This window comes from Apteryx rowi, unplaced genomic scaffold, assembly GCF_003343035.1.
Source record: "Apteryx rowi isolate R43461 unplaced genomic scaffold, aptRow1 scaffold_0, whole genome shotgun sequence".
NCBI lineage: Eukaryota > Metazoa > Chordata > Aves > Apterygiformes > Apterygidae > Apteryx > Apteryx rowi.
This window is the reverse complement of record NW_020447195.1, coordinates 9789264-9857922: the sequence shown is the minus strand read 5'-3', so window position 1 is coordinate 9857922 and position 68659 is coordinate 9789264. Positions and strand designations below refer to the sequence as shown.

Genomic DNA, 68659 nt, shown 5'->3' with positions numbered 1-68659 from the left:
ACAAAAAAGAAAATCCTGGTAGGACACTAATGAACTGAGTTTTGTRGCTCTTACTCAGCTTCAGAAAATATTAATTGTTCTCTTCCAGACAATATATAATTGCTCCCCACTGGCATATTCTGTTTATCTCTTTTCTTTTTTTCTTTTTCTTTTTTTAAAGAAGCCATACGTTCTGCTCATTTTAAAGCAAGGCATGTGCAAACAAGTCTCACCAAAAATACTAAATGTTTGTTGATACTGGTGGGAAGATGCTCCTGTGGTAGCAGAAATCAAAGGACTGTGGATAAGACTAAATTAGATGGGAGAAATGTTATTATAATTGTATTTACTCGAGTCTAGGACAACCTCAGACACACAAGGTTTGCTTTTGGAAAAAATATTTTTTAAATCATCCATGACAAACCACTTCCAGTTATGTCTCTCTCTCTGTGGGGTAAGAGCTTGCATAGGGGTAAGAACTTGCATATGGGTAGAACAGAGATGCTGACACGTTCGTACAGAGACGGCGTTAAGATAAAGTTTTGATTTTAAATCTGAGCAAGAAGAGAAGGTTTMTTTTTACTGCTGTGTATTTAAATAAATCCACTCATATAGCCACTGTCTGCCCAACTAAGGAGCCTGACTCATAGACGAGTAACTGGCAAAGTGCTGGTTTTCTGCCTGTGGAAGATGATTGTAAATGTTGAACCAGGAGACCTCCAGTTCAGCAGCTTGTGGCTGAAGCAGTGTGAAGGGTTCAGGTGGGCTCTGGCCTTCCTCCTCCTCCTCCTCCTCGGTGCCCCCATGCAGCTCCCCGTTGCCCAGCTCGGAGTCCTGCGGAGCGAGCAGCAACTGGGGAAAATGCCCCACGACGCCCAAGGGGAAACCTCGCACCTGGCTGTAGCGCTATGAGGGTGCTTTGGGGAGGCCAAATTACGGAGATGGTTAGAAACCTCTCTGAAACCTTCCATGCTTTTATTTCCTTGTAAATGTGTGGGCAGCGGAGGAGTCAGATGGGGGATGCTTTTGCAGCAAGGGTACCTGACTGCAGGAACTGTGGAGGAGGAAGGGAGGGATGGTGGCGGCTGATAGTGGACTTTGCCTCTTAAATACCAAAAAAACCCAAAAGAACCCTAGGAGCTTTGATAGTTAAAATATCCTAGATGTATGGGGGTTTGTTTTGTTTTGGTGCCTTTCCATTTGCATTGCTTATGTTTGCTCTCAAGCTCTGGAAAGTCTTCAGCTGATGCCCAGTCTTTTCCTCCTAGCTTAGAAAAGATGTCGGTTTCCAGATTTAATTAAAAAAAAAAAAAAGTAGGACTTGTTGGTTTATAAACATTCCCCACTAAATAGTGAAGTGCCCATGGCCTGCGGCCGGTGCAGAGTGAACAGTGCTGCTCCAGCCTGGCCTTGAGCAGTGGCTTTGATCAYGGCTTCAGGGCGAAACGTGCAGCCAGGAGTCCTATCCACAGTCCTGCTCACCTGCCTCAAGCTTCCACCTTTTGTGCTAACCGCTAATCGATCTCCTGTTTAAAGTGCCATAAGTTTGCAGGAGTGCAGACTTTTCACCCTGCCAAGGAGCGAGGGCATCTGCAGGCAGGTTCCCTGCACTTAGGATCCATCAGCCAAGAGTCGCCCGWGCATTTTCCCGCTAAACCAACACTGAAATCTGAAGTGAACTGAGAGTAGGATTTCCGAGCTGAATATCCCAGTAAAAATAGCTGCAAAGTTAAGCTAAATAATAGATGACTAATTCTAACAGAAAAATGTAGCACCGTGCCCAGAGGAGCCCTGATGATGCCATTGCGTTATCTTTCCTGCTGCTCGCCATGATGTGCCATTTCTAATAAAAGGTGAAAGACTGGTCACCTCTCTGGATCCCCATACACTGCAGATCAGATCCAGATCAAGCTGACCTTAATTTAAACACCCTTGCAGTAGGAACATCAGTGAGCTGTGGAGCTAATTAAACTTTCAGCAGTTCACCTCTGTGAGAGCTTAATTAGCTGCGATACTGCCTCCTCTATATTTATCTTGTGTGTCTTCCAGAGATGCATGTGGAAAGGAGGTTTGATTTGTAGGGTATGTAATCACAAGCGTGCATAAACTTTTCTGCTAGTATCCTTGGAAGGGCAGGTAAGGTGTGTAGGGGGTCACTGGCTATGTCTTTTTTTGCAGGGAGGGCTGAATATTCAAAGTATTTGCACAGTTTGAGATGTGAGGCCCATGATTTAAAAATCAGAGTTGCACAGCAAAATGTATCAAACGCTTTCAGCGCTGAAATCACAAGAGCAAAGCCATCGCGTGTGGCTTACTCTCATATATCAGTTTTGTTAGTACGYAGCATGAACACCAACTTTGGTGAATAGTCTTTACTTTCAAACCACATCAGCTGCATTTAAAATAAAGTACAAAAGCCACTGCAGTCCCACCCATCCCTCTGCATAGCAAATGCCCTGCAGCAACCTCTGCTCTTGCCTGGATTTCGTGATGTTAATTTTCTCCTTCCCTCCTTCCCTCTCTTCCTCACCCCAGTAGCCACTTTCTCACGCGGGGGCTGGATTTCAATGGAGGTGGGGAAAATGTGGCCTTTTTGGGGGGCAGATGTGCCCTGCCAGGGTGGCTGGGAGGGGGTGAATGCACCTTTCTCCTTCCCTGGCCTGGCCCCAGATCGGAGGCATCTGGGCGTCTTTCCCACACATGGCTCCTGCTGTTGGCTCCCACCGCAGAGGAGAAGCAACCTGTTGGTGTGACCGCCCATGCAACGCTCTTCTGCCAGGAACGCAATAGACTGGGTGTTTTGGTTTGGATATTTGATAGAAACTGTAGCTTAGTCTCTGGCCTCCCCCACATTGCTGAGCTCCAAGCTGATGTACCCAACCAAGCCACCCGAGGTGCCTTTTCCAGGGTGAGGAAGCACCATCAAAACCCACGCTTTTGGTACCAGAAACTCAGCCTTAGCATCTCTCTTCTAACAATTTCACCGCCAATGTCCCACATATACAAGCATCATTACATCYGCGGTAGTTGTGACTGTGCAATGAAATGTGATAGTCCTCCTCGCCTCRCCATGGATGTGTATCGCTGTTCTGACTCGCGTGCTCTGTCTGCATAAAATCTTCCCCTCTCCCAAAAGATTCAGATCGCTGTGGCTTCCCTAAGCCTTCACAGAAGAAACAAACCTCAGCGAAACAGCACAGCCTGGATTACGAATGGCACCTTGATTCCTCAGTGYATCTCTAAATTATTGCAGAAATAGCAGGCAAAACTCTGTCTGGTAAGGTCAGGTCATCACTCATCACCTCCTCAGGAAAGTCGGTGCCCTTTCCCATGAAATTAAAAAAAAAAGAAAAGGAAGAAAATAAGAGCATTGTATAAGTAAGTGCCACAGCATGCTGGAATTCAAGCAAAAAATGGCATGAAAATAAGTATATCACTATCTCCCTGAAAACACTACCACTCCATTTAGAGAATACCTGTGAACAGTCCCTGAATGGGCAATAAATATTCAGCAGGGCTTTGATAGATTGCTTTGGAGGATTTCTAATTACCTCTAATCAGACTTACAAAGCCTCCCTCGTGCACACTTTACTAATTCAGGCTTTCTGGTTGTCTTTTTTTTTTTTTTCCTCCCCTTAAAGCCAGCTCTCCACACTTTGCTCACGTGCAACATCCTCCGCCGGAGAACGGATTTGGAGAAGGGAGGAGGAAAATTAAATTAGGAGACTGCGGGAAAGGGCTTCTCCCTCCAGAGAGGGGGCGAGGGCCGAGCCTGCGGAAAGCAAGCCRCTTGCCGTGGATGCTGACCACGTTGGCACCACCATTAGGACCACATCGTCTGCCGCGGGTGCAGCTCTGGGCTTCAGGCACGCCGTGTGATAAAGCATTGGGGAACGGCTGTGTTTCGATTTCATCTTACTGATCTGGGGGGAGGCAGCTGCTTCTTTAGACCGTGGTTAGGGCTTGTGTGCGGCCAGCGTGCTGCCGAGGTGGGTGCAGCCTACTTGCATCCCTATTTCCCAGAGCGCTTGCTTGGATGCTTCAATTCCTGCAGAGCTTCTGAAGCTTTCAGCTGCATTTATGCTCCCTGTGCTGACAAGTGGAAATCAGAAGCCAGGGCCTTCTCCTCTCTAGCTCCTCTCCAAGGAGTCTCCATGTGTCACCGAGGCTGGTTCCTCCCCTGCTGCTCCCAGGAAACCCCTGTCCGTGCTGGAGGAGAGGATCCCCCGCGCGGCTGGCGAGCTGCCTCTTTGCTGTCGGTGCTTAGGTGAGCGCTTCCTCTCCCCGGAGCCTGCAACAGCAGGATCCCACACGCGGACRGTAYGGAGTGTTTTCCTCCCAGCTGCTGCATCTGTAATTGCTGTTAAACAGCAAACCTGGTAGAGCATCACGTGCTCACCAAACCTGGTAGAGCACCACGTGCTCACCAAACCTGGTAGAGCATCACGCGCTCACCAAACCTGGTAGAGCATCACGTGCTCACCAAACCTGGTAGAGCACCACGTGCTCACCAAACCTGGTAGAGCATCACGCGCTCACCAAACAGGGGATGGGTTTATTTCTTTTTTTTTTGTTTGTTTTCCTTCTTCTTCCTGCCTTTCTTTCCCAGCAGCCGGTTTGTTCCCTTTGCTGTAGGCAAAACTGCGGCTGCCTCCACGCCGTCCCGCGGGCCAGGGGCGCGGGGACAGAACGGGCCCCAGGGGGAGGCCAGGCTCGGTGGGGAGCAGGACAGGCAGAAGGTGACTGCAGCGATTCCTTTCTCCTGTTTCTGCAGGACTCGGCGATCTCTGCACAGGAGAGCATTCCTCTGTATCGGCAACTTGGCGTTTTCAGGTGCGAGCAGTTCCCTYGCGTGCGGGTTCTTCCTGTCAAAGCCTGTCCATAGCTTCGCTGAACCGCAGTTGGTTGAGCCCCAGCGTAAAAATGGTGTTGTTACCTCTCACTACGTGAGTGACAAACGCCTAGCTGCTTTGGGGGGGGAAAAAAAMCAAAATCAGCCCCCAAACAGTCCAATAACAGCAGTGGTCACCAGCTCGGGACCCGGTGGGGAGCACCCGCTCGCTGGAGCTCCCACCGCGGGCAGGACACATGAGGCACGGACGGGCTCGCCGCCGTCTCTGAGCCCTGACAGCCTTGCTGAGCCGGGGGTGGTTTCCACACCARCTCTTTCTGCCCAAATGTTCCTCTCCTTTACATTACTGAATTTGACTTTAAAAGCTGTTTTTAAAAGGACTCAGGCTGGGAGCCTTCAAAGGAGCTCAGGGGAGTCTGGTGGATGACACACCGGCTGTGCGGAGCCTTCCTGAGCCAGCAAACCTTTTGAAGGGGAAAGAAACCTGGGAAAGCAGCTCTGGGTGAGCATTTGTAACCCTGTCCCTGTCCCACGGTCTGTTCCCAAATCTCTGGCTGCTGCGACGGCTGCGGCTCCAGCCCTGCAGCCTTTGGAGGAAGGTCTTCAGAAGCGCGCAGCTCCCTCGCCTCGGCGAGACTCACCGCGTGACGGATTCCCCTCCCAGCTTGCCTTCGGTCAGCGCTGACCGTGCAGATGCAGATGCCCATGACCATCCTGGCAGATGCTTTCTTCTTCTGGCCYGGTGCAAAGATCTCTAAGGCCACCGTGGTGGAAGTCAGTGTCTTGCTAAGTCAGTCCAAGCTGCAGCCCAGACCTCGAGCTGAGAGGCAGCAGAGCTCAGGGCTGCCGTGAGTCCAGCCGTTCGTCCCTGCCAAGGACAGATGCCCAAAGCACAAGGTTTCTCGGGCACAGTTATGAGTGACATGAGGACCCCAGAAAAAAAAAGAATGTAGGCACAAAGAGCAGCGCTAGGAAAGGGGGGTCCAAATGGCATTGGAAGGCTTGTCCGAGTTTCTCAAGGGTGGTAAAAAGGGAGATTTTCATAGAAAATCTCATTTTCTCCAATTTATTTCTTTTGTTCCTGCCTCTGACATGCTCTCACCACACTGTGGTCTTGGCATTTATGAGCCATCGATCTTGTCCATCAAGTGGGGATCTTCACTGTGGCCAGCACTGCCACAGAGAAGGATGTTGTGGGACAGATCATACCCTCCTTTCCCCCATGAGCGACACTCCTAGCCAGCCAAGGGCCACCTCTAGCCTTGGCTGCATTAAACACCCAACAGCTCCACCAGAGATGGGATTTGAACCCAATATGATGGTAGATGGGTTTTAGGCTCTCTCACATAAAGGAACAGCACCAGTGAAACCAAGTGTCCAAACCTAATGAATAATATCAGTGTTATGTCTTTGAGGGGGTTCTCTTGTCCTGTTAAACTAGTGCAGTGTTTCCCTGAGGTCTCAGGGTAATATCCAAAGAGAGCAATGCCATCCAATGGGGAAGGAGAGCCTTATTAGAGCGGCACAACCCGATGCGCCTAAAGGAAAAGGATGTGCACGGCTCTGAGCTCCCACATCGAGAGCAACGTTGCGCACCCCCCCCTTGGATCTCGCCTAAGCAGAAATCTTTGCAGTGACCGTTTTTGCAGGCATCTGCTTTCCCAGTTAATTGATTTGCCTGGATGCCAGCTAGATAGTTTGGATAAAGACGTTTCCATCTGGGATAAACACCGAGAAGTCGAGTTGCTGATCCAGAGTGAACCATCCCCTAGAACGTTTGGGGAATTGCTCGTAAAAAGTTGTTGCTATGGCTCTGGACAGATTTTCTTGTATCCTAGCAATGATTGTCATTGACTGAAGCTTTGGTTGCTGCAGTTGGGCTCCTGATGGAAATATTCAGAGTGTCAGGCCCTCACCTGCTCTCATACTGACTGTTCCACAGAACGATCTCCTGCCCYCTTCCATAAAACTGATAGCTTGCCTCGGGCAACGTCATTCCTTGCAACCTAGCAATTTACACCTTGCTGAAATGACTGCAATATTAGAATAACATCATTTCTGCATGGGACCTGACTTGATTTTTAATAAACCCCAGGGCTGGCGTGATAGGTACTTATGAGTCACTGGTTGTAACAGAGCTGAGCAGCTCTCTGCCTTCAAAGCTAGTCTCAGTGAMCCCCCCCTCAGAAGCCGCATTGATTTTGCCTGCATAATTTATACATTTGTGTTTGCCTTCTCTGAATAAAGGGAACAAACAGTGACTTGGTCTGTTCGCAGAGACAGTCCTTTGAGGCAAATATCCCCCCAAAAAAATACTGTTTCATGAATTCCAGAGCTCTTTCTCTCAGGGAGAAGAAAAGAAAAAACTAGGCAACTCCAAAAACAAAACAAATGTGGATTTTTCAAATCTAGGAAGTTTTCCACAGTTCCAGCAAATAACACTCTCCAAACTAGAACAAGCCAGGCTGAAATGTGGTCAGTTGTTTGGCTTTCCAAGCTTGTTTCCCCCCAAAAAGGGCCAGCAGCTCATGAATAACAGACATGACCCCATAAATAACAGCRGAGAAGCATGCTGCTTTTGGAGAGTGCCTCTGTGTCTGAGCAGAGGGTTGCACGCTTGTGCTGAGTAAAGGGATGAAACCTGGGACTTCCAGCTCTCAGGATYTTATCGCTGGGCTTGCAATGTTTTATCGACAGCCTCAGCTACTGAAGTTAAATAAGTATCTGAGAACCTTGGGGCTTTTTCTAGAAAAAAGCCAGCTATAGAAAAAACTTGGTCAAAAAGTGAAGCATAYGCTCCCTGTAGGTTAGAGGCAGACAAGGAATGAAAAGAATCTCAAATATATTTTTTAATCCTATGATTTTTAAGAATATCTCCTGCTTTTTTGGAGTATGACTCATGTTTGGGAGTTCTTTTGTTTATATTTTGAGTGGTCTGGACTTTTTTCCTTGCAGAAAGCAAAGCTCAGCTCAATGATTTGAGTCTTCACTAAGAAAAAAGAAGGGCAATGCCTCCCTGGAAGAGAGGACACGCTATAGGAAACTCTTTTGCCAGAAATGTTTCAACGTGGAGAGTAGAATGGCTTTTTGCTGAAACAGGTCCTGGCAGCATGGCCTTTAGCAGATCCGTTCCCTTTAATATTGSCTGTTATAACTAATTGATTTTCACTCTGTGCTGTATAAAGCTGTCTGTTTGCTGTCAGTTCCATTTAAAAACTTTGTGTTGCTCAAGGAGTTTATGTTATATGGATGTTAATGTATCTAGGCCATAGGATCAAACTCAACTGCTCCCACTTGGGAACAGCTCTGCATCCACCAATATTTTCATCCCACAGAATCGAAACTGTCTGCTCTTTCAACATTTTCCTCTTCCAAGTGCCTGATTGTGTTCCTCTGCCAGTAACAAGACCGTGACCAAGAAGATTTGAGGTTTGCAAATTTTCTGTTGTGAGCGCTTTCCAGACAGACAGCGGGGCTAATTGACCCGTGCCTGCCTTTTCTTCCTTTGCACACACTGTGCCTCTTGCTGCAGCCCATAAATTAGCTCCTCTCTGACTGCTCTGAAATGTTTTCTTTGGGATTACAAGAGAAATAATTAAAGTTAGCATAAGCTTTGCTGCTAACAGTGGTTTTGTTTTACAGCTCGCTTATCCAYACCTACTTTTGTGAAGATAGGCTGGGGTGTCTTTTTCCCTTTCTCTCCTAGTGCAAAAGCCTACATTTGAAACAACGGATAAAGTTTTACTGATGGTCTGGATAGTCCTGGTGTCTTCAGAGGAAGTAATAGAGACATGTTATTATGCTTTTGGGGAGGGTATTTAAAAAAGAATATGCCAGTGTCCATTCCTCCAAATTTCTATTGCAAACACTATTCTATTGTCAATAGTCTGGTTTCGTTCTGTCAAGGAAGGGCCCATTTGATTTTTAATCATATGCCAGAGCTGGGAATGGATTTCTATTCCCCTAAGTTTTATTCAGAGCTAAATGTCTCATCTGAAACCCATTTCCAGTTGGAAGTATATTATAGGAGATCAAAAGAGGGATATTTTATCCCTTTAGAGAACAAACTTTTATGCATAGTGCTCAATGTAGAAAATGTCTTCTTCCTGTTGAACAGTGGAATAAAAATGACATGACTGTTTCCGTTTGCCAAAAGCGTCCTCAGCCTGAGCCAGCCCAAAGGCACAACTTGGTATTTTCAAGTGTCAGTCAAACATGCTTTCCCTTCAGCTGGTGCAGGGTCCAACAATAGGCCATATGGGACGTTAGTCAATGCCAGACGAAGAAGAATTGAATTGGGAATGAAATACATCAAAGTATCTTCAGGCTATTTCCAAGCTCTGTACTCAGCGCAATGTTGCGGGGGCTAATTGTAGTCGTTCCAGCACAGTCATCTTCATTGGCAAAATCAGAAGCGCAGGTATAAATATCCCTGCCCTGAGCATCTCTTGTGGGTGTTTAGAGTGGCAAGACAAGGCCTGAAGACAACACGATAAGATATTTTTGCAGAAAAGTGCAAAAAATAGCTGGGTTCTTAAGGAGCAAGTAGCGGCTGCTGTGGTTTACTGACCATAGTTTGAAGGGCACAGCCCAGGTCTTCAAAGATATTTACATTCGTAAAAACAAGTGCTTATGTTCCTCTACTGAGACTGAGCAGTACTTGCTCTGTAAATAACTGCTATACAGCACACACACTGTGCATGAATCTGGTCCCAGGTAAGTGCCTGAGTGGTATTAATACGCAGGACTTCTGCTCTGAAGGCAGGAAAAGAAGCTGTAATTTCAGGGGGAGATAGTATGGTTTTTGGAAATCATTGCAAGATGGGTGCCTAACTCATTTACGCTTTTGAAAAACTTCCTCCTGAATCAACAAAACCCTTGTGATCCAGAAACCTGCGGGAGGAACAGATGGCTGATGTTTCTTTTCATGTAGGCCCGTCAGCAGTAAGCATGTTTCTCAATGAACAGAAAGAAAGTTTGAGCCCAAAGGTACAGCAACGTGGGAGTTAGATGCAGACAAACACCCAGGTGCTACCTCCCTGGTTATCGATAAGCTTTCTTTTTTGCTCAAAAAGAGACATTGTGCTGGGGTCTGTGAAGAGGGAAGGATCCTTGACCCTAAGTCAGACTTTTTCCAAGAGAGTGATGAGCTCTTGGACTGCCTGCTCTCCACCTCCCTAGGGGCACATTGGAGAAATGCCATTAGAGCACCTGAATCAGGTGCCTGTATGATGAATTTGGCCCCAGCTTCTCTGGCAGCCATCAAAAGATGATGCTTTGCATCCCTCTTCTTTTTTTTTTTTTTTTTTTTTTGAGTGTAGACTCTATAGTATGTACCAAAGGTGATCTTAGATGCCTTGATATAGTGGTCTACCGGACAGGTTGGTGGCATTAATGTACCAAAACAACAAAAAGCAATAAAATAAAATAAAAAACATTCCATAGGTTTCCTGAAAACACCTTTTCTCTCTGCTTTGGACAGCAGTTTGAAAGATTCACTTCCTAAGAACGTCTATCAGCTACATATGAATGAATCCAGCCAGCAATGAATGGATTGATGGAAACAGAACTGTCACTACAAACTCCTACTGCAGACAGCTTTTGGACTGAGCTGAAGAAAGTAYATATATATATATTTTTTTAATCCCAGCCCTTCCAAACTCAACAAGGACAAAAAGGTGTTGAACTCCAGGAATTGCCAGAAATCATAATTTCAGGGCTGCTTGCAAGAGGTGAAGATGCTGCAGGAAAGCTGCCCTTGTTTCCCACATAAGCAAGGCAGGACCCCAGTGCCAAGCAGTGTGAGCCAGTTACTACTCAACTGTAATTGAGATTTAAGAGCTATCATTTCCTATTGGTTAACCAAGGAAATATTTATGGGCAAAGCTTTGTGCCAAGCACAATATTTATGTCCAAGTTTTCAGCACTGACTGCATCTTTTAATGCTGATTTTTGCAYGAAGGACACAGATCACATTCACACTGAAGTGGGCACCAGATGGAAGCCCGGAGTTTCTGAAGGAGAGTCTGGAGCAGARTCCGTTTCTGCCGAACCTTATCCTTGCCATCACAGCAGGCAAGGCAAAGGCCTTGAAGCAGAAATCACATTGGGGCACTTGAAGTAGAAATCAGGAGGCCTGGATTGCTCTGCTGTCCTCTCCACCACTGGCTAAAACACCCTTCTGCTCAGGGCACCGATGCCTGACACTGGCATGGTTTTAAATGTTGTCTATGCACTGGAATTGAAAGCTTTAAATGAGGGTTGAACCTCAGGAGCTCCACGGATTTGCCTGGGGCGGCTGGAGAAGTTCCCAGCTCCTGCACTCTGGGCCGGATGGACGGTGAGAGCACCGCTGAGCCCCTGATGGTAGATCTGAGCTGCAGTGTCGCTACAGTCCTGCCTTGCTCATAGCAGTGAGGCCCTCTGACGGGTTTGCACTGGTTGGGAAGATGTGATCTGTAGCYAGCGCTGATCATGGGGGAGAAAAGGGGAAGGATTTGTCAACCAGTCAACTCCAGATTTTTTTTAGTGAATAAATTGGGCAGCATTTGCCCTTTGGTGAAGAAGGGCAAGAGCCTAATTTAGATCTACAAAGCTAAGCAGTGAAACCAAAGCTATCCTCGGAGTGCAAACTTGTCTGGAGAGACATGCCTCTCTTCTCTAATTTAAAATCTATCTTCTTGGATCTCAAGAGAAGCTAAAACTGCCTCCTTGCTCTTTCTGTGCTCTTTACAATAATGTCTTGCATTTACAAATAAAATGTTGAGGTTCATCTGGTTTGTAACATGAAGTCTCTAATAGTTGTAAGGCTGGCTGCTGTAACGAGGCCATGACTTGCTGCTTTACTGCCCTTCCATTTTCAGTGGTCGGCTCATTTTGTTCGTTTGCTTTTAGCACAGCCAGAATCACGAATTCCCTTGTCGACTTAATAATAATGAGTCTTATTCAGATACCCCCAAGACATGTCTGACTGACTGGGTGAGGAACAAGAAATGGAGAAAAGACAGAGTAAAAGAAGTGTCTGGATCAGTGTATCTTCTTGTCACCAAGCATCACTGTCCAGAGAGAAAGGTCATCACCACATCATACAGCTGTGGAGAAGAGAGAGGTGGGAACCAGCCAGGAGATAAAGCAGTGACAAGGTGATGAGAGAATTCCCTCTGCTCTGCAACAGTAAGGCCCACCTAGAGGTAAATACTATTTGAGATTCCCCAGAGCTTTATTATGGAGCTAATCCTGCAAGGCGCTGAGCTCCCAGCTCAGTAATGCAYGAGGATTTCAAGGCAACACAATAGTTTAATGCATTAGAGCTCTTGCGCTTGGATTCAAATCCTAATCAGCTCACAGAGAGGAGGGAGAGCGATTGCATTAGCGAATGTGCCCTGCTGTGAGGCGTATGTGTTGTCCGCTCCGTGCCCCTTGGAGCGTCTCGGCRTGGCTGGAGCCGTGGGGGCCGCCATGGGCTGGGATTATGGTGCACTCAGTGCGTCCCAATGGTTATGTTCATTTAGGGTAGAGTCAAATCTCCTGGCTTGGACTTTCTCTGTATGGCTCCCGTCTCTCCACACCCACAAAGCTCTGCAGCCTTCACAGGACCTGTAGAGYGATCTTCTCCAGGACCGTGGCTGGTACTGAACACCATGAGGAAGGCTCCGCAGGCTCTGAAATCCCACACTTTTACCAACATCCCTTGTTTTTCCACAGCCTTGAGCCACCTGCCCCATGAGCTTTCTCAGCTCAGATGTGGGGTGCTTTCTCTGAACTCACTACTTTTTTTCATGGAAAAACGGAAAGTGAAAATGAGCAGTGTCCATGTGGGTCAGGGCTGTACCACGAGCTCCAGCCTGGTGCTTCAGCTTCTGCTGGAGAGAGACTTAATATCTTGTTATTAAAACACCTGGGACCACATCTACTGCTTTGGAAACAAGCATTAACTACGCCTGCTTTTTCTCCATCATTTTTACTCCCGTGCAAGTGTCTCAGCTTCTCCCCATGGCCAGAAGTCTCCTATGCAGTGARTGTGTTTGATTCAGTTCAAAGTGTCTTTCAACATATTCTGACACTTCACAGAAAATCTGAAATATATCTGAATAAATCAGTCACTCTTGGGAAGCCAGCAGTACCACGAGGATTTCCCCGGAGGCAGATCCAGCCTGGGCTTTTCAGAAACGTCCTCGCACGTCCCTCTTCTCTGCCCACTTCAATGCACAGTTCACTGGAAGGAGATCTCTCTCCCTTCCTCTTGGTTTTACTCTTGCTGCTTCTGCTCCACCTGAAATCTCTGTTGACAACGAAGCCGTCAGCAACAAGAGAGAGAAATCTGCTTTACCACCAGAACGGAGACGAGGAAAAAAATCAGATCTGTGGGGAAAACTGCTTTGAATGCAGASTATTTCCCAAACTTCCCATTAACTGGTTTTGTCTCCTGTGTGAAGCCCAAATAGATAGGAAACTATGAGGAGGCATTATTATTATTATTATTATGTCCTATTTCTGCACATCCGAACATGCAGATGACATTTTGCAAAACAAACAYGGGCCGAGGTCTTGCCCTGGAGAGCTGGCAGCGGCAACCAAGCCCATGAAGTGAGAGAGAAGGCGAATTCAAAGAAAGCATCCAGGCTCCGGGTTCCCCAGCCGTGCAGCTCACGGCCGGCACTTGTGCCTCTGCGGGTGGTGGATATTTTCCGTATTTCGATATTCCAAGAACAAGTCCGAGATTTCATTGAAAACCTTGGAGGAAACACTGCCTTTATGGTGTTTAGCTCAATCTTCAATAGCTGAGTTGTTCAGACCCAATTTTTTGAACATCTGGATTACCCATATTATCCACATCTTTTCCAAACAAAGGAAGATAATAATAATGATGAGGCTCAGAGCTGGGTGCCTGAGAATCAGACCGGAATTGCAGCTTTCTCCCACAATAAAAATTCATTAAAAGCCTTAAATTGCATCTTTTGTCCCAGTCAGGCTGAGTCCCTAGCACATGTACTGATGGAAAACATTGCCTTCCAAATACATCCAGGAGCTGATGGAAATTTTGTTATGGCCCAATGATGCAGAAAGAAACCGGCAGTGAGATTTAACAAGGTCACTTAAGGCACAGAAACCGCTGTAAAATGTGCTCGTTCCCCCACATCATATAAAAATAGGGCCGGGGAGGTGAGGCATAAACCTCTCACTTATAGGCGATGATGATTTATGATTGATTTCCAAAAGAAGGAAATCCATTTTTAATCAAAGTTATTTATAGGGTTAATCTAAAGGCAATATTTGCCAGCCAGCTTCCTTGCTCACCAGCACAGAAAACGATGCAAGGTGAAGATGGATGGAGTATGTCCATGGGATTTGAATTGCTCTGCACAGAAAGGCCTGTAGTCAAGGATACCTGTATAATTTATGGCCAAGATTTTCCAAAGGGACTAGCTGATTTTGGTTCCCTTGGGTCTGGTTGCCCAATGCGTGACCCGTGCAGAGAACCAGCCCCTGAAAAACGGCCTTTACAAATCCCATTTTACAGACACCCGGCACAAATCCCATTTTACAGATGCCCGGCGGCCTCAGTGCGGTGGCACACCACGCTATAGGCATTATAGTAACCCTATAGACTTTTATAGCRCGTCACAGGTGCTCAGATGCTGTAAGGCTGGGTGCAAATGAGAGGTGTTTAGCCTGTAATTCTTGTCACCAAAGGCAAATCGCACAGAAATTTGTACTTCCAACAGAAAAAAAGGGGGTAATGCAAAAAGGCTGACAACTGTTGAGGAAGAGATGAGACAAGACATGATGAAAAGAGTTTGGTACTATGCTGATTTTATCCGTAATCTCACTACAGACCTAATTTCTTTTGTTGCTTTAATTCTCCCCRTTTCCAGCCATCAATCTCATCTAATGGAAGATATTTGAGATTCTTTGTGAGCAGGGAAATTCTTATACATGTAATATGTAGCTAGTATTATTAGAACAGACTTTGATTAATTCTGCAGCTGGCAAAATTACCCCTCCTTGAAAATGAAATYCATTTGCTATCAATGTGGAAATAACTGTGTTAATATCAAAGCTAGTTTTAAAAAGAAATGGAGAGGGCTCTACTCCTTGTCTCCCGTGCACAGAGTCAGGGAGGTGAGATGAAGGGCTGGAGTGCTTATTCCCTTGCAACGCTTTCCTCCACAAATAGTCCTCGTGACTTCAGCAGGGTTATTTGTGATAATAGGTACATTCAAGTGAGCTCCTTCCTCACCTCCCCCCTCGATTTGCAGATTGCCTGTGAGCAGAGGCTGTGTATTTTTAGTGCATATTTGTACAGCACCAAGCACAGAGGAGCCCTGTTGTGATGGGTAAGTGCCCATAGTGAAGATATGTGCCCAGGCCAGTTGTGTCCCCTTCAGTGGGTGTGCTGACCTCCCTGTTAGCCTGCAGGACTGACATTTGAAAAGCACCTGGTCAAGATTAGCTGAGCAGCTGTGACCAACTGCAGAGCTGCTTGGGGTTCAGGTGCTATAAAGCACACAGGTGGCCCCAAATCCACCACTTCTGGCAGTCTGCTGGGTTTGGCTCTCCCCCTTATTTCTCATGCTGAAAGTTTTCCTTGCTGGCAGCCTGTTTGCTGGAGTGCACAGCCTCTCTCCTCCTCCTCCTCCTCCTAAGCAGGAGGTGGGCAGGTCTAAATACGTTAAATATACAAACATACTCCACTCGCTCCCCGCTCCTCCGAGGACCGGCGCTGGCAGCGGTGGGCCACCAGCAGCAGAGGCTGGCCGGGGGGAGGGTGCAAACGGCGGCAGCCGAGCAGCCAAGCCTCCCGGTCGGCAAGGGGAGAGGAGCGAGCAGGGCAGCCCGCGGCGGCTCTGCGTTTTGTGCCGGGCTGCAAGGGCTGGCTGCAGCCCCTGCACATCTCTTGCAAGTACTTGTGTGCGTCCGTGTCCCAGGGAAGAGCATCCTTCCAGGAGGAAGAGCCGGGAAGCAGTCGGAAGAGAAGGAGAGGGGGAGGGAATCGGCTATTTTCCCCTGCTAGAGGCAGGTGAAAGAGGGAGAAAGAGTAGTTTAGGGGTATGAAGCTGGAGGATCCGGAGACTCAGAAAGGAAAAGTTGCCCTGCCGGGAGACTCTGCGCTCTAGAGACTGAGCTCGGCTCCACCATGGGATTTCGCGTGTCTAAGGGAAACCTCCTCCTTCTCCTGTGTGCCAGCGTCTTCCCCGGTAAGTTTGAGGAGGCTGCTTTTACTCCTACTCTTCTCTTTGGCTCTTTTTCCCCCGCACCCTGCCACGGGCGTGCTAGGAAGCCCCGTCCTTTGCAGCAAGGCTTCTTCCCCACTCGCAAATCCTCCTGCCCCTCTATTGCAGGTCCCCAAAATACCAGCCTCTACCAAGCACGGCTTAGCTTTTATTTTCTGCTTATTAACTAATCTGGGGTGGAGGGGGGGAACAGTTAAAGCCGTGATGGGGAAGGGGAGGCTGCCTGCTGCCTGCTCCCTGCCTGGGTTTTTCTCCCGTTATCAAGTGCATTAAGGTGTCTCCCGGCCACAGCTCCGGCGGGAGGGAAAGCGCAGCCAGGGCTCAGCGAATGCATCCCTTCGTAGAAGCCAGGGCAGGCGAAAAGCCAGCCAGGAGCCGCACGGGGCTGGGGGAGGCCGGGCAGAGCGGAGCGGGACGCTCCGTCCGTGCGCACCGGGTGCCGGACCCGCAAGCGGCCCCGCCGGCGGCCCCGGGCGAGGCGCGGGCTGGTCGCTACCCGCCGGCGGGCAGAGCTGCCGGGCGCCCGGGCAGGGTCCGCGCCCCTCCTGGCGGCGCCCAACTTCCAGAGGCGTTACTGGGAGAAGCTGCGCTCTTGCTACCCGGTTTGTGCTCTCCCCCTCGACGGCCCTTCCTCTCCCCTCATCCACCAATGTGCGAAAAATCAACTACGAAGCTTTGTTTGCAGAGCTGAATTTTTGTATGGTTTTTTTTTTTCTAATATATTTGATCCCAGCTTTCATGTTTAAATCTGATCTGAGAACCCTGTCTCCTAACAGTTTTTGCTGGAGAAAAGCTTCTTTTTCCTTTTCGGCTTGCCCTTTCTAGCACCCCTAGCAGGTTACTTTGCTTCCCCAATTTGTGCCCGTATGCCAGCAAAGCGAGCATCCCTCTTTCCTAGCTGCAGACTTCAACGCTAGCAGCTTGCTGGAAAGTGGCCGAAAAATTGTAAATGCTTTTGGGGGGAGAATGGTCCATGTTGTGTTTTTCCAATGGTTTTAGTAATCGCCCCTCCTGCAACAGCAACGCTATAGCGCTGGGGATTAGCCACGGTGGGTGAGGGCAGTGAAGCGATGCCCGGGGCAGGGTGGAGGAGGGATGTCCCCAGGGTGGCACCGCCACGCGCCCCTCACCGCCCTCCCCACCTGCCCCCAGCCCRCGGCCACGTGGAGACCCGAGCCCACGCCGAGGAGCGGCTCCTGAAGAAGCTCTTCTCYGGCTATAACAAGTGGTCGCGCCCCGTGGCCAACATTTCGGATGTGGTCCTCGTCCGCTTCGGCTTGTCCATCGCCCAGCTCATCGACGTCGTAAGTGCAAGCCGCGAGCTCAACGGGCGGCTGGGATTGTGTGGCTCAGGGCTTTATTTATTATAGTCAAAATTTTGGACTTCTTGTCAAACCCAGGGGTACGGATCACAGCAAGACATGGGAGCAACTGGTGTAAGTGCCAGAGGACACTGGCTAAGGAAAAAAGTAGCAAATTTGGAATTTAAGCCATAATTATTAACACTGTAATTTATACAAGCTCATAGGAGCAGTAATTTACACAGCTCTGGGACAGAGCTTGCCTAAAGAGCTCTCTGCAAAGGGAGGTTTTGTTAGCCAATTTGGCAGGTGTTAGCAAGAAAAATGTTCCTGAATGCTTGCTCAAACAGAAGCTATACGTATGCAAGCTACATATGCTATGTACCAAGTGGAGTGATTTGTGCTGTGGACTGATATGCACTGAAAAGGTTTATATAAATATGAGATTTATTTCGTAATTTAAATGCATTTATTTATATTTATATAAAATTTAGGTAATAGGAGAAAGAACGCTTAGAAATAATGACTGGCCACAACTTTCGTTTTCTCTCTTGAAGAAGCTGAGATTCCTTAGCGCCAGCACCTCAAATAGCCAAAACAATAAACAGAAATCTTAAATTATCCTCAATACCTTTTTCACACATAGCATTGCAGTGATACCGCCTGCTCCCTCCAGGCCGCGGGAGCTGTTTGGCCTCTTTCTCAACGGTGGGAAATTACAGTCTTTGCTCTCAGTGAATCCCCAAATATTCAGGCCTTCAGTTTGTCATTGGGATTCACTCTGTGTGTGGAGGGAAAAGTAGAGAGGCAGGTTTTTACACGGGGAAGAACAATATTTGGGGCTGCTGCGTTGGTGTGGGAGCAGCCCAAACGTGCAGCCGTCAGAGCGACGAGTGAGCAGTGCAGCGTGCCACGCGGTCGCGCGGCGTTAGGCCTGAGACGCCAGGGGACACAGCCCGGATTAGCCAGGAGCTGGGAAATCAAATGCACGAGCGTCTCCAGAGTTGCAGCTCCTTGTGTGCAAAAGCATCAGCCTCCAGCTGTGCAGCGCAGAGACGGTTTTCCGTTCTCCTCCGCTGCCTTACGTAAGCCTGAGGGATCCAGAGCTGTTTGCTGCTGTCGAAGTTGTATGGTTTTCATTTGAATAATTGATAAGGCTCGAATGAGGCATTGGTGATTGTGGAGGCATAAGAGAGACTTTCTAATCTGCAGCTGCCGATTCGTGCAAGCGTGGGATCAATAGGCGTGTTTTGTAGTGCTCTTCCCAGAGTACTTAAGAAGAAAGAATCTTTTAAAATTATGGCAATGTTTAGAAGTGCAACTAGCAGGTGCTTCTGTGGAGGGGCTGATGGATACGTCAGGGGAATAGCTGGAGGAAAGGTCTTCTTCCCTCCCATCCYGCGCTGCTGTCGGATAACCCAGTCCCTGATGCATCCTCCTGCCCATCACAGTGGCCTTTGGACTGTCTGTCCCCTCCCGACAGCGACACCCTTTCGGTGTGAGCCCCGATGTTCTGCTCCCAACGGCAGACAGTCTGAAAGAGAAATCAGAGCCGTACTCAAATCCCAGCTTCTGCTGACAAAAGCTGGGGGGAGAAAAAATCAATGTGAAACCTGACATCCCTCTGTATCCTCAGATCACCCCAGTGCACTGAGGTTATTTTGAGATCAGAGCAGAGTAGTAGGGGATCAAAGCATGAGTCTGGGAGCAGCCACTGAGAAACACATCTGGACTCCTAAGCCCCCATCTCTGCAGGCCTTTGCGTGGTGCCCTCACCTTGAGAAGTGAGGCCGTGCAGTCCAGCATCACCATCGGCTGGGAAACCACCCGCTGTCCTCCAGGCCACCTCTGTGCAGAAGAAGGGAACCATGCTGGGTGAGGTTTAGGCAGTCATTAGCACATTGCAGATCCTCCTGCAAGAGAAACCCATGGGACCAGCCTCATCCTCCACCCAGGCCAGGTGGATGGCAGAGCCCTTGGGGTGTAGTGTGGAGGTGTAAAACGGGCAGGAATTTCCACCAAGACCTGCATCCAGCTAGGAAGGAAAATGCCACGGAAAGGAGAGCACCTGTGACTTTGGGATCCCCGGTCCAGGAACTGCGGTGGAGATTCTCAGATATTTGCCTTACAGATAAGGGGTGTGGGTGCCCAAGGAGTGGTGCAGTCCTGGGCACAGCAGCTTCCTCTGGTGCCATTCTGGGATCTCCCACCTGAACCCAAAGAAGTAGCTGGATTTTTCCTTTCTCTGTTGTTCATTTGAATAACTATGTATTTTCTAATTGCCTGATTGGTTTGATACACTGTGACAAAAATTAAGCATTGAAGATGGTTTTTCAAGTGATTTCCTTCTTTGTGCCCTCCCTCATTCTCAGAAAAAGGAAGATGAGAAATAGAGCAAGGGGGGGGGGGGAAACCAACTTCTTTTGATACTTTATTGAAAACCTAAAAAGGTTTCCGTGGGAGATTGGTTGGGGGGGGGGGAATGACATTTTTCCACCATTTCTAGTGGAAAGAGCATTTTCCTCTGCCTGTCCCCATGGTCCCAGGCTGAATCCATTGACACTGAGGCAAATCCCAATAAATCCGAGTTATTCTGCTCGCAAGATTGCTTAGGTGCAGGGTCAGCTGTTCAGTAGTGTCAGACAGCTGTGCCCTCTCCCATGCTAAATGGCAGAAACACCTGCTTTTTATTTCCATGATGGAACTTGCATTTATTGCTGAGGTGGTTTATGATTACAGAAATGAATTACAATTAATAAAAGTTCCATGAGTTCCCTGGACCACTTCATCTGCTCCTGTAACATACATCTGATCTTGCATTTTAGGATGAGAAGAATCAAATGATGACCACAAATGTGTGGGTGAAGCAGGTGGGTGCACCAAAATATGTGCTTTTCCCTGTTCCTTTTCAGTTTTGCAATCCAAACTCGCCCAGCTTTGCAACCGCCTTGTTTTTGGCAGGAGTGGCATGACTACAAGCTGCGCTGGGACCCCCAGGAATACGAAAACGTCACATCCATCCGAATCCCCTCGGAGCTCATCTGGAGGCCRGATATTGTTCTCTACAACAAGTGAGTGTGAGCATGGTAACTGGAAGGCAAACCTCGTCCTTGCAAGTTTGCTCAGTGTATGGCATCAAGGATATAGTTGCAATTGTCTCTTATTTTGTTACCTTTGGTTGAAGTCTAGATAGGTTCTCATAATACCTGTCCCAGATGTGCCTTAAATGACACGACTATGTTGTTCACTAGGGTCTGGTTTTCCTGCTGATCCTTTCTCTGGACAGCAAATTATGTGGGTGATGTCAGGCATTGTTCTGTTTTCACGTGTCGGAGACATAACTAAGTTGGATTTGAGCTTTCAGCCCTCTTCAGTTTCCTTTTACCATGGAGCTCTCCCCTAAGTCTTCACCATCAGTTGGAAAAGCTGATTTCTAAGGATGGGCTTCAATAAGAAAAATACGCTGAGAAATGTCAGACTTGCCATGTCTCCAAATACAGACTGAAGCAAACTCTGATTTTTTGGTCTTCACTCATACCAAGCTGTGAGCTATGTTTTGCTCGGCCTCTCATCCCTGGTCGGTAGCATTTCCTTAAGGCAGAGCATTTCAGCGCAGTGTGCGTTAGCAGCAGCAAGGGAAGGCTCCTGATACTGATATTATAAACTCTCTGCATCTGTAGGTTAGTTTTCAGGTCAGCGCAACGCAATTCTAGGATTATTTCCAAATAGATATTTGTACCTGAATCCCAAATGCTTGAAATCTGTCTCCCCCSATGGACACTTCAGGGGGAGAAGGTGGTTGTTTTCTTTCTTTCCTCTGGAGCCTGTATTCTTGGAAAGGGTGTCTGCACCCCAAGACTTCCCCCCCCCCCAACTTTGCTTATTGCACCAAGAGCTCTCCAGTCTCCTCGGATACCCCAGCACCCTCCCTCTCTTCCTCCCCGGCACTGGCTCCAGAGAAAACACTTGCTGCAAGCATCAAACAAAAACGTCTTTGTATGCGGCTGGCACTCAAAGAAAACACAACAGAGGGCAGACCCATTTTTAATGAACAGTTGCCTGGTTCTAGTTTGATATGATTTCGCTTTTGTTTTTTTGAAAAATGGCTAAGGGAGAAATCTGTCCAGGGGATTGGGAGCTTTGGAGACTATTGAAATTGTTATCTTTTCCAATAGCTTGTCTCTGATCCTCAGTGGTAGGGAGAGATTGCAAACCTCTTGGAAATCACTGGGCCCTCACATAGCACCTCTGAGAGATTAGGCCAGTGGAAATGGTTAATTCATAGGCACTTGAGCCTTCCTACCCTACAGGGACACACTCTGAGCAGMATATTATATGACAAGTGCCTCACATTGCAGCCAAGAAAGGTCCTCACAGCTTCCACAGGAGAAACTGAATGTGTCTGTCTGTCTTATGCATGGAGAAATCATTGCTTAATTAATGACACTGAAAAAGATTATCATTTTAGGAGCTTCTGGAGGCTGCTGGGGTAGACAATAGTGCCAAAGGAAATAATTAAAGTGTTACGCAAACCTCCATGCTCTATGGGGCCCTCATAGTTCAAGCCACCCGGCTGCTGGAGCTGCTGGTGCACAAGGGCCCGATGCCTCCTCTTTGCATCCACCTCCTTAGCTCACCACGCTTTCCTCAGGTGCCCGAGCAGGGGCCACGAAATGAGGAACTTAGCGCTAAAGCAGAAGGCCTCAGCCATGCTGCTGCTGTGCTCTGGACCTCCTAGTGCCCTAGCTATCTAAATCCAAGGTACAACTCTCCCTTTCTCCATATTAATCATCAATAATCATATATTCTGCTGTTGGTTGCCATGAGTCTATCATGCATTTTTAATTGGTTACTTTATCCATGAATTAAACATGTATGTAGGCGCCAACCATTAGCCAGTAATGGTTTTCCATTACTTCTACACCTCTTCAATACTATATTTGCTCATGCTCTTTCAAACAGTGTCAAACATATCTTGTGTGGACTATTTTCTGTCTCGGGGTGTACAATCAGCATCCTGCTCTTTTGTCTTCTATCTAATAACTTATCAGCCATGCCTCCAGCTGCAGTCGTTATTTTAGTTGCACTGCGTACAAGGCGCACTGGCGGAATTATGACACTTCTGTTTGGGATACTATGCTTTGGCAAAAAGCTTCTGGACAGGAGATTCAGCTAATGCCTCTCCTGTTTTCATCTTGGGGAATGTATAGAAATGGTGAAATTTAAACTGATTTGAGATTTGCATCTTTAAGGAAACCTAACCACTTGTGAATTATTCTCATATCTAAGCTCATTATCATCAAAAGCTTCCATTTATTCACTCTAGAGGCCCAAATTAAATCAGTAAACTTGGCTGGTCTGGCCTAGAGAGTATTTGTAAATTGTCAACATTCATAAGGAATATAAAACCAAATTAATATCCTATGGGAAAATTAATATGCTATTGGGTTTTCAGGCTTGATGAGATAAGTTCCAAGAACTCTGTAAATAGTTCCTACTAGATGTGACAAAACATGTGTATAACAAAGGAATATGAGTTAATAGTGAAATGACAGAGCCTCTCTTTTTGTCTTTCTTTGCCAAGAAGGCCAGCTGTTCTGTATCTGAGGCTGTAAAGGCTCTACAGACACAATCAAATCATTTATAAATTAATTATCTAATCCTCTGCATTGGCTTCTTTTCCCATTCATGAATGTACTTTAAGCACATTTTATGTTTTTCTGTGTGTATTTAAAGTGAAATTTGAAATGTGAGCTTTGCTGGCTTGTTCTTGACTGGATAGTCATGATAGGACCGTAGCATTTCTCTTCTCTAGCCTGGTGATTGCAATACCAGGGAAGAAGCTATTGGGAATATTCAGACTTCAGAATTTACTTTTTCTCAATATTTCCTGGTGTTAGCTGTTCCAGAAAGCAATTCCTGCTTTAGCCTTCACAGCCACAAAAAATGAATAAAAGACAAGATTGTACATGAGGAGAATTCAAACACAAGTTTCTGTAATTAGGAGCAGGAAATATCTTCAGGAATTCACCCAGTGCTGATACGGACACAAAGGATTACTGGACTGGGTTAGAAGATCAGCTGGTAGGTGGCTTTTGAAAATCATGAGGAAGTGGAGAGTTCTTTTGAACTATACTGTAGTGACTTGTTCTTTTGAACTATACTGTAGTGACTTGTTCTTTTGAACTATACTACCGTGTTTCCAACCAGTGAGGCTTATGGAATGACACCAGTTTCCTGACTCATCCCAAAGCTATTTGGAAAAGAAATGCCAGAAAATGTCCTAGTCTAACCTTAAAAATATTGGAAACATTCTTGACATTTTTCTTTGTTTGTGTTTACTGACTCTTCCCAACAGAGCATATCTTGTCATTTTGTACTAGGTTGTGCTTATGAAGGACTCATGCTACTTTGCACTTAAGCTTTCCTGATTCGTCTGGGAGTTTAGGTGACTATGCTGTTAGAGACAAATTTTATTTCTAGGTGTCTTTGAGATTTGCCCCCAAGCTCTTTCCAGAAATACATGAACTGATAGAAGGAAATCTGTAAGAGAGACCTCTCTGATAGGCTGTTGCTGAGTTAGCATCCAAGCCCTTCTCCTACCTTTATTCTCGGGACAGAGCTAGAGATTTGTTTTCAAAGTGCTGATGAGGATTCTTGGCAAAGGGAAGAGTCAAAGCAAAATGCACAAATCGAGCACTGCCTAGAGCCCTGTGATGAAATAAGCATAAGATTCTCATTGTAGCACTGCCATTTCTGAGACGGATGCTCATTTTACTGTGGAATGATAGGAATTTCCATTACCAATGATTTAAAAACATCTGAAGCAAGCAAAAACTGAGATGGGACCTACAGAAGTACACATCTGTACAGAAGTACACATCTCCGCATAGACATGTACATCTGTGTGTCTAAGATGTAGATGGACTCATCCATCTTGTACCCAAGAAACAAAGATCTTAGAGATATTCAAAACCCAACTGGACAAGGTCCTGAGCAACCTGTTGTAGTTGACCCTGCTTTGGACTAGACAATCTCCAAAGGYCCCTTCCAACCTCAACTGTTCTGTGATCCTGTGAATTTGTCGTGACCATTTTGACAGTACAAAATAATCGCTGAACAAAGAATTCTGTAATTTGCCTTTGGAGAGTATTTTAATTTGAACATCACAGATGCATCTAATGTTTACCAGATTGTTTGGAGAGGTCTTGTGACCCCATTCTGTATCGGTTAGTGCTGTTAGATGAAATATGCTTTAAATGAGGGACACTTTAGCTGTATCCATATATGCATATAGCTAATTTTCAGGCTTTTAAAGCTCTGTTTGGATTAAAATTGTATAACCAGAAATTAAAATAAATGTGTGCCTCATTTACATGCATTCTGAAAACATTTAATTTGTGAGATGATGTATCTCCCAACTGCAGGGGAAATAGAAACTGGCAAAAAAATTCTCCATCAGCAGAGCTTTTTAATGAAGCACAATTGATGTCTGCCAGTAAAACAATGCTGTTCTTGAAGCCTTAGAAACTCAGAAGTTCTTAGAAGAAGAGCCTTTATTCTAGAAACAAGGAATCAAAGGCTGCAGAACTATTTTCATCAGAAAAAGAAAAAGCAACTGTCTTCTCTGTTGGTGTGCACTATTGTATTTGACATGAAAATATAAGAGCTCTGGTACTTTATTACTGGGAGATATTTAGAGCTGTCAGGTCAGAGTAATCAGGAGAGCCTGATTCTCCTGAGTCCTTGCTGTGATATTTACCTTTCACTAGCTCGTTCTTCCAAATGGTTTTTCATGACAACTGTCTAGATTGAATTAGATGAAAATGTGTTACCACTATAAAGGAAGGGCTACAAAACAGATTTTCCCTGTCCCACTATATCAGATCTCCTTTCTGTCTAAGGAAACATTCACATTATACAGTTAGAGCTGTTGGTATAACTTGGCTGAGAACGGGTTTTCCCCCAGCAAAGCCTTCTGCAAGGGAACAGGGTTCCCCCAGACTCCAGACTTTGTTTGCAGTCAGTTGGCGCAGCTTCGTCTCTTGGAGGAGATAGGGCAGACTTGGGAAGACCATCAACAGTTGGGTGACCTTGTTGGCTCCCTCCTGTGTCAAAATGAACAGGTTCACCCAGAATGAAGGCCGCTGTCTAGGACCACCCCCACATTGCCAGCATGCCAGCAAGCATAGCTTCAAATCCAGAAAGCATATGCTTACTGCGTGGGTGGTACGCCATCTGGGAAATTAGGCATATATATATAAATATGTGTGTGTGTGCATGTATATATGTATATACATGTATATATATAGGCACAAATGGCCAAGACAAGTGCCACCACTACCTTTGCACAGTATAGCTGGCTTGGATACGATCTATCCACAGCAGCATGGCTAATTTACCCTGCTTACAAATTACTCAGATATCTCTACTCTGAGYCTCAGTGAGAAGTTCAAACACATCCAGTAAAGTCCGTTTGAAGTCAGTGGAACTAATTCACAGCCCTACTAGGTTGCTAAGGGAAAAGCAGGAGGTTCTCAGGATGTTTTGTGGCTTCTCGACAGAGTCGTTAGCTGACTCCGGGTTGCAAGGAGCAGTTCCGCTCTTGCTTTCACTACTGCAATGGCAGTGCTAACGAAATTCAGTGCCATTATTATCTGTAATAACGTGCGAGCCAAAAAGGACCTAGGCTGAGGCTGGATATGTGAGGCAAGCAAATAATAAAAAAAAAATCTTTCTCATCAAAGCAGCAGCTCTGTTACTGAAGTAGCTGAGATAGAAGCTCTGCAGCRGCACACTGGTGCTGTGCTTAGAGGAGATCACAGAGTGGGAGCGTGCAGGTAGTCAAGGGCAGACAGCAGGACTGYCAGACGAGACGTTTCCAGGAACGAAATATAATGTCTGTGTAAACCAGCTACACAACATATAGATGAATTACTATTACTCCTGGTTGCATTTCTTTAACAAACATCACACCCTGCTCTCTGGTGAATTTATTCCCTACCCCCTTTCCATTCTACACTGACTTRAAAATTCGGGGCTACATTTCTGTGCAACAAAGAAGTTACAGTGATTGTGTCCCAAAGCCTGCAGAGCTTAGTGCAGGACCATCTAGCCTCCAGCACTAACCAACAGCTGAAAGTTTTCCAACAGTTTTCAAAAGGAAAAACACACCTGCATATTATTTATCTGGCCACTTATATAATGCTCYACCTGAGAGGGAAAACACTGGTGGATGCTCATTATCTCTTTTCTGTGATGTGAGTCCAATTATAAACATATTGTTTTGTTAATGAATGATTTAATCGTRCCTCAGAGATCTCATTAAATGAAGAATTGGCTTCCAAATTCCTATTGAGATTTAGGAGGAAAACCACCAAGAACAGTGAACACMGGAGTGTCATTTGCTGTGTGTGTTTCATGTCTCAATCTGGCTTTACAGGGCAGGCAAATCCAGGAGGAAAAAACATGTTTTTCATCCAAAGAAAGTGGTCCTGGGTTCTAAATTAGGTATAAGAAAGAATAGGCAAGAAAAGAAAAGAGTGGGTTGGATGGTACAATGGTAATGCTCTTTTTCGTTTGTGTTGGGGAAAAGGCAATGATGGTTTTTGCCTTGACTCCTATGGGACAGCAGCCTGGGTTTGTGCATATTTTTAGCTTTTCTGTCTTAAAAAATAGGAAATTTTAAAKCTTTAGAGAGCGTTCAGAGGACAAAAAGCACCGAGTCCTTCTGTGTTCTTTTGCTTTCCAAAACCTGTCACAAAGCACAAAGGCTTTCCATTATAGAAAGAAAAAAGTTTAGTTAAAAACCCATTTTCCACCAAGCAATAATTCTAAGTTTGTTTTTCCATTATTTCAACCAACCTGGAAAACTATCTCAGAGCTAAAGATCTGGGCTCTGATCCTGGGGTTCTGGCTGTGCCTCCAGCAGCCAGAAGGGGCCCTGATTGATCTCCTYGGTGCGGTTTATCACGGTGAGGAAGAGGAGCAGTCTGAGCCCGGCACGCCGGGGCTGCAYGGCTGCTGCCACGGCAGAGCACTGCAGCGGCCGAAGGAGTTTGCTGATGGCTGGGAAAGAGGCTGCAGCCTGGGTCGACTCCAGCCAGGAGGGTTTGGCAGGCAGCAGAGAGCTTTCTAGCTATATCACACTGAATAATTCATCTCAAGGTCTTAGCAGAATCTCTCCTTTCCCTTCTTGGCTTCTCTGTTGTTTAGTAGCGTTGCTGTTTGCCACCACTCTGCTTCTCACAGCTGGCTCCTTGCTTGGTATCCAAAGACTTTGCAGTGCCTCAAGTGCGTAAGAAGGTCCCCAATTCCCTCCCTGCTTCTGCGGCTGTGCCTTTCTCTACCGATGCGGTTCCCTCAGCAGAGGGAAACACAGAGGCATCGCTCTTCAAAGAGTTCAGCTTCCCAGATTCCTCCTGCCTTTTCCAACTGGCATTTTTTGGACATTTACCCAAGATGAAAAATTTGCAGCTGTGTCCAAATATCATCCACATTTTAAGGCTGCTCAGGTCAGGGAGTTTGGTTCAGGGTCTGTCACTGTCTGTAGATACCAAAACTCTGTCTGCAAATACAAAGCACAGGGTTAGGAGAGAGAGGGTTTAAACATTTGGAGAATCATTACACAGAGAGGCTACATACCTAAGGATCTGGCTCACTTTCAAGTGAAGGGATAATTTTGTGATTTGAACACCCAGATTCTTTCATGATGATTATTCGAACAAGGAGATATACTGCTTGTGCACATCCGTACGCTTCAGTATTGCCTCTCTGTGCAAACTAATGCAGGCTGCAGATCCTCCAGAAGGTGCCTGGAGGATGGACGTTGTTGTAGAGAAGGTGCTTGTGGACTTGGCCCCAGCCTTGATGCTGAAACAAGTGTTGGCATCCACATGCTCCCCTCTGTGAGAGGAGATGAGGAACAGGGCTTCCTGATGGCGTGGCCATGCAGGGCATTAATTACCTGCTCTGCTAATTGACTCTATTAATGAGCTAATTCTTTTCTGTTGCTCCACACACTAGGAAAAGTGGCAGGTTGAACGTTTAATTTGTACTAGGAGAGCAATGGATGTGAGAGAGGAAGGGGCTACATGAGCTGGGGCTACAGAGGGAGACGGATGGCAGGGCTGTCTCGGGGGTCAGGGCATCCCAACGCCAGCACAAGGGCTCAGACTTTCTCAGTCTCCCTCCCTTTTCCTACACTGTTACAGCTCAAGTCCGACATTCTCCCATTGCCTTTCTTCCCCCATGTTCCCAGTGCTCCTGCCATTCCTGTCGCCAATTTTGATCTCCTTCACTTACATCCCAGCCCCTGTGATAAGCTGGAAACAGCCTGTGTCATGGGTACAYGGCGCGGTACTGCGGGAAATCAGTGCATTTTTCCCCACACTGCCTGGCTGCAAAAATCAGACCAAACGCAAATGTCACTCTTTATCAAAAAGCTTTTTCACTGGCTGGGAAGTGGTCTGCTAAATGGCAAATTTGCTGATATAAAATCCTGGATTGTTATCTGTTTATCTTATATCAGCACACAGAGCCCAAGTGGGACAGTCCCTGTAAGAAGACACTGTAAAAGACAGTTCTCTCCCTGAGTGGGAAATCAACAGCTTGACTTCTATTATTCCTATTAATAGGATGTTCTTACTGTTTTCTATGTAACAGACTGAAAGATTATCCAACACTGGTTTTTTTATAGCAGCTGTCACAATTAATCCTGCATAACCCACAGCCACACTACCTGATAGTGTATCCTCCGACCTCTCTAAAGCAATGCAAACTCAACCCTTGCCAGGGTGTTTATGGGAGGGCTTTGAGGAAAATTTATATGCATGCATCTCTGGGGCCTGGCTTGTGCAAGGTGAAGCCTGACATTTGCATGCAAATCCAGTGCTTGCTCAAGCCACCAGATTTCAAAAATTACTGGCTAGTGTGGATGGATACAGTGTTTGTGCACGATGTACCTCTCACTTCTGCCAAGTGCAGAAGCATGTTAGAAAATGTTCTGAGTACATTTTTTGGAAGCCAGGCACTAAATATCCTGTTTCTTTAATAAGAGTTATGAAGTCTCAGAAAAGTCTAAAGATGATAGAATATTGTCACAGCTGTCATATTTAAGGTCTCCCTGCAGATGTGATGGAAKAGTTTTCTTCACCTCTTGTCCTGGAAAGGCAGGCAGCATTGCTGTGTACCCTAGATCTCTCTTGCGGTTCCTCTGTTCTCAACAAAAGGTGTCCCATCTTAGAGTATGATCAGCGTTTTGGGATATCACCCTCAGAGTCTAACTTTGTCATCATCTCACTCAGGTGGTACATAGATGTGGCAGGTGTATGCACTGAGGAAGTTTTCCAGATGTGCATGTGCTCTGCCTGCCTAGGTGGGAGAAGACTTGTTAAATGTAATCCCTAGCTTGCAAGCTTTGAAGGCACCATTTCCTCAGTCTTTTCTCATCTTATATCTCTCCCCAGTGCTGATGGTGACTTTGCAGTCACCCACCTGACCAAGGCCCACCTCTTCTATGATGGGAGAATTAAATGGATGCCACCTGCTATCTATAAAAGCTCCTGCAGCATCGATGTTACCTTCTTCCCCTTTGACCAGCAAAATTGTACAATGAAGTTTGGCTCCTGGACCTATGACAAAGCCAAGATAGACTTGGTGAGCATGCACAGCCATGTGGACCAGCTTGACTACTGGGAGAGTGGGGAATGGGTCATCATAAATGCTGTGGGCAATTACAACAGCAAGAAATATGAATGCTGCACAGAGATCTACCCTGATATAACTTACTCCTTCATCATCAGGAGGCTGCCCTTGTTCTACACGATCAATCTGATCATCCCCTGCCTGCTTATCTCTTGCCTGACTGTCTTGGTCTTCTACTTGCCCTCTGAGTGTGGAGAGAAGATAACCTTGTGCATCTCAGTGCTACTGTCACTCACTGTGTTCCTGCTGCTCATCACAGAGATCATCCCGTCAACCTCCTTGGTCATCCCCCTGATTGGAGAGTATCTGCTCTTCACTATGATATTTGTCACCTTGTCTATCATCATCACTGTCTTTGTGCTCAATGTGCACCATCGTTCCCCACGTACCCACACTATGCCTGACTGGGTGAGGAGGATCTTCCTTGATATAGTCCCACGGCTCCTTTTTATGAAACGGCCCTCTGCAGTGAAAGACAATTGTAAGAAGCTCATTGAATCCATGCATAAAATAACCAACGCACCAAGGCTTTGGTCTGAGACTGACATGGAACCCAACTTCACTACCTCATCTTCCCCAAGCCCCCAGAGTAACRAGCCATCACCCACATCTTCCTTCTGCGCCCATCTCGAGGAGCCAGCCAAGCCCCAACCTGTCTGCAAATCTCCTTCCAGCCAGTACACTGTGCTGCACCCAGAGCCCGTTCAGGTGCCCTGCTCCTCACCACAGTCCTCGTGCCATCCCCTGAGTGACACCCAGAGCGCATCCATCTCGAAAGGTAGATCATTAAGTGTTCAGCAGATGTACAGTCCCAATAAAGCAGAGGAAGGGAGCATCCGCTGTAGGTCCCGGAGCATCCAGTATTGCTACCTGCAGGAGGATTCCTCCCAGACCAATGGCCAATCCAGTGGCTCTCCTGCATCCCAGCGGTGCCACCTAAATGAAGAACAGCCCCAGCACAAACCCCATCAGTGCAAATGTAAGTGCAAAAAGAACGAGGCCTCTGGCATGACAGGTCAAGGGACCAACGCTCACGGCGCCAAAGACCAACATCTTCTGTTGATGTCCCCAGCCCTGAAGTTGGCAGTGGAAGGAGTTCATTATATTGCGGACCACCTGCGAGCAGAAGATGCAGATTTCTCAGTAAGTGCGCTAATTTAGCCTGTTATCCTTGGGTAAGTCAAAAACCATCTGCTAAGGGAGACCCACCAAACCCATAGGCTATACAAATCATACACTGGCTAATGGAGGCTCTGCCACCCCCTGTCACAGCCTCTGGACCCACTGGTCACTGCAGCCATGGCCACAGTGTTTGTCCTTGGGGTCTTGGTAGGCCTGTAGACTGAGAGGGTAGCATAATCGGACCATGCTCAGGGCTGCGCTGGAGCAATAGGATTCTCCAGCAGAAAACAGAAGCAAAGCTGTTGTCAGAGGTGTTAGTAGGACCAGTTGTGAAAAAGAATAGTAATCCCCCCCATCCTTTTTTCATTTATTTATTGGGTGGGGGAATTTTAATTTATTTTTCTTTTTTTGAGGTCAAAACTTAGCTAGAACACAGTGTTCCTTTGGCACTAAAAAAAGCCTGAACCTTTGCAAAACCCCTCTAGTTGCAGCCAAGGATGCAATTTTAGTCAAGGGGCCAGATTCACTCAACATAGTGAATCTGCTCTTGCCTGCTGTAGGAAACAGCCAGAGAAGGTGCGAGTGAAATTTATTGTTTAACCATCATTGAGAATGGTATCAGCAGGTGCACTTTAACTTTGGTTGCTACAACATGGCCCTAACATCCGAGCTTTGGTGGTTTAGCCATTCACAATGCTGCTCATTGGACACTGGGTCACACCACAGCTCTCAGCTGTGTCTTCAGTTTTCTACAGATAAAAGGCCAAAAGACTGTTTTACAATGAGATAGCACAGAAACAGGGTCCTCTCTGGAAGCTGACTGTACTGTCCTGACCTGCCTGAGCTCCTCCGTCTCTGTCCTATGGCTTTGCCAAGTGTTAAACATCTCCTGCGAGATGCTGAGAGCTGCAAACACCTCCAACTTCTGTGAGAGCTGAGGGTGCTTGGGACCTTACTGGAGCATCCCTTGGCATTGCTCGCATAACCCATCCCTAAAGCTATTACCAGGGAACAGAAAGCCCTTCAACTGCAGGAAGCAGCTAAAATTAGGAAAGAAAGAGAACTAAAAAGCAGTCATCTCCTGGGAAATTAGTTGACTTTTTCTTTATACATAAGTCTGTGACAGACAGGGAATTAGCATTCTCTGTTTTCTATTAAGTATCAACTCCAGTTATCGAGTCTGGGAAAGCAAATTCCCCAAAATAGGTTAAGGATGTGGGCAGCTTGTAGTAGCGTGGGGACATTACAGGGTRTGTTTGGCTCGGCATGACGTGATGCTTCATTAGTGGTCTTTCGCTGGAGCAGGTGGCTCTGCCTGCGGGAAGGTGGGTGGACAGACAAATTTCACACATACTCTGAAGGGGTAAATGTGGCTACAAGCTCGAGAAGGAAAGAGAGCCTCAAAGCACTTATTCCACTGGAGATGCTGATACACATACAAGCATCACGTCCTTCCGCACCTCTTGCAGCTCTTCCCCCATGGCGCTAGGGATACAATGTGCTACTTAATTATGGCAGTGCTGAAGGAAGCTGCAAGATAACCTGAYGTTAGCATTCTTGCATTAAAGAAAAGTCTTATCTGGCTTTTCCCACAGGGATCAGTCAACAAAGGCATTTTTTTCAGCTGTGTTTATTATACAGTTTAATTGTCTTAAGATTTAGGGTCAATGTAAGTCACGGTGCTTTTATGCAAGACTTCTTGGGCATGAAGAGTGTCTTTAAATATCTGCATTTTTCACAGCACTGAGCACTTAGCTATATAAGCAGCAACAACAAAAGATTACGTGCTACTATCCATTTACACACCCTTTGGTACCGCTGAGATGCTTCTGTTCTTTAATGTCTTTCACTTCACAACATCCCCTTGAGGGAGTAACTGTTTATTCCTCATTTTGAGGACTGACAGCCAAAACACAGAGGCGAGGTGACTTGTTCAAGGTTGCAGAACAAATCTGTGCCAGAGAGGAGATGTGAATCCCCATCTCCATTAGTCAACAGCCCRGCTCTCTCTGCTGGGCTAAGGCACTTCACAGACACTTTAAGACTATGGGAATTTAACTCTGCTCTCTCCCACTAGAAGTAATCACAAGTAAATCCGTGGAATTCAGTTGGTTTTGACTCATACATTTTCCCATGGTGCAGTTGAAAGAATATTGCACCAAAGATACTTCTCATTTCTACTGATTCTCCTTCGGATAAGCGTGTGGCTATCAGAGAAGAACTGAGTCAATAAGCATCATGGATTCTTTCTTTGTAATCCATCATTTCAACTTTCTTTAAAATGAAAACAGTCTTCAGAGTCCACCAATTTTCTTCTTCCACTCACYACTACTCTTCTCTCTGAAATGAAGCAATTATCCTGGGGAGAAAGCTATTCCTAGGGCTAAACATCGAAAGCAGAAGCGCAGCAGTTGTTTTGCTGGCTCTGGCCAGACCCTTTGTGCCAGCCCAGCCTGCTGGCAAAAGCACCCGGAAAACATCCAGCAATAAAGTGACGGTGAGCAGAGGACGGCCACCGCCAGCACCACCGATGCACCAGGCTCCACTGGAGCAGCTTGACCAACCTGTGATATGAAACTGTCCGTCTCATTTGTTTGCCAAATCGCCTCACCACCATTTCAAAGCCATGGGGAGCTTGGCAATATTCTCAGAAATAAAAGACAAGCGGACACCCCCACCCTGGCATGATGGTAGGACAGAGCACCCGTTTGTCTGCAGTTTTCTGCTCTTTCTCAGCAATCGTGGGTTGCACTGTAGGCAGAGTTCAGTGTTTCAGATTTGGGGGAATCATTGCTAAGCCTAGCCTAAGTCTATATTTTTTTCTTGTTCTGGATCCAAATAATGTCGAGTGGGAGAGCACATTTTTTCTGGATGGAAATGAGAGAGAAGGAAATACTATCAAATGAAATTGAAATTTACTGTAAGGAGCAGAGCTGAGCTAATAAAGTGGGAAATTCTTGGGAAAAAAAATCAGTACTCTGAAATTTGCTTTCATCTTAAAAAATCAAACTGTGGCATTTCTTCCTGGGATGGAAGTTTCCAAAAAATACATCAGCAGACACCTCTAATGTAGCTGCAGCCCCTTGGACACAGCTCACTGTCTCTTGGGCAATATTTTCAGAGACACGCACCTCCCCAGAACAGGAACGGAGCTTCTTTTGAAGTGTCTGTCTTTTTTCTAAAGCAACATTGCCACAGGGGCAGTGTTTCTAAATTAAAAGTAAATAGCTCGTTTAATTAAGTGCTTCAGCAAAGAGAAAATGGGAGATGCAAGAAGCAGTTGTTCRTTACAAAAACATCTGCAAACGACACAGACACAAAGGTACACTGGGGGAAATACAAGAAGACTGAATCACTCCAGCATATGTTAAAAAAGCCATTAGAAATTAATTACAGACTGAGAAGCAAGACAAGTTGCATGTCACAAATGAGTCAAAATAACCAGACAGCAACACTGCAGTCTGGAAAGCCTCGTCATCCTCGTGCCTGGACCGTCTCTCTCATGACTACTCTAATAGAAAGTCTCTGAAGACGGCTTAAAAATAAAATGGGAGAGAGTAAATCTGAGGGGGAGGGAACACGGGATAATCTCACCGGTTTATTTTTAACAAAGTACAGTAAACCCCACTTGGGACTGCTCTAATCTCTGTTGCAGGCTGYGGCTCCCGAGGATCAGCTGCCACTCGGAGGTCCCCGAGGTGCCCCAGCCCACCAGTCAAACTCCTGGGCTCCTGCCCTGGTCCCACTGCTAGGGTATGGGAGGAGCTGGATTTGGGAAGCAGAAACATGGGCTCCACCAGAGCCGCATTTTCCTGGACATTTCAAGAATTTGGAGGTGGAGGAGTCAGCTTGGTTCCTGCCCCTGATCCTCTCCCTAAAACAGTTTTGAGTGAGCGTCTTAAAAACTAATCAAAATACAGATCAGAACTTGGGCTGCCAGATGTTGACAGCTGCATACATGTTGGCAGAGATGCCGCTGCAGATCATGTTCCACGTGAGTTGCTGGAGAGTTTCAGTCAAAGAAATGCTACTGTGCAGGCAGGAAAAAAAAAAAAAATCTTTTCCTTCTGCTCTGTTTTTTTCATAGTGTCTCCGTAATTTCCAGTTTCACCCTTCTGTGCTCTCGGTCTGAAGTTGGATATTGATTTACAAACATCTGATGCACTCCCAGCCATCATTTTCGAGACTGGCTGAGTATTTACACATATGCCATTACACCTAAAAGCAAATTTCTGTTGAGCTCTTCAAATTGTTCCTCTTCTCCCATCCCCCCTTTTTTTTCTCAAAGAGAAACTCCTCTATTTCATGTCTTTTCTTGGAGTGAGCTATCACTTATTAGCACAAATACTCACAAAAGTTTATTTCACTAGAATGGGGGGATATTTCCTTAATCCAACCTCCCAGCTGGACATCAGATCGTAAAATACAAATTTTCTTTACTCTTTGGTTACATCATGAGCCACTAAACCCTGGAATACAATCACCCAGAGCTTGCTTAGCCATCCTTCTCACTAGGAATATTAAACATCAGACTGAGAGAATCTCACCCCAACTCTCAGCAAATAATGAATAAATCAGAAAACTTGTACAGCAAAGGGAAATTATCCACTGTAACCTTATCCTTGGGATAAGAAAATTCCTTTGAATTTTGAAAGTTACTACTGCTTTTACTCTCCCTAATTATAGAGCATTGTGCTAGGTGCTGTAAAAAAGAACATCGTTTCCCCCAGGAAGGTAATAAGCTTCTGGATCAGTCTCTGTTTGGTTACCTCTCCGTTCAGTAATAAAGACCTGCTTAACTTGATGCTATTTTTAAAAGGAATAAAATTATCCATGTCATGGAAATATATAACTGATTCTTATGCTTTTGAAAATATTCCAAGTATTCCTGAAATTTAAGAGTCTTAGTTCAGAGAACAAATTATGGGAAAGCATTACATATTCTCCAGTGCTCTCCTCTTATTTCCCAATTTACAAAGCTGCTTACTGAGCCAGGCAGCTGAAGCAATAGCAGCTGACCTAAAGGCCTGAATAAGCAACTAATCAGAGGCGTAGTTAGAGCGATCGCTTTGCAGGCTTTGCTTCAGCTGGATGCTGTCTGCGTTAAGGCACAGAGTGGACACAGGTGCTTAGCAAATACATTTGAAGATTCATGGTTAGTTTGTGAAGGGTTCAACAAGCCAAAATGAGGTAAATGCACATAGCCTGCCTGCRAGGAATAATGCTATTAGCTCAATAAAACATCTCGACATTTGTCGCAGAAGCCAGGAGGGTATTTTCTCGCCCTTTGACACATGATTTTTGTGAGCCGCCCACAAGGTATTAGATAAATTTGGTGGCGCATCCATGACTGATGAAGAAAGAAAAGCCTCCGGGCAAGTTTACAGAGTCGCTGTGTTGTGCTCGGAGACCATACTTGTGTGAATGCTTGACAGATCATAATATTTTATAAAATGAAAATGCTTCTGAAAACACCATCTACAGCTAAGCTGCAAATGGCTATTCATTGGTGCTTGCATTGCTTCCTTTACCTAAATGAATTTCCAGCATGTTCAGCAAATCCTTAAAAAAAAAAAAAAAAAAGAAGCAAGGGCTCCTGCAAATCATGCTTTAGCTCCCTCCTGCTAAAAAATATGTTCTGGGCTGTCCCCTGATTATTTACTGTGTTTAAAACAAAAATGTAGGACCTGTGGATGAGAAGCTGTGCCATAGTGTTACATCGCTGTGGTCACTGTTCTTTCCATGCCCGCGACAGCCCTGTGCCTTCGGCGGGTTTGGGGCACGGTGCAGCCACCGTTTGCTCGGGGYGCCAGGCCGGCAGGGGCAGGACGTGCAGGTATTTCTGGAGGCAGCTACAGCCGGGACGAGCGGCACCCGCAGCCGCTGCGGCCTCTGCTTCCATCGCTCAGAGGAGCCGGGAGCAGCAAACCCACCTCCGAGGCTAATTGATTTTCGTCTCGTCCTTGAGGGGCAGAGGAGCCATTTCTCTCCTCGCCCCTGGGGAGGTTTGAGCTAGCATCCTCTGAGATGGTTTCCCTGAAGAGCGAGGCAGCGTGCCAGGTTTCAGCCCAGAGCTCAAGGCAACGGCAGGGCTATTCATCACGGAGCAGTATGTTAGAGGAAATTATAATGGGCACAGCCGCATCAATTAAAACGTTGCCATCTGATCGGTCCTCTTCCTGGGAAAGAAATTAATAACAGCAATATAATAAGGGAGGTTTTCGCGTGCATGTGGTTTCTTGCTTAATGAAATCACCATTTGCAAGAATTCTTTCTTGCTGATAGAGATGAGTATTAGACYTCCCTAGAGAGGAATCCCTGGAAAACCCTCCCACAGCAAGGCAAAAGTGGGGAAAAAACAGGGTGAGGAAGACTGCTTTTTTTACTTGCTAGTTCGTTTTCACTTCTTACCCTGTCAAAGCAGTAAATCCCTTCTTAGAAAGAATTTGGCTTTGTTAATCCGTAAGTGAGTCTGGGAAAATTAATACTTTTTTTTCCTCTCAGCTTGAATGCACACCCAGTTACAGCTGTTGCTCATGGAAAATGGGACTGAGTGTGTAGACAAGCTTAATTATCCACTGGTGTATGTCATCCGTGGAGAGTTGTGAATAGTGTGCAATCGCACGTGCACACCCTGCGAGTCTGGAAATCTGTCCCCCGTGAAGCTGCCAGAACAAATCTTTGCCAGYGCACAGGACTGCTGCATGTAAAAGAGACCCCTCCCTTCCCTGCTCTCTCTGGAGCCAAATTAAAATATTGTATTTTGGAATAAAGCACTAATAGTCTTACTAAACTTTACTCTCGATAAAGCATTAATAATCGGTCTTTCCTCTCTGGGTTCCCAGGTGAAGGAAGACTGGAAGTACGTTGCAATGGTCATCGACCGAATCTTTCTCTGGATGTTCATCATCGTGTGCTTGCTGGGAACTGTTGGTCTCTTCCTGCCACCCTGGCTGGCCGGAATGATCTAAATATAACCCCAGAAAGAAGAAAGTATATCCCACTCCATGGGTTTTACTTCATCTGGAAGGAGATGAGGAGAGGAATGGAGATAGCCTCTTGAATAATTTACCGGGTGTCCGTGCATGAGTTGTTCCGGAGCACTCTGGGAACACTCTCCAAGGTTACATCATTTTGCCAAGCCATTCTCATCTCCACCATCTAAGTTAGGGGAAAAGTTCTTATTCAAGTTTGTACATAGCATGGTGGCATTCATTCAGTGACGTATATTCAGCAATGTGAGAGCACGAGCGCATTCCCTCCAGCAGTACATCCAGAGGCTTTGTGCACACCAACCAGCCCCTGGCAAGCTAGCTCCACTCATCTTCAGAGGTCTCAGTGTGCCCTGCCTAGTAAATTCGCCCCGTTGAGCTGATGTGGTTCAGGATTGTGTGTCCCTGTATGTGTCATTTTATAAATAAAGTTCCAGATTTGGGATTCCTGTGCAGGACATGGTCTGTGCTTTCAAGGTAATGCTAAGCCATGCTTGGTGGTCCCCAAAGTCAGTCCCACCAGGTCAGGCAATGCTGGGCTGATCAACTTTCAAACAGCCAGTGAAAGTAAACAGCAGAAGGAGGCACAAATGGGCAAGCAGGGACTGAATCTTCCACCAGCCTCAAGTGGTGAGAAAAACCCTTGGAAGATGCTATTTTAATGGGCAGTTTCAGCAAGAGCATCTTTTGGAGAAGGCCAGGTTTACAGATTAATCAGAAAGAAAGAAAGGCCCATGGTTCTATCAGAGTACCAGCAGAATCACTGTTGACCCCCCTAGGGAGCATGAACAAGGAGTGACACCGGCCGTCCCGGGTGCAGACAAGCCCACTCACGCGCTAACCTGCTCAGGGAGCAATACGGGCTGCATCAATCCCCTCTGACAGCCTAGCCTGTTAATGAGTAATTTATTACAGAGGTTAGTGTGTTTTCCACCGTTCCCAAATATGTGGATTCAGAGCTTGGCGCATCTCACAGTTGCTATTACGCTTGGTGGGCTAATCCTCATCTTTGTGACTGTTATTCTTCCCAAGGAAGATTGCGAGTCCCTGCTGCAACCCAGCTCCGGGAGCCGTGCGATTACACAGGTCAATAATAGCTTTTGGAGCTATTATTATTTTAGAGCTACAATATAGATGGGAAGATGGTCTGAAGAGCGACCTGGGAGCCAGGAACACCACACTGCCAGCACCACTGCTTCTTAGCACTGCCTGGGGAAGTCCTTTTTGCCCTCTATGTTTCAGCTTTCCCATTTTCACTCTGGTTCAGGTGGGAGCAGGTCAGGGAAAGTACCGAGGACAGACCTTCTGCTCAGCTCCAACCTAAAGATCACTGTTTCCACRTCAGGATTTTCAAAGATGAAATGAGCCCTGTAAAAACCCACCGCTGTTATTATTCTGCCAGTGATGRGCTGCAGTCAACGTGCTTTCACAAGCCTTGCAGCAGCTCCATTTTTTTTAGCCCTTGTTTATTTTGTTGAGCTGTGGTTTTGAAATATAATTTTTCCCTAAATTGCTTCAGCCTGGGCCAGTGCCTCCAGGGCAACGAAGCCACCTCTCTTCATGCCGAGCTAACCTCACGTCCAGGGAGAAGTGGGAAGCAGAACGYGGGTCCCTGCTGCTGACCTCTCCCAGGAGCTGCTTAGTCTGGTTGAGTTTGATTTTTTCAGCCTGGAGTCCAATTTAGCCCAAACTCTCCYGCTGTCAGGCAGGCAGCTGCTGTCACCGAGGTGGGGAGAAGCTGTGAATATGAATTATCATCTTCTTCCACATAGTGGCTCATGCAAGCTGCAACTTCAAGGCAGAAAGGGCTGTTTTGGGTGGGGAATGATGATCACTTCCCACTGGATCAGGGCTTGCCATGCCAGGAGGCCAGGGCGGCTGCCAAATGGCCCAGTCTTGAYGGTGAAAACCTCTCCCTTGAACCCCTCGAGCCTTATCTTCCAGGGGTTACCACAAAACGGAGCTTGGTTTAGAGCGGGTGGTTAGGGGAAGGTATCGGCTACTGGGCTGGACTGGCCCCTCAGAGCTTCCCAGCCCTGGCCCTGCGCCCACAGACCCACGTGGCCGTGATTTTTTGGTCCAGAGATTCTGGGTTCAGTCCCCTGAGGTAACTCAGCAAAAAACACTCTTTCTTCAAGTAGCAGCTCCAGCCTGGAGCCTATCAGCCACCCTCGTGTACTTCAGACAACGCTGGCCACGCTATAAAGCATCCGTCCTCCGGAGCGCCCTTCCTCCCCGTGCTGCTCCCGCAGCAGGTCTCTCCCTCCCTCCAGCTTCCCTGCCTTTGCCTGATGGGCTGGAAGAAGTCGTTTAATGAGCATCAGATGACGAACTCACACAAATGCAACACCCTGTTCACTACTATTTCAGCAACGGTGCTCTTTCCATACTGAAGCAATCCTTTAAGCAAGTGTTGCCCTTGCTTTGGGACCCACAGCAAGGAGGCAGGGACGAGTACCATGAGCCAGCGGGAGAGGGGAGCTGTTGGAGCCCTCTCCTGCTCCGGGAGCTGGAGTCAGCGCTGGACAGCACAACCGAGCCAGATGCAACGGGTGAACTAGGYAGAGGTTGAGCACCAGCCTCATCTATATTCTGCCTTTTCTTTATATGCACTCGTAACCACAGAAGAGCAATCACACTGGGACAGTCCCAAAGTCCATCTAGCCCCACATCCCCTCTATCTGACGTCTGTGAGGCCACAGTTCCCGTCTCCACTGCTGATTGCTGGTGCCAGGTGGGAATGGCACAGCAGTGCCTGGACCTGCGTCCTGTTTGCTTCAGAGGTCTCGCAGGCAGAAGGGCACGTAAACAGTTACTGTAGGGTGYGAGGGAAGACAGACACAGCCTAAAAATACAGGCTTCCCCAGGGACCTGGCGTGACTGCATGCCTCAAAAAGCAGCCTGGCAGCTGAGGGGCTCTGGACCTCACGCAGCAGCTCCTCTGCAGCTGGGATCAGCACCCATGAGGCTCTCTGGCCACTATGACGTTTATTACTAGGCAGCTCTAGCTAGCACAGAGCTTTGGATAGTACACGTGGGGAGAGGTGGGCAGCTGCCTGACGAGCAGCACAGAAGGTCCAGTACAAGCCAGAGCCTGTGTTAGGTGCGATGTGTTGCACCCCTACGTGGTACCCTAGGACATGAAGCTGGGTCATGCTGCATGGCTCAGTGGAATAATATGGCTTAAAGAGATTTCTTTCAAATACAAGTTATTGAACTCAATCCAAGCACTACAAGCTAAAATCCATGCAGTTATCAGTCTGGTTGACCTGCTGATCCTGCCTGGTCTTCTCATCTAAGATGCTACAGCTGATCTCCTTGTTCACAAACTCAGCCAAGGGCTTAAAATCTGAGGGGCTCACACAAACCCAGACTAGCGAAGGCTTGGGCCGGATTTCAGAGGACCCGTTTGGGCATGGYGGGGTGAGGGAGTCTGAACTGCTGCTGGTTGTTCTCTGCTTGTTTCCAGAAGAGAGACTCATTGTCTTTGGAGGCGCTAATTTATCCCTTTTCACAGTCAGTGAGTTTGCTTATGACAACAAAAGGAAAATAAACAGTCAAACATCTTCAAGGTCTAGTGCATAAAGGTACCAACGCAGCTGCAGTCTGCCCTGCCGCGGCTGTGCTCGGCAGCCAGGGATGGTGGTGGTGGAGCCGGGTTACAGTTTATATTCCAGGCAGGCCGGGCTCGCAGAGGCAGCCTGGAATCTCGCCAGYGGCTTTTCACATTTTGAGTGCACCAATAAAATATTCATGAGGGCAGGAGACCTGCTGATCCCGGGCATAGCTGGGTCAGGGGCATCATAGCCCCCGGCTGCAGCCAAAGCCACACTTGGCTCCCTCTGCAATATCCTCCTCCTCCCGTGTCCGTGAGCAGTGATGACAACGGAGCAGGTGGGAGGCTGGAATGTGCAGGTACATTTTTAGGATGTGCGCAGCAAAGGGCCCATCCCAACTCACAACCTTTTCTGGATGCTAYCCTCCATAGGAACCAAAGATCAGAAATAGCCTTACTGGAATAAAACTGGGACATGAACCAGGCTATAACTATAGAAAAAATGAATAATTCTGCTATTCTAACCCCCTTGCTTGGTAATGGCTACGATGAACTACAAAGAGAGAGTTTTTAGCACATGAAAGACTCTAGAAAAATGTATGCAGCCAGACTGTTAATATTTGTAATGCTCCCAGCTTAGAAGTGATTCCCACTACCTACTGAACTACTTCCCACTACTAACTGAAGTTAACACCAGAAAAAGAGTAAGGAAGCAAGAGTGGTAATACAGCAGGTGCCCTAAAGCTGCCTTAGAAGAGATGCAAAGCAAAATAACTGTTGCTCAGGATCTGGGCATGCAAAACTGAGCCGAAAGACCCCAAAGGCATCATGGAAAGCAAACACAGATGCTAATCTTTTCTGCTGTACCCAYTGAGAGGAGACCTTATCTTTTCCACAGCAGTTCACATTTTCCCACCAGCATAATTCCAATGACCCCAGCAGAATCACTGTATCGTGAAGACAAGAGGGCAAAGGCATAGAAACCTGACTGTAATAACCTAAGCTACCATCATTTTTCTAGCTTTCCCTACATGGTCTTCCTTCTGATTCCATAATGCTCAGCTTGGCTGGGTCATTTTTCCAGCCATAAGGCACTCAGGGTACTTTATCTGCGGCTGGCTGTCAGGACAAGCTATGTAACCCCCACTGCCCTAGCTGTTCAGGGGACTGTTCTCCACAGTAGCATCTCATCTTCTGTGAGATGATCCACATAGCTGGCACCACCTCCCTTTTGCACAAGTTTCTCTCCAGACAGTTATCTAGAAACTGCACTCAAGGAAATCCGCTTGCCTAGAGACAGACAGACAGAAAGGTAGATGGATATATAAGACAGGTACAGTGCTAAAGAGAGAATCCCATATCACAGCCTCGCTTGCCTAAAAATCCAAATTCATTCAAAGTTAAGGACTGGAGGATAGAAACTTTAAAGATGTAAGAAACTAAAGATGTGATATCAGACTATATTTTTTCACCGTGTGAGAAGAAAGTCTCTATAACACTGATTACATGAGGATAGGGGTAAGAATGAGCAAATCAGGACAAGGCACTTCAATAACAGCTCAACAAAAGGGGTTGGTAAATAGTCATGAATTTGTAAAGGTGAGGAAACGGCTGGTGCCTGTGGGGTTTCTCAGGGACTCGTTAAACTCCTGGTTTATCAAGAAATCAGGCTTAAATCCCCACAATTTATGGCCAAATTCTTTATTTATGGTGATTAAAGCTTTGAGAACAAAGTCCCTACTGGTAGAAGATCTGCATGGGAATTTTTAATACCGCATGGCTAAAGCGTGGCACTGTTTTTAACTGCAGTTTACATGAAAAGTGATAAATTGAGCCAGAAAAGTACAGAGCGTACTATAAAAAACAGTACAACAAGAAAAACGGCAGGTTGTGCTCACCAAAAGGAGCAAGAGAAATTAATATGCATGAACGGACGGTTTCAGTATTCCCTGGCAGAGGAGGGAAGGCCACTTCGGGCCAGGCAGGGGCCCCACAAGCCGCTCTCCCATCCATCTCCCGTGGCTGCCGCACGTCCCTCCACCTCCGCTTTCCCCGTGCCGTACCTGCCGCCCGGAGCACCCCGCAGCGCCGCGTCCACTGCCTGCCCTGCCTGGCAACCCTCTGCTGCTCTCGCCCAGCGCTCTTCCCCGCTCTGCTCCGTGCCATGAAATGCCATGCCGAACCTGCTGTAAAGGGCTTTGGGCAGCCTTGGAGTGACAAAAAAACCCAAAGCAATGTCCCTTTTTTCCTACAGAAACCGGTATGTATATATACTAGTCAGATCACAGTCATGCGGTTTAATTTATTTAGGGGTTGATGTTTCTCCAAACACAGAAATGTTCTCTTTTTGCTATTTAATAGTGTGCAGAGTTTAGTGCAGGATTAGGACATCCCAGTGTCTGAGACCTCTCAACGGAAAGGCTCCTGGATTCAGAGCGACGGGGTTACAACGCGCTTGCACGTACAGTCACTCGTAGCGTCGTTGTGTGAGCGCAGTTTCTAGTTATCTCATATACGTGTCTYTAGATGCACTCCAAATAATGATGGTTTATCTGGCCTCACCCAGTGGGACAAGGCTACCGGCAAGCGTTTCCTTCCAGCGTAGCAGGGGTAGCKCAGGGGGCTTGTGCTGAAAGCAGGGAATGCCGCTTTGGCTGCGGTGACCGYGACGTTTCAGGGACTTCATCAGTCCTAACCCTGGCTGCCTCCAAAGGCGAGGCTCTGGCAGTTGCTTCGGTGACTGTCACAGGAGCAGCTGAGTTTCTGCTGCCAATGGATGTCTGGGGCAAGTAGCTAAGTCTAACAAGTTACCGTTCCCCAATGTGCCAGGGCGCCTAACAGCAGGGAGGTGGCACCACTCGCTGCTYGTCACTCTGCTCCACTTCTCAGCAGCACCCTGGACTCATCATGCTCCGCGGGGAGGTCGCCCATCTGGGCAAGGAGRGCAGCATGGCCTTGTTCTTCCACCTTTTCCACCACTTGTACCAAAAGCTCCCATGYTCCTTCTGCAGCATTAGTTTCTCTTCTCCAAACCACTTGCAGATTGTCTTATAGCCAGTAATCGGCACAGCTGATGGTGCTCATGAGGCTCCTGCCTGCCTTTCAGCCAAGCGACACCATTCCTGCACGGTCCTGGGCTGATCCACACTTGCACACATCAACTCCAGAGAGGATGAAGGCAGATCAGACGTGAGTACACGCAGCAAGCCAGCCTTAGCCACAGGTGCCTACTGTGGACACGCCAGGCAGGGCGCCATCCCAGCCAAGCRTTGAGTTGCCGGTTGCTGCACCTGGGTGAGCAGCTCAAACTTCTGCAGGGACCAGTTCCTCCAACTGTGTGATTGCCCTTAACCACCTAACAAGTCATTTCTGATGGGAGCTGGGAGTTTCTCTCCTCAGACCTTTGTGCAGGTATTTTCTCTGTGTCTGAGCAGGACACAAAAACCTTCCAGGTTCTGTTCAAGGGGTAAGTTTTGAATCTATGATACTAAATGGACTAAACAGCCATGATTTCAAGTAAACAAAACCAGTCATGGAGCAAAATTTAGGAACATAAATGGGCAAATTGTTTGTGCAGGTTGCCTTTCTCCTAATCAATAGCCCTCATGGCACCAGGTTTTGTTAACAGCTGACCCTTCATGTTGTATCTGAAATAATCAGACAAAAGCAAATGTCACTTGAAACTCTACCTAATAGATTACATCCCAAGTCAAGCAATGAGGTGATTCAAAAATAAAGAAAAATGAAAGAGCTCTATGACAAATAACCTGCAGTGACCAGATTTGAACAGACAACTGCAAATTCAGGATTTGGAATCTGACTGCACTGATTTAAATGAGAATGGAAGCAGAATTACCTGCTAAATTCAGATGCTGTGCGTTGAATTACTTGACCCACTACGTGAGTGTTTTGGGGGCCCAATTTTAGAGCTCTGTTGTGCAAAGAGCACCCCTTTTACTTCCCTGCTTCTCCTGCCCACTGCTTTGTGTCTTGGAGTTGCCACAAGTATTGAGTTTTATAACCAATGGTAAATACAGAAACATTCCGAATGCAACTTAATGTAGATTTGTTAGATCTATTTTCAGAACATCTTCATTTTTCAAAGAATAGGGAATTTTACTTCTGTCAATGTGGTATTTCTTTGCACTTCCCTGCATTTACCAAGAGGAATATACATCATACTGAAAATATTCATCATTGGGAGTTTCTAGAGAAYTGACATGGACTAAGCCAAGAGTTACTTTAAATACTTGCAGAATGTARTAATCATATTTTTATGTGACTATTGTAGTAGGACTTACGATTCCCAAACAAGTCTGATATGTTCAGAAATYACTGTTAGCAAAATTTCTTAATTCTATAGGATTTTTACTTAATGGCAAAAAGAAATAATACCTGGATGCAGTGTCTAAACAACCTAATTTTCTTAAGGGAAGCCTCTCTCTGTTGGGTGCTTGACAATCTGGTTTCTAACTCTGAACTTAGTTGGAGTTAAGAATTCAGAAGTTAGCTATAGTCCTGTGAATACCAGCCTGCACATAGCTCCAGAAATTGCACATCCCAATTAAGTGCACAGGAATATGAATCATGCTCCATTTTTTGCCTTTTTGCATCTTTGAAAATCTGTACCAATACTTTTTGCTCCATTTTGTTTTTACAAACACCAAATATTTCAYTCACAGAATTTGTTCCTCAATGTATAAATCTAAGTTCGTAAACAACTGTTTGGCAGCAGGGGAAGTTTACAGCCAGCATAACCGAGCACAGTATAAAGCAGCAATGCAAAGCAGCAGGCACATTTTATCAGTATCTCTACAGTTGGTTGTGAATACATATTAGACTGGAGCTCACACAAGGAGAAGGGTATAACATGGCAATTACCTCCATGACATATGGGTAAAAGTCAGGCTCAGAGCTATTCAATATTTTACCTGACAAAATGTAAAGTAGCTACTAAGATTGCAGGAGGCAGAGATGGAAAAGGCCAGTAGGTTAATCTCCAGCTCCTCAGTACATGGTTGTGCTCTGTCTGATCTAAGGCTTTGTTTGACAGATATCAAGCCCCAGAGAACACGACTAAACGGTGGGGTTTGTCACATCACGGGAAGGTCATCACGTTGTCTGCGGTGCTTGTGTACATAATGCCACGGCGAGGAAGCCATCAGCACTGAGCCAAAAGCAGAAACAGTCAAAGCGGTGCTAGGTTTTATTACACTGTCAGCCAACAGAGAGAACAATTTTGCTCCAGTGGATTTGCATCTTAGGGCATGAGGTGCTGCTTCTGTCTGCACTGGGGACCCACAGTAACATGTGACAGAAATAAAGCACAAACTTGCAAAAATCACCTATGTTATTTCTGAGCATTTCAATACTTTTTTTTTTTTTTTTTTTTTTAAGTCTATCAGGCTGCACCGCTGACTGTCTTTTTGCTTTGTGTGGACCACACAATGTGAATTTGAACACTGCAGGTGTCCAAAGCTGATCGGGAAAACAGGAAAGGATGACTGGAGCTCATCTGTATGCAGTCTGGTTTGGTGGCTCTAGTGTTTGATTGACATGTCCTTACAGAAATGATGGAARGTTTAAAAAACAAACAAACAATGCATTTGGCATTCAGATTGCTGCTTCTCTCGGAGTATGTGGAGYCTTCACCCAGAGATTGCCAGGGCAAAGCACTATCCTCAGCTGCCTCTGCATCAGCCATCAGGGGATGAAATCTGTGTGTGGAAACATGCGATGATACCAATGAACAAGAGGATAAATCAATGTCAAGTACTGAGGAGGAGGGTGCAGAGTTATTCCTTTTCCCTTCCAAATCTTTTGTTCAGCACAAGTGATTTTTTTTTATTTTATGGGACTTTGCAAAGTCAAGCCTCTATGAATTATATATGTAGGAATTGAGATATTGGTCCTCTCTATCCACCATAGAAACATCCCTGGGGACATTAAGAATTGAAGATACACACATGATCACTCCTTGTACCCAACTGCTACTGCAGTTAAATATATTAATCTATGAAGGGTGGCCAACAAGCAGCCAATTGAGCTGGCTTTTGTCCATGTAAATAGACTAACTGCATGTGAATCATCAAAATTGCTTTACAAAGGAAGCTCTTCCAGGACTGACAGTGCCTGAAGGATGAACAAAGGGCTCTACCTAGTTTAAGAGAAGTAACCAGAGAGACCAGTTCTAAAATCATAACTTTTGCATTAAGATAGTTGAGGCTTACCTCTTCTACCTGTCCCATAACATCCAGAGATATCACAACCCCCTGGATATCCAGGCTGTCCAGGATGCCCTCTGACACCAGGGAAACCTTGAGGACCAGCATTTCCAGGGGATCCCTTTGGACCTGGTTTCCCCAGCACTATTTCTCCTGGTGGGCCTGAAAAGGAGAAGCATTGTGAGCAGTAGCACATCTACTTTAGCTGGTCCTGTGTAATATCCATGTTATACTGCCTCCATCCTACATGGCTATTAATTATCTGAGTATTTTTTCCTCTTTTTGGTGGAAGAATTGCACCTGCCAGTTGGAAAAACCTCTTCTGAATCTCAGTTACTACAAGTCTTATCCTTGACTTTACAGGTGTCCACCTTGCCTAAAAATGGAGCCTGTTTATGAGAATCCGAAGTCTGCCTATGTGACAATGTAGAAAATCACCTTAATCCCAGGATCCATCTCAGAGTCATTGTTTTTGTGTTTTTACATCTCAACTATAAAAATCTGTATACACAAGAATGTTTGACCACACTCCCTTGTTAGTGCCTGGTTCGTTAAGCCAGTGGTAAACCTCTCACCGATTTCAAATAAGTGGGATCAGGATGGAAGAATACACCAAATCCTAACAGACTACTCAAAAACCCTTTGTTTCAGGAGTTGAATTTTCAATGAGTTTCTATCATTTGAGTGTCTGGCCAGAAAAACTAAAACTCCCTGGATATGCCTCAGGTCATTAAAACACATCATTGCCTGGTATGCAGGCACTGAAGCTGAGAATGTCAGCCTGCACGCTGGCAGCTGTGTACCAAAGGGAGGAGGCTGTCTGGTACAGATGGATCCTTACGTCTTAGCAGAGAGGAATCGGAGCAGCGAACAGCACCCTTAAGCTGCTTGATCCAGGATGCTGATCGGCGCCTTCAGCTCTGCCAGCAACACTGCAGTGGGAAGGCCAGTCTGCCCACCGCAACAGTCCTAAGGCTGAGTGGTGCCTTGAATCTGGCAGCTGGGAGGTCTGGATGAACCCATAGTTGATACAAAGAGGTTTATTCACTCTACCTGTTCTGCCTCTGGGTCCTTGGATTCCTTCCTCACTGGCTCCAGACATCCCTTTTTCACCCTTGGGCCCTGGTGCACCTAATTACAGATAAGAGACAAGTTTCACGTACCTGCATTTTGCATTTCACCCTGAATTAAAGCTCCTGCAGTCTCCTCACCATGCTGTTCTTCATTGTTTAAGAAGCACAGGAGGTTTGCAGCCTTTGGCAAAACAGTCAAATATCTATTTTCTTCAACTCTGTCTGTGCGCCATGGGGCAGCCTAGAGAATTGTCCCCTGAGTATTATCAGACACCAGTATATTCAGTTTGAGGTTTAGTGGATATTTACTGGTACTGAAAGACCTCTCTGTTTGTGGCTATGCACACCTGGTCCTTCTAAGCACAGTGCAGCCTTTACAGTCCAGGTTATCAGCAGGTATTTAACACACAGGCACTAACTCTTTGCTCTTGAATCTTCCTTTAGTGACCAAAGGGAAATGCCTTCTTAATCCACATCTGCATGTYATCCCTGAAGTTCTTCCTCCCTGGTTCATCACTTCCCTCAGTCAGTGTTTATAACTGAATGTTACCATCTCCCACCCTCTTTTCCAGAATGACTGGTTGCCTATGACCAGCATGGCTCCTACCAGCTTTGACTTGCAGCCTGATATGGGTGAGAACAGAGATTTTCTACAGAGAAATTTGTAACACTGGTGTTGGTGCAGTGGCCTGAATATAAGGTCCATTCCCCTATATTCTTCACATTGCTCAGACAAATCACACAGCTGAACAGTCTCTTCAACCAGCTGCTGGTTGCGTCAGGCTTGCAGTTTTCTCATGAAATTGCAATCAAAACTAGTAGATTTCAACAAAATGGGTGCATTTTGACATTTTTCATATTTTTAAAATGAAAATATTTTGATCAGCTTTGTCCTTAAGAGTCTTTTTCAGTGAGATCCATCTCCTCCTGTCTACTCACTTGACAGGCTTGAAACATCTGCAAGCTGTTACCTTCCTTTTTCTCTTCAGTAACATTTTGATAAATTCTACAGATCACAGCTAAAACGGAATAACACCATTGGAAGGGTTAAACAGAAGGTCTCTAGTTATTTAGAGGTGTTAGGGCACCACTGAAAACACTATGTTTGATTTTACATTGACAATTACCTGAGCCTCTAACAAATGTTGTCCTCAAATCCAAACAAAGTGTATTCCCATCATTCACTTGTTCTTGTGCAGTAACTGGTACTACTTTTTGTACTATTGCATACTTGCATCGATGTTTGAGACATGCTTCTGAACTGAATCCTCTCTTGTTTTGAATTTATGTACAAGGACTACTCCAGCAGTTCAGAGTCTTTCATCATTTTGCTTTTGGGAGCCACATCTGCATTTTCCAATTGGTTTTCCTAGTTTCATTAATATCTCTATATTTACTGTCATTTTCTGGAGCATCTAGGTCCCCCATCACTAACAGACAATATGTTCAGAAATGTTCTGAGCCTCTGAAAATGTCTTGGAGCGAATTTTATTATATAATGATAAATGAAATGGCAAAGTTTGAAATCTAGTTTGGCAAAGTGGGCAGCCAGTCTAATCATGATTTCTATGTTTTGGGGGTTATAGTTAAATGTTATTCCCTTAGACTGAAAAAGATACAATTTCCCTGAAAATACTGGTTTTAATTTTAATAGCTTTTTTCAACCCCCAGTTGCTGACTTTTGCTTATTCTCAGGATTTTGAGATTATATTAATCCATTTTTTTAGTCATGTGTGAGGTTTTTGTTGTTGGAACTATTGTTCCAGAAATGCACATATGCATAAATGTATTTTTAACTACTTTGGTTTATCTCATTTGCCACTTTCTGTACATAGCACTAAATAAAAAGTTTCTTCTAGACATCGTGATGAGTCCAAGAGGAAAATAGGAATGAGATGAGATAATCTGATGAGGTATTTTTACTGCTTGAAGTACTGAAGTGCTTAGTTAAAGTATTAAATATGTGGTCAAATATGCTTAAGAACACTTCTATCCATACCTCTTTCTCCAGGATATCCGTCTTTGCCTGGCTGTCCGGGGATGCCGTTTTCTCCTCTTTCTCCATTACTCCCAGGGGGACCTGGAGGACCTGGTGGTCCTGGTTCTCCCGGTTTTAATTTTTCTTCCCAAACAGGAACTGGTTTCCTTGCATGTTCATGAATGAATGAGTCAAACTTCAACACATGAGCTGAGAAGACAAGACAGAAAATTAATGTCCGCTTGTCCAGGAACTCAGAAAAGGGACAGAATCAGAGGACGTTGTCTAAAAAGATACTTAAAAGTATCAGGTACTGCTAAAAGGTGTCAGTCCAAACTAAAAAAGCCAGAAGCTGAAGAGGAGACTGGCAGCTGAGTCATGGTTTTGCTATCTGACCTTGGGCAAACTGTTTCATTTCTTTGTGCATCACAGCACAAGAACTCTTCTACAAATGCTTCATCTTAAGAGGGATCCATGCAATTCCTTTTGCATTTAACACATGCTGCACTCTGTTCATGTTGTACCTCTGAGCTGAGCATTCCAGATTACATACGTCTCCAAAACCAGGCACTCCCAATTTTTTTCTGCTACATAAGGTGAGATCATTGATTCAGCACAAATCACTGCAGTTTTCCCTTAAAGGACCAAGTTTCAAGCTGAATTTCTTCCATTTGAGAAAAAGCAGTCTTTGCAAGGTGCCAAAGGGATTTCCTAAGTAATACTTCACAGGTCTTTGTGCTAATACCACCCCAATAAAAACAACGTAGGACTGACAGCCTGGCCTGGGACACTTGCTTTACTTGGTGCTTAGCATGGCACCAGATGGAGGAGCTCTATGGATCACCACAGCTTCAGGCTGTTCCCCTGTGATTCTGTTCATGCCTCACCACTGCTCTAGAGGCAGCACAAATTCAGGAGTTGGGTTGGTTATACTCACTCTGAATCATCCGCTCGCAAGCCTGGCTAACTAGCTGGTAAATTGTGGCCAAGGATTGTGGTTCCCCCTAAAGTGAAACATTTTTTTAAAAAAAGGAAGTATTAATATCGTTAAAGCAGGATCAATATCATAATGCAGGATATCGGTCTGTCCATTCTTCTTGTCAGCTTGAGTTACACAGATATTCATTACTATGAAATGCAGCTTTATTTATTTATCGCAAAGCTCTGAAGCCATAAAATTGTAATTGGGAAATGTCAATAATTGCTTTTCTCCTGCACATCAAAAGGGCTAGACTGAATCTATATAATTTATGAAGCTACCAGAAAAGGAGAATAAATTTCACTTTCAAATTTTATCACAAAGGATGCTAAGATTGTGTAGCCTGTAACTTAATATCCTGTGATATGTAAAACATTTAATAAGATCAAATATTACAGCGTGCTATCTTTGTCTACACCTTTTACGAATATTGATTCTTACTGTTATTGTGTTCTGAAAAAAATTATATCGGGGGTTTCTACAGAAAGTTTTAGTAGAGCAAGGAAAAGCAATAAAAATGCAAAAAAACTGCTTGAAAATAAACACTGACTTCGTGAAAATTTAAAACTAACACATTGCATCTCTCCAAAGCCATTATATAACATACATCTCTGTCTGGATCAATGTGCAGACTGACCCAAAACTAAACAAAAGCTTGGCACAACACCCAAGGAAGGAAAAAAGAACAGTTCCATTGCAAAAGTAAGCATAGAAAAGGAAAAGCTGGTGGGAATGGAAGGAGAACAGTGTTAAAAATTATAATACTGAGGCGTTAACTTGAAACTAAAGCAGTCTTTAGCCTCAAGGAGAACTGCAAAATTCTCAGCGATTAAAAGGGGGATTCATCTCACGCAGTTTTTGGAGTGTATGTCTGCAATTTGAGCCAATCCTCAAGGCCCCCAGACAGGCAGGGAAGGGTAATAGGCACTGGAGGACACGATTCATCTGACTTATTTTATTCCGCTTTTGGGTGAGAATCATGTCCTAAACATACCTATTTCTCTCCATTGGCTATAAAGGGAGCCAGGGGAGAGGAGCTCACATATGTCTCCAGGGTAGATGGCTGGTTTGGCCTCATGAAACACACCCAAAGTTTCTGAGGGTCTGATCTGAAAGGGGGCAGTTGAAGGTGAACCACTGATGCTGGGTTCTCAGCCCCATCCTAAATAAGAAAATGTATCACTGCACTTCCCACAGCTGCACCTGCAGAGCAGCTTTGTCTTTTCTCAAGTGTACTTTATGAACACACCAACCATATAGAGGTACCAAGGATGCACAAATCCACTAATGGTATCAACAGTCTAGAAACAGGCAGGTGACAAAGCATAGCCTTTTCAAAATGTCTTAGGTGACAAAGGTCCCCTTGGCTTCCACACAGATTTGCACACTGAACTTGCAGCAGTTTATAGGGTTAATTGAGCTGTAGTAAAGGCAATGTTCATCTCTTCAGTCCACCACAAATGTGAGGGAAGACATATCAGGCTGTTAATACCTTGTCATCCTTAAGCCAGTGCATATTATTCTGTGTCTGAGATGGGCTTGGAGTACGTGGTTAATTACCTGGGCTCAGCTGGCATGGGCTAACTCATCACACAGCACAGCTCTCCACTGCTTGAAGCCTAATTCACATAAGTCAGTCCTGGCAATGAGACTTGGACTCCCAGAAATATACAGGGTTTCTTTTTAACCAAAAATCAGGATGAGGGAAGTCAAGTGTTTTTGCATTTTTGTTCCCAGCAAAGAATGGATTTTCAATTGGCTTTTTTTTTCATTACTACAACTGACACTAAGCAGCTCCTGACTGTTGTAAGATTATATATATCCCATCAGAATAGCCAGTGTAGGAGAATGGAAAGGCAATGAATTACAGCTACGTTAAGTTATTCAACACCAAAACGGTTTAAATATGTAAGCATAACTTGTGAAGCAGATTACCACATCCACTCTTTTGARGATAAGATACAGTGACTGTGTTGCCCAGTACCCAAAAAACTCACTTTCTCTCCTCTTTCTCCTTTTGGACCTGGAAGCCCCTGTGAAAAAGCAAAAGGAAAAATAAAAGTCTAGAGAAAGGAGGAGCAAAAGAAAATAAAAGTTCAACAGGGCACAGGTCACATTAGTGGTACATGGAGCACAACATTTGTTTCCAACACTCTGGTTGTTTCCTTGACCTCATGACAATAACTAAATAAGCTTCGAGTTCACAGGAATATTTTGTTTTCTTTTTTAAGGGCATCGAAAATAAAGCAGCTGCTGGAGCAATGGCATAAAACACCATCAACAAGGATGCAGAAATTCCTCAGATATTATCTTAGGACAGTTTTCCCAACTTATTAAGTGCTTTTTAACATCTGAGAAGAAATAACTGTGACATCTAGACTTGAGGTTGCCCCGCAAAAGCCCAACAGGAGCTAGTCCTGTTTGGGCCTGACTAATTCTTTATTTGGTCTAGAATCTCACACTGGAAATTTGTGTGCCTGCTGGATTTTGTGTAGCTTGTAAATCTACAGAGATTGAAGGAAAGAACGATTTGTTAAATGCTTTATCAACAGTAAAGTAGCCTGGGCTTTGCATATCCATAGATCTTCTTAAGAAGGATGAGTGTAAATTAAAACTATTCTTTACACTTCGAGGGAGACCKTCTGTGGGAACAGCTTCTTTCCCCTGAATTATTTCATGACTTTGCCTTTAAGACCCACAAGGAGAAACTTACTGTTGGCCCAACATCACCTGGAAGTCCTTTCTCTCCGCTGCTGCCTCGGGAGCCTGTCACTCCTTGGAAACCCTGCAGCATTAATTACAAGATGAAGATAAAAGTCCAGTTACTTCCTAACTTTCTTCTTTTTCTGTTTGAGGCTTACATTTCCCTATGGCTCCAGGGGCACCAGCAGTTTGAGTTCAGAGGACTCCAGCAAGGACATTGTGTCCTTAAGGTTTATGTCAGTGCCTCATCCAGCCATGAATATGATGTTAAAAGTATATCATGCATAAGTCGTGTTCACATCATTTCCTATTACTGTCTCAATTATGGTCAAGCCAGCAAAGTTCAGTTTTGTTAACAAACTGCAATGCATTTTTTACCCTGCAGGTTTTAGACCCYTCATTATATATTCAGATTATTTTAGACTTAGCCTAGAGCATAATCCTTTTCTTTAGCTTACTAATACCACGCTGTTGTTTTTTCCCTTGAAGACCTGTGTTTGCCTCTAATGCTTTACTCCAACAGTAACACTAGCTTAGAGAAAGGGAGGTGCATTCTCTGGTCACCTCCTCTTTGTGAAATTTTTGTGCTCTTACAGAGGGAAGATAAACAACAACAAACACAAGCAGTATTTTCCTTTACAATTTTCCAGCTGTTAGGTTTAAACTCAGCAATTAACAATTACTTTGACCTGTGGAAAATGAAAGGAGTCTTCAAGACAGCACTAGAATGGCTTTCAGAGTCTGGTGTGAAGGCTATAGTGCTTTCCTCATATTTAGAAAGCTCAGGTTCAATCCTGCCTCCTCCACATCTTCCCAGGATGAGTAAGTCACAGTCATAAGCTGAATTCAGACTTAGCTTCTATAAATACCCAACTACAACTACTATGAGGTCTTACTCAAAGACAGCAGTGAGCAATCTCCATTGTACACTGTTCAGGACTGCCAAATTTCATAAAACTTGGGAGGGCTGTTATGCCTTCAAATTAGCAGATGGATGTAAATCTCTCAACAAATCTTAAAGTTCTGCTGTCGTGGGCACAAAGAAGAGTATAAATATACCTACCTACACAGAGCCTTGATCCAATGGGTATCGGAATATGTGGGTGAGKAATTCTTTCACATCTGCTTGCACCCTCCAGCTCCAGCTAGTGATTTCAGGGTGACAACCCCCATACACCCCAAACTCACCCAATAGTTGGGGAAAAAAAAGTAGCAGCAGGGAAGTAGCAATAGTAAAGCAATCATCTGCTTCCTGCCTCAAGGCCTGCCCAGAAGGAATCTCCAAGAGGGGAAGCTAAAGGCATTACTCCTTACCCTGACAGATCCAAGGGAGGTGTACTTGTGAAAATGTGCTGGGGTATAGCCCTGGGATACCCCGAGAAGGGGTTTTACCCTCACACCTCTGGAGGACAGCTTGTCATCACAAACCACAGACTCTTGCTGAGGAAGAGTTTTCAACTGAATTGCTCAGGGCATGTACCTACCCTTGGTCCAGGTGGTCCTGGAGGCCCAGCTGTACCTTCTAGTCCTCTCACCCCCTGCAAGGCCAAATCCAGTCATGCATTAACAAGAGKATTCAAAGAGAGCTGGTAAGCAATGAGATGGTTTCTCCACATGCTGTTTTTAACAGGAGCTTGCCAGGAATGAGTAAAAATATACTTGTCAAGCAGACAAGAAGGTTGGCACCTGGTCAGTCATGAAAATTTGGCCAAACCTGAGATGACCCAATATTTTCTTATCCAGTTCCTTTGGCCTRGTGAAAGTATCATTCAATTATGCACTGAGTGCATAAGGAGAGCTGGATGTTTCGGGTTTCTGCAAGTACACTCACAGTTGGATTTTATGCCACCCATGCTTGATAACTCAGAGATGAGGTATTTTACCTTTGCACCTTGAAGACCATCCCTGCCTGGAGCTCCCTGCACACCAGGAATACCCTGTAAATCAGAATTTCTGGGTAAAGTTGGCATATGATTATTATTTCCCTACTTTATATTTTGTAACAGGGGACATAAAAAAAAAAAAGATGAAAAAAGAGACAGAGTTATTTGTRGAACAGAAAAATCATTGTCATTCCATCTTTAACCTGCATTGTCTCTGGGCTTCTGGATAGTGTCTTCTTTCTCCCACCAACTGACTCAGTTTCTCCTTTCCCCCCACATTGCACTCTACCCTGAAAGACTGTTTTTGATAACAGACTAAGGCACTTTGCAGACACTATCTCCTGCCTCTTCTGCTCTGAGGATTCTTGGGAAACACCAAAGCAAAGAGCAGGCAGTCAAGCTGACTTTCCTTCCTACCTTTGCTACTGATTTACAGTTCACTTATGGCTTGCTTGTTGGAGATTGTCTTATCTCTCTGAGAAATAAGTAGGATACTTGCCCCTTTGGAAGACTGAAGCTATGGATGATTGTATGCCTAAAACTTTAGGAAGCAGGAGGAGACCAGCACAGGAAGATGGGATGACACTCCAGAGTGAAAGAGTTTCAAAACAGATAACAGTAAGAATTCTGTTGCTTTTCAATCTTGCTTAAATTAATTATCAGGAAAAAAGGGGAAATCTTTGAGACAATTTAAAGGAATGGTATCTGCTATTACCTGCATGCCAGGACTTCCAGTGTCTCCTTTCTCTCCTTTAATTCCTGGTGGTCCCTTGGATTAAAGCAGAAAAACATACTTAAGCATGCTGCACCATCCTTTAAAGGAAACAGTGCCATGCCTGCTCCACACCCACTTCCCAGTTTGCTCGTGCTCTCCGAAGGGCTAAAAAGGAGCTTTGCAGTCACATGTTCAYGGAGATCTGCTGCATTCCTACAGACATGCACACAGTCACCTCCACCTGCATTCCTTGCCTAACAATGATGACCAAGAAATGCCTGAACTGAACACACCACTGGGCTGTTATCATTAAAGGTACATTAGGGAGAGTCTGCACAAGAGCAGTCTTTGGCAGAACGACCAAGTCCAAGGCCTTATCAGCAAGAAAAAATAATCATCAACCTTCTCTAGTGCAGCTATCTGGATGTTAACAGGATGATGTAAAAACATTGCCTTTTTTTTTTTTTTTTTTTTTGAGACAGGTACTTAATGCAAAGAGTAAGTGACAAATAAGGCAGTGGAAGAGATCACATACCACAGGACCCTGAACCGTGATCCCTTGGGAACCTGGAGAGCCTTGCTGGCCACTAGGACCTTCTGGTCCCACTTGTCCAGGTGGACCTGGTTCACCCTAAAGCCAAAGACATGAAATCAAACATAAAGAAGGAAAGCAATTAGAGCCTGTCCTCCACATAGGCTGCACCACAYGAGCTGGGTTAGCACAAACGTTCTACAGGATTCAAGATGAAGAATTCAGGACAGTGGGGATCTCTAAAAACCTCAGCTGCCTTTGCCTTTTCAGTTCACAGTTCTGGTACCCCATCCACAGGAGTCAATGGCAAAACGTCACATGGTGCCTGGCAAAGCAGGATTCACCCTCCCAAGCAGCAGGTCATTCCAGCTACTCAAGATGGCTAGAGAATGAAGAGAAACATTCCTCAACCTGCAGGTGAAATCTGCATCTATTGTCATTCTCTCCCCAAACTGTTTCCCCCTGTAACTCTGCTTCCCTCTGAGCGGTTACCCCAAAAGGGAAGAAGTGGGTTGGTCTGGCTTTGCTGTGCATGGGTTAAGGGAACAGTGACTTCAATATGCCAACACTTCAGTTAGGACTTGCTCTAGTCCCCAGCGTTTGGGAAGTTCAGACCCAGCCATTCCTTATGCTCACCTCAGAGCTGTTCCTGAAGTCTTTGTGTGGTTCTTGCTCTGCTTCACACCTCACCACGGTCTGACCAAGAGCACTACCAACGCAGGTGTGCTTGGCAGCCAGACCAAGCACAGCACAAAGACTGACCATTTTCCAGCATGGCTGCTTTCCAAGAACATTGCTGAACACATTGCATTAATTCAATTCAATAAGGCCTATCACCTTAATTTTTATAACCTAACTGAGCATTTAATTAAAAATAAGTGATCCCATACTCCTCAACGTATTGGTTCTTAAGGCCCTGAGTGGGCTCTGCTTGGTGCAGTGAAACAGGGAGAGGACTCAGAGGAATCAAGCTCAGATCTGGAACGAACACATCCAGCTCCACTAAAGGAGAAGCTTGCACTTCTGTATCCTTCCTCTGATGTAGCCTGAAGCAAATGAAAGCCAACGACAGTGCTGAGAATCAGTTCTCACCTTGGGCCCCGGCTCCCCTTGTTCCCCTTGTGGTCCTCTCCTTCCAGGGCTGCCCTGCCAATAAGACACAAAGCTGCTATTATTAATATTATTATTTTTATTTCAGTGTAACAAAGAGCCTAGGGGACAGAAGTCGTCCCATTTGCTATACGCACACAATGAAAAGACAACTCTTGCCCCAGAGAACTTGGAGAAAAYGGGTACAAGAAGAAAATGAATCAGCCATCCAGCCAATTTGGAAAATGGGAGGAAAGAAGACAGTGCAACCCCCTTTGTGACAGGCAGTGGGTATGCTGCACCCACCACCCACAGGAAGAGATGGAGTTTTGACCTGTTCAGACCTCCTCCCTCCCACCAGTAAATCCAAGCTGAGACAACAAATGTAGGGGGGGTCACAMAGGAACACGGGAATGCACCAGAGAAGAAAAAAGAGGGGCTCATGTTTACATCCCTTTAGGCCAAGGCTGTTTTATGTAACATCCTCCTGACAGAATACACACACACACACAGATCAGGGACAGTGGCCAGCTCCAGGGAGACCCGGCTTAGCTCTGCATCTGCATAACTGCTGGATCTGAGAGGAAACTAATCTTCTGGCATAAACCGGTACTGTGTGAACTTTTGACATCTTAATCTGAAAGTTTCTATTCTTGGATCTAAATAACAATGGATTTGGATTAAGAGGTACATCCAGGAAGCTTTGCTAAAGGTTCTTTCAGAAGTGCCCAGAAGCTCATTTCAGAAGTTAGCTTGGCCTGGTCAAAACCACAGATTTAAGAAAGAGTAATAACTACAAGGTGGGAGATAGTCTTGCTAACTTTAAGCTATTGGAGTTTTAAAAGTAGCAGTGAATGCTCATGTAACTGCAGCAAATTACTGAGTTTGATGGTGTGAGGATAAGGTTATGTGTCATAACCATATTTTCTCTAGTGCTCAAAAGAACCCATCTCTTAAGAGTTGTGCTGCAGAGATGTTTAAACCACAGGGCAATGCAAGATGGTAATTATGCACTTAGTATATCAAAACATACTGTGATAATACAGTGTGCTGTGTAATTAAACTTCCACTGGAATGAGCATGTAATTACTATGCAACAAGACGCTGCTCCTAGCGAAGTGTGGAACTGATTTCACAGTAGAACCACAGTATTAAAAAAGATGATCTAAAACATCTTCACTTGAGCAAGGAGGCCATTGTTGCTTAAATGGTTATTTTCCAGGAGAAAGGCTTCTGGCATGATTGAAATTGGATGCTGTGGACAGCATCTCAGCCCTCAGCTGCCATGTGCAAATGCAAATGTTTCTGCTCACACTTTGGACGTGCAAACATTTGCTGTTGACTGAACTGGCTGCCCTTGCTATTAAACCATGGCCAGGCAAGTTTCCACTAGCCTCCCAAAAGCTTTTCAGTGAATCCTAGAGGAATGGAGCCAGGAGGAAGCTGGCTTCTGGTCTGTCTGTCTGTTCCAGGGCAGAATCAGCTCCACTTACATTGTTCTTTAATCTCTTAAATGCCTCCATTAATGGAGATCCTACAATATTCTTGCACTGCCTGGTCCTGGGCTTCACCAACTTTACTGTTGGATAAATGCTTACTAGTGTCTAACTAGAACATTTCTTGCTGCGATTTAACCCCATGGTGACWTTCCTCTGTCCATAATGGACAGGGCAAAAGATTGAGTTCATCCTTTATTCCAGAACATGTCATATGCTTAAAGACTATTATCACATCCCCCCATTTCCTCAGGGTTTTCTTGGAGGTTATGCCCTTTGTAAAGAGAGAGTGCTTTGCGGAGACACAGCATTGTAAAGTCTCCCCTTTCTCTTTACACTGCCCACCTATGCAGACACTTGCAGTCCGGTCTGAACCCAGCCTGCCCACGAGCTAGGGGGGTGTAGCACAAACCCAATTTCACGGTCACCCTCCAAAGCCCTCCCGCGTGGCTCAGCCATACAGCGGTGCACAAGGCAGCTGCGTGTCACTGGCAATCTCGGATTGCTCTGAACAGAGATCTCCCTGCAAGCATCCGTACAGACATGCCCCATGTGCAGTAGGCTATGAAATGCAAAATACGTGGTTAAAAGTTGTCCATTTTGCACAGTGGGTGAAAGGCAGATGGATATAATCAACTGCTGGGGGCCAGATTCTTTATTGACACCCATTTGTATGGGCTTGGGCATTGCAGAAGGGAGAGGTTTTGCCAGGTGTCTGTATAAGACTCCCAGTTAACAGAGGAACCAAAAATTTTTTTTTCATTTACAAAGAGTTTCAAAGCCTCTGATCCATAAAATCTCTCCAGCAACACGCACAGAGGGTGGTCAGTCCTCTCGTAAGAGGATTAATGTGGCATCAGGAAATGCTCTGCCTGTTCCCAGCTGCAGCTGTTGCCTTGCCAAAATGCCATCTCCCCACTTCATGACTATAGGAAACCCTGAAGGGTATCTCTCTGCTTCAGCCTTTCATTGGCAAGAGGAGGACCTTAATGTTCCCTCAGACTGGGACATCAGGGTAGGAGGTGGCCTGCCAAGCCTAGAAAAACAGCCAAACATGCACAGAGAAACAAAACTCCATCAGGCAAAGCTTTGGGGTCTGTGCTGAGCAGGGAAGAGCTGCCTTCCCCTTTAATCAGGTCTGGGATCAAGAAAGGAGAGAGAAAACAAAACCTGGTGGAGGCCACGATCATCCAACACACTGCAGTCTTGCTGCAGTGYGGTGTTGACCTCTCTCCATCTACCTGCCCAGCTCCTCATACCTGGCTTGCCTCGGGGTGTCCGAACAGCATAAAACAATGCCAACATAKACAAAATACTCATTTCTAGGAAGACATGGGAGGATAAACTTACAGGGGGCCCTGGAGGTCCTGGTAAGCCTGGGAGGCCAGACGTACAAGTGCAGGCAGGAGCTAAGGTAGGGCAGGTCTCTTCATCCCTCTGAAACAAAGGCAAGCCAAGGTGGCATGAGTAGCTGCCTAGCAAGAGTAGAATGCAACATTTTCAGTATTTCAAAATTCAGTCTTTCAGGTGGAGAAAAAGAAAAGTTTTCTCCAGTCCACTGAGAGATGTTTGTGAAAGATTTTGTGCTTCATTTTTCTGTCAAATAACAAGCTTATACAGAAAATTATGGATCAGCTCTGTCTGAAATCTGCATAGCAAACCAGAAGATAATTTGTTCCTTGCTAAGTATTTGCACACCCCACAAAGCACTCAACCTCATATTACTTTCTGTTTTGAAAAGAGAATTTGAATAGTAGAGCAGGACAATGTTGTAACTCTGGGCCGAAGGGCGGCAGCAGAGCAGTGTGATTGTTGTTGCTGCTGTCATAGAAGAGTTCATGGCAGAAAGGATATACACTGCACTGCAATTTGAGAARTTACCTGGCCTTTTGAAGCAAACAGCTTTGTTCACTTCACCAAGAAACATCCTGTCAGTAATCCCAAAGGATGAGGAAAAAAATGGTTTCCCTTYTGTGTCTACCAAAATCATTTGCAGCGTCACCTCCTTCTGCATGGTCCTGTTCCATCATCCCCAACTTCATCGCAACCAGCAGAGTGGTCCCTTTTGTCTTACCAATGCAGGAAGATCACAGCATCTGTCTTCCTCTGCCCCTAAACTGTTGCACACAATCCGCAAAGACTGCAGCTGGAACTGTGGGGAAAAAAGAATTTGACAAGAAGGTAGTGTTGGCATAGTTAGTCCATCACCAAATCACCTTGTGACATTCAGGTACTAAAAACAATCTTCACTGATGATTTGACAGGACTTCTCCATATGGTTCCAAGTGCCATTATGTAAACAAAGCTGTCCTATGCCCCATGATCTCACCTTGACAACTGTGGGGAGCAGATCCCACTTTGGCATCCTGCCCTCATAAACTGCCACACATTTCACAGCTCTGTATTAGGTACTGCGGKAGATCAGGATGAGACTAGCCTCTAGCCCCCCGCACACCCTCCTTTCCAAGAAGCAGTTATATTAAATGTAGATGTGCTTAATGCATAATGCAAAAAGTGTCACTGGCCTCTGAGTGATTTACAAGCCTCCAGGTCTCTGAGCCTTGCTAAGCAAGTCAATATGCAGCTTCACTCCAGCAAAAGCCAAGTTTCCAACTTACAGCTCTGCAACAGTGGCAGGTCCTCAAGTAATTGGGCTTCAGCATCACCAAAATGTGAAAATAAACTTTGCTTTTGTTGTCCCTCAGGGGAACGGAGATAAGAGTAAAAGTGGCAGCAATTCCTAGGAGATAGATGATTCTCCTCCCAAGAACCCCTCATCCTGTCTTTCTCACCATATCCCTCATGACTGCCACATCTTCCCATTTTGATTAACAAAGGAGCACATACTGCACAAAGCTAGACAAAAAATAATGAGGCAGAGAGATTTTTTTCCCCTTAATACCATTTCTAGTGGGTTTTTTTTCTTCCATTCCATGCATTTAACAATGAGTAAGCTGTACAGCCACAGGAGCGTGAYGTGCAGCATACAGATACAGATGAGCCCTGTAGATCAAGCAGCATTTAAAGACATCTTAAATTAAATAAGGTGCCACAATATCCAATAATGAGGCACTCTGTCTTCTCAAGCACAGTAGCACTGTGGAAGATGTGAAGCTTTGCTAAGCTTGAAAGGCAATGGAAGTAGAGAAGGCATGAAGCTGTTCATTACCATTTCCTCAGTTATGAGATCTGTCTAGCTAAGCTGTTAGCAGGGAAAATTTTGGAGGGACAAGGCGAGCACAGATTCTTTGCTCCTTGGCAGCTGTCTGACAGGCTTGTGATCAGTCTAAACTACCGCAGGGCTTATTTAGCAAATAAGTACTGCTTGAAACCTGGTGTCCCCTCATTTCTTATACAACTGCTCYGATACCTAATAGACAATTCCAATAATCGTTTTTTCCCTGGTATATCCCAGGCCTTTGCTTCTTTCTTTGCAAGCCAAAGTGGCTGGGGAGGCTCATGGGATAAGCTGATTTTAACATGCTGCTTTGAGGCAAGGGAAGTTGCAATGAACTGGTATGCTACTTTCTCCTAGACTCTAAGCTCTAAAAGGAGAGTCAGTGAGTAGAACCACATAAGTCATGAGTGATTTTCCAGTCCCATTCAGCACATCATGAGTGATGAAATCCCCCTTTTTCTGGATGTATTTAACATTCCTATTGCGTAGGGTAAACATGGCAACAGACTCCCAGGCGATGGCAGATACAGGTGCTTCTGCCCTTAGGACTGTGCACTGTGCTGTCATAGGGCACAACACCTTGTCCACACTTTCACTTATTCTTTCCTCCTGTAAGGAAGCAGGATCTCTGCAGTGCTGTGCTATGCAGTAAAGACATGCCCACAGTCTGGCACTGTTTGGTTTGTTTTTTAAAGCAGCAGCTGACAAAGAGCCTCTAAACTGAAAACTGTTTTTCCATCGTTTGCATGCAGATACGCAAGCACAAGCACACTAGAGACTGAGACCAAACGAGGCACAACCAGACCTGCYGCTCTCAGTCACCAGCGTTTCCTGCTGTCACTTGGTAGGGGTTGATGCACACAGCCTTCACATTTAGAAGCAATTCCCTAACTCACCTGTCATCTTCAGCCTGTTAGGGCAGGATCTGTATTTCCCCCTGCCCCCAGACTACACAGCGTCATAGTGTGACACCTCCTGCTCTGAGCCCAGCTGAAGGCAGCCGCACGACACTCTCATACTCTGCTGCCTCTAATCACAAACCTCAAACAGAGGTAGGAGGTGAGGAAGAGAAACATTGCACTAGGAAAGCTCATTAAATCTCAGACATCAGTGGGATCAGCACATGGTCCTGCGTCACAGCAGCGTTAGGAAGCATCCAGAGCAAGAATGACGCGAGATGGCAGTTCTCTCCCTCTGCCCACCCCAGCCAGCTCCGTATTTAAGCTCCCTACTCTCCAAAAACATGCATCACTGAGGGACTCACCGATGCTGACCCGCTCCTTGGTCCTCTAGTCCTTGTCACTTTTCCCAGCATGATGAAGCCAGCAGTGGAGATGCTACCAATGGTGTTGATAGGTTTCTCTGCTATTTTCTTACAGTCCAGATAGAGTTTGATCTTGAAATGGCTCACTGCCACATGCACCTGGGTGACAGGCAGAAAGAGTCAGGCTGGACCTCTGCTACGGGACAGGGGCGTCTTCTAAACATGCTAATGCTTTCTGCCCAGTTCCCACACCTGGTGCTTTTACAACTAGTGACATGTTTTTAATGAGCAAATGGACCAAAAGCATAAGGACTAGAGAATAAGTTTCAATATATGGTGTGTCTGCTATGCAACGATGCACTCCTCCCTGATGTTCCCTGCTATACGTCAACTCACTTTGGGAGAAGCCTTCCTGGAGTTACAGTATTAAGTAATTCAGTTTTGAGAACTAGCTTAATAATGGACCTGCCTATAGATACTGGTAAAAAGTGCTCATTGCTCATTTGGGTGGAGTACCTTTGCTTTGAGGATACAGAAGGCCAAAAAAACCCCTCTTATGAATAATGGTGTGGTTTTCACACAAGATTAGACATGTTTTTTTTCTTCCTTCCAGCACTGAATGGTCACTAAAATCCCAAATTCTAGGCAAAAAAGTTGTTTTTTAAAATTTTCCTGGTTATTAAGATCACCCCCAAAAAATTAATTTTTAGAATTTCTGGGGGGAAAGGGAAGGAGCTTGCCAGGAAACATCTCCTCCTCCTCCTTTCTCTCCATCTCAGTCCACTCTTGTTATCAACTCACTAGCAGTCTCTGAGTCGTACTGTGGGAGGCCCTTCAAAATGGTACTTCAAAAGAAAAATTCCTTTTTTTCCACTAGATAAGGGAACCCAAGGCTTGAGGGGGCTTGAGGGCTTTCCTTTTATCAGTTTCTAATCCAGTTCTCTGGACTCAGAGTTATTAATTTGTGACTGAAGTCAATATCCTTGGCATTAATTAAGACAATGTTTGCTACTTTAGGGAGAAAGGGATATTTTTCTCTTGCATATTTAACACAAAATGAGCACATTTCACAGATCTCATTCAGGCCTTCTCCGCAGCAGGCAGTACGGCACGGGCTGACTGACAGATGTGACATTAAATCCACGCAGCACTTGTTCACTGTTTTGAAACCCTTCTGAAAGGCGCTTAAGCACATTCATGTCACCCTAGCCTTCAGCAATACCAAAATCTAGGCCCTTAGCATTGGCTGCACTCGGGGGAAGGGGATGCTCTGATCAGGAGGTTGCAAAGGTCAAAATACACTGCTGCTGCTTTACTTTGAACTGGGCTCCAGGTGGGACTTGGGCTGAAGTTCTGGGTCTGGCCGGATACGAGATGTGATTCACTCCCTGGAGGAGATTTTGCTGTAAAATCTGGACTCAGATCTGAACCTCAACATAAATCAGGGCTGTTTGGAGCAGGGATTTAGCTTGGGTGCATCTCTATTTCACTCCCTTTGCAGAGTTTATTTATAAAAGCAGGAGAATCTGATCTGTGCACTTGCAGTGCTGGGCATTTTTGGACCTAGTGATGCATCACCCGCAGAACAAAAAAGACACTAATTTTATCAAGTGGACTTGACTGGAAAATTCAGGGGAAATTAACAACAAGAACGGTGACAGCTTCTCAGTGACGTTAGCTCGTATTTGATACAACACAAATAAAGTCACAGCAGAATTAAAAGCTGGAAATGAGCTCTGCCTCTTTACATTACAGCAGATCTATCTGTATTTAGGTCAGCAGCCCTAGCTAAGATCATAAATACTCAGAAACAGGGTCATAAAGGGCAGCTTCTCAGGTGCGAAGGTGGGCTGAGAAGTGCCTCGATAGTTATGTTTTCCTGGGAGTGTTTTAGCTGTGGCAGGTGGGTAGGAACGCAAGCACTGCAGGAGTTACTGCTGAGAAACCCGGGGCAGAAAGTGCTGCAGTGACTGACGACAGTATCACTGGCTGGGAAGGGGTGGGAAAAAGCCAGGAAGCAGAGAGGAACGGGAAAGGCAGAGCCCTGGGACAGCAGACAGCCATCCCTGCAGGAAGTCACAGCCTCTTCGACAGGCAGCCCCAGGAGACGGGCGCTAGACTAACAAAAAGGAAGCATTTGCAAAAACAAGCTGTTTGTGGCCAATGACCCTGAAAACAGCCCCCGCTCCTGAGTCTCTGCTATTGGCCTTCATCCCCTCCTGCCTCTAGATCGAGCTCATCGCTGCCCTCAGTTTTCACGCTCTCCTGGACTGCCACCTCTTTGGCATTTCTGCCACAACCTCCTCCTTGCCTGGGGGTTGTTCCTCTGCGTACATCTAGCAGTGCCTGTCTCTCACCCCTGGGAACCCCTGCGAGCTCAGTGGGGCTGGACTTGTCCTCTGTCCTCAGTGAACAGCGGTACCAACAGCTCCTGTTGAGGTGTGACAGGCCCAAATCTAAAGGTAAAAGCAGTCTGGGGGACCACGCAGGACTTGCTCTTAGCACTGACAATACTCAGCATCCTGCCAAGGCAGCCCAGCTTTGTGTGCCCAAGCAAGGAGGGATTTGTGCCTAGGTAATAAATTACAGGGATAGCTTGGATCTTTATCCTTAGGCTTTGCCTCTACATAGGCTTAACCATGAAGACATGGACTACCTGGCTACAAAGGGACCGCCTGCGTACTTTGTTCTTGCATGGTTACAGTTTTAGGTGACTTGAGCTAAGTCCCCAAAGAAAGGACAGTGCAGCTGACAGCTAGCCTGAGCTCTTCTCTGTAACTATGTACCGCAGGGACCACCATATCACACCAGAAAGGAACAAGTACACATTCCCAAAAATGAATTGGCTGGGAACAAAAATAATCAAGGTGACAGAACTAGAGGATTGTGCAATTCATAAAATGCATCCCTTAGAGTAAAAACACACAGTTTGTGCAGGGAAGTTATATCTTTAGAAAAATGTATATATGAAAATATATGCTGTAGAGATACATACTGAAATGGCAAAGCTTCATCTTTTACAAAGAAGATTATAATTTAGTATACATTCTGTATATTTTTTCTATGCCATTTCACATTACTACCACATATTACATATAACAATGTTGGTCATAACGTGTGGCTATAATTTATCTATACCCATCAGTCTTTATAAACTGGATAAATGTGCAATGCATTTTAAGAAGCAATCAATGTGTGAAAATCATATATTGTGCACATGGGATGAACCCAAATTCTTTACAGTTACAACTTCAGCATATCAAATAGGTTTGCCAGGTCCCTAGCAGTCTGGATGCAAAGCATTTTTGTAATCACTCCTCGGTTTGAACAATATACATTGATGGCATAATATTCTCAGACTGGAGTGAGATCGTGAGCTACRTTTCTCCCTCTCTTGATAAGGACCTTATGAAAGCTCCCATAGAATATCTTCTTCACTTCCTGTTGGTCAAAGGAGACTTCCTGTAAATCAGCCTTGTAGTCATGATTGAAATAGGTCAAGGATTTCTTACTGGCTACAGGGAAAATAGGACAAATAACAACTCAGAATTAAAAGAGAATTTGATTTCACCCACATACTGAACAATAATAAATAAACAGGCTTAAACATGGTGAAAGACTTAATATTTCACAATCAAGTATTTCTAAACAGTGGAAAAGAAAATAATATGTAAAAATAAAGAATATGTTATAGATGAAATGAAAATGAAAACACAGCTTTTACTTGCACTGAGAAACATTTAAAGCGCTATGTTGGCAGCAGCAGCAAAGCTTCYCCATGACKGCTGGTGTATAACAAAAACA

The 68659-nt window shown here is 45.5% G+C and overlaps 2 protein-coding genes across 4 annotated transcripts in view; one reads left to right on the top strand and one right to left on the bottom strand.

Moving 5' to 3' along the window:
• The first annotated feature begins 15966 nt into the window (after positions 1-15966).
• CHRNA4 (cholinergic receptor nicotinic alpha 4 subunit) lies at positions 15967-38186 on the top strand. 3 transcript variants are annotated; one of them, XM_026088144.1, is made up of 7 exons: positions 17244-17369; positions 20192-20236; positions 20328-20437; positions 29834-30660; positions 30746-30760; positions 31087-31214; positions 38039-38164. In XM_026088144.1, exons 2-7 carry the CDS (start codon positions 20207-20209, stop codon positions 38162-38164), a joined length of 1236 nt encoding a protein of 411 aa, XP_025943929.1. In that variant the 5' UTR covers positions 17244-17369; positions 20192-20206. The 3 variants fall into 3 exon arrangements, with proteins under 3 accessions (XP_025943844.1, XP_025943929.1, XP_025944016.1); XM_026088231.1 differs by having other exon boundaries at positions 17256-17324; XM_026088059.1 differs by adding an exon at positions 15967-16029 and having other exon boundaries at positions 17218-17369; positions 29834-31214; positions 38039-38186.
• Positions 38187-47159: 8973 nt separating this feature from the next.
• Positions 47160-68659, bottom strand: part of COL20A1 (collagen type XX alpha 1 chain) — a 63030-nt gene continuing 41530 nt past the window's right edge. The window contains exons 25-40 of the mRNA XM_026086961.1: positions 68261-68370; positions 64856-65014; positions 62488-62565; positions 61764-61850; positions 58921-58974; positions 57832-57927; positions 57297-57350; positions 56582-56635; positions 56183-56236; positions 54709-54780; positions 53993-54028; positions 51954-52020; positions 51038-51226; positions 49019-49096; positions 47972-48127; positions 47160-47458 (exon numbers count right to left, since the gene is read on the bottom strand). Of these exons, the coding sequence (XP_025942746.1) occupies positions 47445-47458; positions 47972-48127; positions 49019-49096; positions 51038-51226; positions 51954-52020; positions 53993-54028; positions 54709-54780; positions 56183-56236; positions 56582-56635; positions 57297-57350; positions 57832-57927; positions 58921-58974; positions 61764-61850; positions 62488-62565; positions 64856-65014; positions 68261-68370 (1358 nt within the window). The 3' untranslated portion in view covers positions 47160-47444. The remainder of the gene's footprint in view (positions 47459-47971; positions 48128-49018; positions 49097-51037; positions 51227-51953; positions 52021-53992; positions 54029-54708; positions 54781-56182; positions 56237-56581; positions 56636-57296; positions 57351-57831; positions 57928-58920; positions 58975-61763; positions 61851-62487; positions 62566-64855; positions 65015-68260; positions 68371-68659) is intronic.